This window comes from Lathyrus oleraceus, chromosome 6, assembly GCF_024323335.1.
Source record: "Lathyrus oleraceus cultivar Zhongwan6 chromosome 6, CAAS_Psat_ZW6_1.0, whole genome shotgun sequence".
NCBI lineage: Eukaryota > Viridiplantae > Streptophyta > Magnoliopsida > Fabales > Fabaceae > Lathyrus > Lathyrus oleraceus.
In genome coordinates, this window is record NC_066584.1 from 351,388,300 (window position 1) to 351,460,388 (window position 72,089).

Sequence of the window (72,089 nt, forward strand, 5' to 3'; positions counted from 1 at the left end):
AACCGGCAAGTCTACCATCTTGCCCCAGCCCTCAGCTTTGCCGGAATCCACAACCTCCTTGGCTTGCTTGTATGAAGCAATCGAAGCACCCGGCTTCCTCTGATCAGCATAAGCCACCTTTTCCAAAGCCACGGTCTCAAATGCCTGGCATAATGTTTCGTGGATCTCACCATCTACCTCGACATACTTGAATGAGGATAGGTGACTCACCAGAATCTCTTCTTCGCCGCATACGGTCACAATCTGACCGTTCCAGACATATTTGAGTTTTTGATGGAGAGTCGACGAGACTGCCCCTGCTGCGTGTATCCATGGACGCCCCAACAAACAGCTATAGGCGGGCTGAATGTCCATCACATAGAAAACGACGTCGAAAACCTCAGGACCTATCTTCACTGGCAAGGTAACTTCACCAAACACAGAATGTTTGGATCCGTCAAAAGCGCGCACGATAAGGTCACTGGGAGTGAGCACAACTCCCTCAACATCAATCTTCTTCAGAATTTGCTTCGGCAGGACATTCAGGGACGACCCGGTGTCTACCAACACGTGAGACAGAACAGCACCCTTGCACTCCATAGTGATGTGCAAGGCTTTGTTGTGATTACGACCCTCAGGCGTCAAGTCCAGGTCAGTGAAACCTACACCATGCCTGGTACTCACGTTGGCTAGCACACCCTCCAGTTGGTTGACGGAGATCTCTTGCGGTACGTATGCCATGTTTAACATCTTCAGCAAGGCATCACGATGTGCCTCTGAGCATAACAGAAAAGAGAGTATTGAAATCTTAGACGGAGTCTGGTTGAGCTGATCTACTATCTTGTAGTCACTCTTCTTGATTATCTTCATAAATTCCTCCACGTCCTTTTCAAATGAACCCTCAGCCTCTTTCTGAGCCGGTTCCTCATCAACGGCAACTTGTTTGCCCTTCGCCCTAGCAGATGCCTCAGCATTAGCATCTCTCAACGGCTGAGGAGCAAACAGTCGTCCACTCCGGGTAAAACCTCCTGGTCCCCCAACATTGTCCACCACAGGACTTGCAACCACAGGAGTTCTAACCGGTGCACTGATTGTCACAGGCGCTTGACTTACTGGCCTTATCTGATTATCCGCCTTTCGATTGCTGCGATAGGCATTGTCATACCTCCAAGGGACAGCCCTGCTATTCTCAACTGGTCTTCGGCCAGACGCAACGATAGTAGTCGGAGCATTGATGGTTACCGGAGTAGGAATGGTCACTGGGGTACCACTTGCTGCAGGTGTACTGACAACTCCTTGTCCTCGTCCTTCAGCCGGCTTGAAGTAGATGGTGACAGTCGACACCGACCCATTATCTTTAGCAGCCCTACTGAACTGGAGACAACCCTCGTCAATCAACTTTTGAATACCAGCCTTCAACTGGTCACACCCATTGTCGGCTTCAATACAACCCAAACAGCCCTCAACACAGCCCGGGTAGACACCCCCCTTCAACAGACGGCCCTTTACTACCAGTAGAGAAGTCTGAACATCTTCAACATCAACAACTAAATCTTCAACTTCTCCCCCTTCAACATTGTTCACCCTATGCCCACCATGCTGAGGCATAGGATTGTTCACTACATTCGGTACCGGAGCAAAGTTAATTGCCTTGGCATCAATCAAGTCTTGAACTTTGTGCTGCAAAGCCCGGCATCTCTCAGTATGATGGCCTGGTGCCCCAGAATGAAAGTCACAGCGGACGTTTGCATCGTATCCAGGCGGCAACACTGTCGGTGGAGCCATGGTACGCAACTCCACGAAACCCAATCTGAGCAACTCAGGCAGAAGCTCAGCATACGTCATGGGTAACGGGTCAAATCTTCTATCAGGCTGCAACCTCGGCCTCGGCTGATAAGGACGTTGCTGCTGTTGTTGTTGTTGCGGTTGTTGAACCCTTTGTTGTTGTTGTTGACGAGGCTGAGGTGCCGAAATGGTCACTGCAGCAACTGGACGATACTGATCTCTGTTTACAACTCCTCTGTACACATTCTCTCGGTGGACAGCATTGGTCTCTCCTTCTCTACGGCGAGGTGCCCCAGAGAAGGGTTTCTTCGATGACGAAGAAGAACCCACATCTTGAATTCTACCGGCCTTGATCAGACTTTCGGTTCTCTCGCCACAGATGACGACATCAGAAAAACTTCCGAATGGGCAGCTTCCCATCCGGTCCATGAATACACCTTGAAGAGTGCTGATAAACATGTCTGTCAACTCCCTTTCCAGCATAGGGGGTTGAACTCTCGCAGCAAGCTCGCACCATCTCTGGGCGTACTCTTTAAAACTCTCACTGTTTTTCTGACACAGACTCTGCAGCTGAGTCCGGGTCGGTGCCATATCCATATTATGTTTATACTGTCTGAGGAATGCTTCACCCAAATCCCTCCAGCATCTGATTGAATCCCTCTTCAACTCCATGTACCAGTCCAAAGACGCCCCAGATAGGCTGTCTTGGAAAAAATACATCCACATCTTCTCATCATCGGTGTATGCGGATATCTTTCTGTAGTATGCCTGCACATGGGTGCGAGGGCAGGAGGTACCGTTGTATTTATCAAATGACGGTGCCTTGAATTTGTGCGGGATTCTCAGACCTTCAACTAATCCCATGTTTGTAACATCAAAACCGAGGGAGTTTTGACATTCCATAGCCCGGATTTTCTCAGCGAGGGCCTCAACTTTGCGGTCTCTCTCATCAACCCTTCCCAAGATGTCTTCGTCTTCACTGAGCAAAGTAAACATATCCTCTTGTCTGTCAACAATCGGAGCTTGATTACGGGCCGGAGCTCGGACTACTCTGGCATTGGCGGTATCTGGAGCGATAGGCTGACCGTTGATGCGAATACCTCTTAATTCTTCACCCACAGCATAGTTGTTGACGGGCACAACAGCAGTAGGATTATCATTGATTGGGCCTCCCTCTGGCAGAGCCTGGTTGGGCGGTGGAATTACAGCTTCTTGCCTCTGAACTAGAGCTCGGAGTTCTTTTTGACCTTGTGCGACCCCTTGCATCATGTGAATAAATTGGGCCATGTTAGCCCTCATCTCAGCTAACTCAGCTTGTACTTGATCCATATTCCTTTGATGGTTGAGTCTCGTTGAGTAGCGGTGCGGTCTTTGATCAGCTATCCTGCCTGAACACATGAACCAGAGTGAGAAGTCGGGCACTAGAACACCTGTAATGCAAAAATGACATGAATATGATGCGTGTGATGCGTATGCAGGTTAACTTTCCTTCTTTTTTTTTTTTTTATGCATTTTTTTTTTGAAAAATGAACATGCTATGATGCAAATGATGGAGCCATGACTGGTCGGCTGAGTATCACACGACACAGGATCAAAGCTTCGGCTTGAACTCTGGCGTCACAACTTCATCTGAAACCCAAAGTCATCTAAACCAGGTCAACTGAACCAGATCAACATATGAGCAGGTACCCTCAAATTCAGCCCAGGGATCCGAAATAAACGGAACCCTCCGATCAATACCAGGATCAAACCTCCGGCGTCCAGAAATAACGATCCATAAATCCGACTCATAAATAGGACTCTGATCCACGGAACCAAAAGTCACCAACAAAGTCACCATCTGAACATGCATCTGTAAGAACCACCCTCCCCTCACAGGTAAATTCTAATCAGGTCACCCTAAGGCGGATAATAGTCTCGACAATCGGGCAAAGATACTCAATGGGTTTGCCCTTTCGGGTGTGCCATTGTAGCTCTCCTGAGATCGTCTAAACCAAAAATCCGGGAAATGATCGGTCACCAGAGTCAACAACTCAAATGAAGTAACTCAACCAAAGTGGAGTACCCCACAGAGGGGAGCACTATCAAATGAACCTGTAGCGGTGTATTCGTCGCTATATGATTTATTGATTAAATCATAAGCAAAGTATACAATGAACATAGAGTCGCCACCGCACTTTTATTTATCCTAAGGACTGGCTAAAAAGCGAACAAAAGCCTAAGAAGTTTTACTCGTAGAAAACCAATAAAAAGATCAGAGATCGGGGTAAGGGGTAAATTACGCAAAGGGAAGGTGTTAGGCACCCAATGCGTCCTAGGTACTCCTAGGGAGCCCTTTTCACACTTGTTGTTTGAAAATTATTATTTGTCATGACATAAGTATTGTGCAAACATGATTGGGATGATGAGGAAAGAATGTACATGTTAATTATTTTTGTGTTCGAACGGATGAACCCGTTGCCTACGTACCTTCCATCAAAGGTAAGGATCAAAACGCCGTAGTTCGGCTAAAAACTTCCAAAAGTTAGTGGATTCAATTTTAAAACACAAGCACTAAGGCTTTTCATTACCAATGGGAGAATACTCATCCTGAATCAACAATCCACCATGCGAGGACGGCTTCAACATACTAGTGAGGGGTTAACCCTATAATAAGTATGGAAGACTCACAATCAACTCACTAAGGATAGGAAAGAATTACATCAACCACTATGGTAATTGAAACCTACGGCTAATGCATAGAAAACTTAACAAACATGGACTAAGCCACAAAACATTTGAGTGGGTGAAGGTTAATTGATTTGGTTTATTTACAAAATATGGTCAAGGTATGATTAAAGTCAATTCACAATGAGTATTTACAAAAATGGAGTTTGGAAAATCAAGGACTTAAGGTCCAGGTTTCTAATTTGGAAAGAAGGTGAGAATGTTTGCACACTGCTTATTTCAAGTTCTAAAACATGTGTGAAAAGGTAGGACACAATGGGGTGAATGGATAAATGATGTAAAACTTCTAAGAAGGTTCACCTCTTGAAATCATATAGAAGATGATTCAAGTGTGTCCTTAGGAATAGGCTACAAATGAGCAATAATATGAACATGGTAACAGATGAAAGTAAATAAAAGCGGATACTGGATGCCACTCAATGGTCTTATACCTGTCTCCTAAAACAAGTAAGGATATCAGAAGCCACTCTATGGACTTACACTAATCTCCATCAGAATACAACAAAAACAAAACAGGGAACAGGGAAGTCAACTGCCAATCTATCTGGACTTATGTTAACCTCCACAGTATGCTCCTAGGAATACAAATGCCACATCACAGGGACTTACAATGGATCCTCACATACACAGATAAATGCACTATGCAATGGGTATGAGTGACCAATGAGGTCTTACACTCTACCCCTTCCATGTCATGGGAACAGATGCCAACTCACAGGGACTTATAACTGGTTCCTCAATGGGTAATCAAACAAATCACATAGGTATGAGATAATGGATATGCTACAAGGAGCAATGAATGATAGTAAATGCACTAAGGCATGCAAGCAATCGTGTACAAGTGCATAATAAATCACAAATAATCAGATAGCACACTCTATAGCCAAACAAGGAGGCTCAATCAAAGGGTTTGACTATGAAAGTCCACTGTAATAGGTAAGTGTCGCTCTTAACCTTGCCATTGAGGGGCTAAGGTGAAGCAGATGAAAGGATATGAGGGGTGTGCCTCATTGCTTCTATCTCAGGTCCGAGAGAGCATGTAAATATAAGAATGTGGGGGAGTTCAGAAAGATGGAACTCTTTCCCCAATTAGACTCGATAGATCTTGGGCTTGGATCTCAATGCTACAACCATGTAATGGGAGCAAGGAGAAGACTCACAGAATAGTGGGGGATAGATTGCATATCCCTACCTTCCACCAATTGCCTCGAATGAGGACTTTTCCTGCTTGGGACAAATATAAACATACACAATCAATGCCTCTTAAGGAGGACTTCAGACAATTTGCCCGGTCAAATAACAGACCGGGTCTCCAGACTACATGAAGAAGAAGGTTCTATACCTCAATGCCAATTGCTTATAAGCAAAGCAATGCAAGTTCTTAAGAGAACTGAGCGACTAAAGGGTACCTGAAAACAATCCAATAAAATCAGCATCCCATTCATAATCAGATAACAATGTAGGAATCAATTAACAAAGTACAATTATACAAATATTGATGTGCGTAGCACAAGGCTCACATGAACCAAGTTCAAACATCCTACAAAACAAATAGGTTAGTCATATGTGTCAAGTAACACAATCCCAAATATGAAATAATTTCTTTGATCCTTAACTTCTTAACCTGAAAAGGCACAATCAACTTCAAATGTAAGTAACATGACCACTAGGACTAGCCTAGGGTCAAAAGGATGAAAAAATCCTAAAACAGCAACCAATTCATGATCAAAGTCAAGCTATATCAAATACAAAGGGATCCCAATTGGTCCCATATCCAAACTATGTACACATTTTAATTTACGCAACATGTAAGGCAAAAGATACAATATTAAACCACATACAAGCAACCAGCAAGATCACATCCAAATAAATGCCAAAATGGCACCAAAAAATCCACAAAAATTACATTCTAACCAGAAGACATTCAACAAGCCACATGTCAATTTTCAAGCAATTTGGACTAGTAGATCAATAGGAATTAATTAAACATGTCAAAGCATGCAAAAACAACATCAAATGAGGTATACAAATGTGCATCAACTTCAATTAGATGGTAAACAGTAATGGTACATTAGAAATGGATGGGACCAAAGCTAAATGCTAGCTTAACATGTTAGGAATTATGTCATCAATTTTCATGGTCATAGGGTAAGGTATGAGAATATGGCAACATGCTAAAAAATGTGTCACAAGTGAAGTCCCAACAATGATAGGCAGCATTCAAAAATCTTAATTAAATTGAAAATGGATTGTAAAAATCCACAAAAAATCACAGTGATAGCTAACATATTAAAGATATCATATGCAAAAAATCAGGGCCATTGGCCAGAGGGAAGCATGGCAAAAAATTAGGGAAACTCAGCATGTCAAATGGTGTCACACATATACACACTCAATTTCAATAAATCATATATGATAAACCACAGGCCCAAAAATCATGAAACCTATGTCAAAAATTCCAGGGAAGAGTTAGGAACCTACATCTAAATTTTCAGATCATTTGGATATGGTATGATGATTCTATAATTAAATTGGTACAACATATGGAAATAGCATACCTTAGAGAAATCTCTATGTCAATTCAAATTTCTACCAATCACAATCTTAATTTTGATTTTTATAAAATAATAGAGAAAAAAATATGATTAACAAAAAAAATCCTGAATTTATTTGGATCATTATTGAATTTTTTATGATTTTTAGAAGTTTTTAATATTTATTTCATAATTATATAGAATTTATAATGGATTTATTTAATTAAATATGACCATAGTGGCACAAGCGTAATTAATAATACTGAAGCCAAAACACTGCGTTTAGTTTAGTTGACGTGGCAACGCGTAATTGGTTCTGGCGATTGAAAACATGAGTTGGAATTGAAACAAGATGGAAACGGATCTAGCAAGCGAAATATCCAGAAAACTATGAAGTTCATCATCGGTTCTTCAGCTTCATCAATGTTCTTGGCTGGGAATTCTAGGTTTCGGACGAATTGCCATGAAAACGAGCGATGCGTACACCGTTGGATTCGTCTTGGTCTCAGGAACAAGAATACATAAGCGATTTCAGCTATCAATTACTACACAGTGCGAATCGAGCGAAATAAGGAAACGCATCGAAACTTCAATTGCGAATAACTCACTCAAATCTCAACGAATTTACAATCCACAACTTGTTATACAATCTACGAAGCATACTCTACAATATCCCTAACACGATTTAGCAAATGGCGATGATCGAAATCCAACCTTTCTTGATTGTGCAGCAATGGAATCGCGCGGATTGAGCGTGAAATGTTGAAACAGTCCAAGATTGATGTTGTAGAAGTGTAGTGGGATCAATCTTTTAGCTCGATTGTGTTGCTAGCGACGGATTCTTCAAGCTGTTATGAAGATAGAAGTTGCTTCAACAGTGCAATTTCTTGATGATTTTTGATCTCACACCTGCAAACAGAAACTCAACAACCAATACAGATGATGAATTTGTCAAGAATTCGCTCAAAGATTCATGAGAATGCTCAATTGATGAAGAAAGTGTTATGAGATTTTTTGGTAAAATGGGAGAAGAATGAGAGAATGGCTTTGGATTTTCTGTTATGATTCTGAAAATGTGATGGTGAAGTTGTGATTAGTTCTCCATTTCTGTTATGGATTAAGAATATATATGGAGTACTAATCCAAGCATAATCATAATTAAGGAAAAGAAGGGATTAGTGCAATTTAGCTTTTGTGCATTTTTGGACTTTAAGCTCTTGAATCCTTAGAAGCATTACAGCAGAATTTTAACACTTTGAGCAAACCACAAAAATCATTTGGAAGCTAATGGTATTGGCCTTATTTTCAAACTCCCCATATTTCTCATTTTGGACCATTTTGCCCCTCTCTCTTAATTGTTTCACTTCAAAAATGACCTTTTGCATTGAGCTTTTTCCAAGAAATCCAATTATGCACCCTTGAAGTACACATTAAATGGAGTTTGTGCATATAAAGAACTTGCAATTTGGATAAACCATGTGGTAGTTATGCCCTCCTGATTACGGGTCTTTTTTGAAATTCGCTGAACCATATCTTGCAAACCACACATGGGATTTTCAAGTTCTTGGACTTTTTGGAATTGTGAGAACAAGATCTTCAACTTTCATGTTGGACAAATTTTGATTTGAAGCTTGTATCATGACTTTATCTTGAGGGGAAAAACTTTCCATTTTGGGCAGCTGAAATTACAGGTCCATTTGCCATTCTGGGAAACTTTCTGTCTGACTTCAATTCCTTCAACCTTGGTCTTTGAAATGTCAAATGGGATTTATACGGACATGAAGGAGGTCTTTCTAACCATCTCACACCCTCCAATTCCTGATTAAATGCACAGTTGACCACAGTTGACTTTTGGTTGACTGGGCCAAGTTCTGATGAATTCCAAGCCTCTTTCAATTGAGATCTTGGTCCAAAATGATATCACAAGTTATATGAACTCTTTATGAATGATCATGGTGTCCAAATTCTTCAGGAATGGTCACCATCCATTGCTCAAGGCCTGGTTTGACTGCTTGACTGATGATTGCTTCAGCTGCAAGCAACAAGGTTAGATGACAATATTTTTGTACTTTTGGTTAGTAAACATATGAAAAGCAATGACACACAAATGCTATACATGCTTGGTGATCAAGAATCACACTCACAAGGTATCCCACCCACTAAGAGGGAAGCTAGGGTATGCATTGATCCTTGAGGCCATGATATGATATGATATGGGCCATGAGGGATCTTAGGGACAAAATTGGGGTCTTACAGATGCCCCTATTTAAGGTCATTCTATCCGGAGAAGTGAAGTTTAGAAATCTTCATCTCGACGCGGTAGAATGGGCTTAAATAATAGTAATGAGACGAATTTTGGTCCCTAAGAGACCTCATGATGCAGGTGTATGCATGCAAAAAGCAAATTCTGTGGGGAATATATGGTTCACACAGAAGAAAAGACGATCCATCGGAGTAATACACTCACCAGGAACAGAGACTCTAATAAGATTCTTATTAGGGGGTAATAAGAAAAAGAAATGCGTGAGCAGGACACGACTTTGATTAGGGAAAACAAAACTGACACAGCGTGACTGAGCACGACTTCGAATAGGGATAACAGACATCGGACTGGAGAGCTTGCTGGGGAAGCAAAGGACTCACACCGAGGAATAAAGAATTCCAGAGGAAAATAAATCTATAGGAAAGACGTAAGCTGACTCAACTATCCATAAGGATACTTCGGATAAAAATCCGGACTCAGACCAAGAAGAGATTCACATAGAACCTCCCTGCCGGGAAAATGCATATATCGGGGAAACGCCCGTATAGCAAAGGGTAAAAATCACCAAAGGAAACTCCGCAGGGGACTGTCTAACAAAGAGACTCTCCTGGGAAAAGCAACAGGAATGAGGTGTTACCGGTATAAGGGTAACAAACTCAGGAAGAATGAATATCTAAGACCGGTATAAGGGTGAGAGATATCAATCAACCAACATCTGAGGAAGACCAACAAAGGGTATAAAACTCAGGAAAATCTAACTCCACAAGGGACCAAAGTCATAATAGGGAGTAGAAAGGAAGGAACACCAGGGATACCGAGGTATATAATAGGTGACCGACCGAAAAAAAGTGAATTGGTACATATGCCAAGACACTCATCATCCGAAAGGAGGGCTTGAAAAAGAAAATCGACTTACAGGATGGACATTCGAATCCGCAACGGGAAAACGAATCTTACTCTAATGGGGACACAAACCCAAAGAGTACATGAGATATAATATCCATTACCGGCAGACCGTGGATAAGATACTCGCATGAGACATATTATCTATTACCGTCAGAACGTAGATAATAAACTCGCATGGTAAGAAACACCAGAGATACCGAAGTATATAATAGGTGATCTACCGAAAACGTGAATTGGTATATATGCCAAGACACACATCCGAAACACAAATGGTTAAAGGATGGATATTCGATTCTTCAAAGAATACGAATCTTGCTCAGCTGGGGAAAATTAACAAAGGATTCCAACTAGAGAGCGCATGAGACATATTATTCATCACCGGCAGACCGTGAATAATATACTCGAAAGGAAAAGACACCAGAGATACCGAAGTATATAATAGGTGACTAACCAGAAAGAGAGACAATCGATACCAAGCATCCGGGTAAACGAAAGACAACTCAAAGGGATAAATTGCAAGCATCCGGCAATTATCCAACAACAAGAATATTCGACTCCGCAAAGGGAAATAACGAATCTTACTCGACCAGGGAAACACAAAAGGCTTCAACTGAAGAGTGCATGAGATATATTATCCATTACCGTCAGAACGTGGATAGTATTCTCGCATGGAAGATTATCCATAACCGGTATAAGGGTTAATAAAGGATAAATCGACCGAAAAGAAAGGCATCGGGATACCAAACAGGCATATAATGATGACCAATCAAAGGGAGTAACAACATTACCAACAAAAGGGTAAATGAAAGACTCACTGGGGATAAATTGCAAGCATCCGGCAATTATCCGCAAAACTGGGGATACATTGATAAACAATCAATGCTCCGGGGAACAAATCACTAGCAAACGGTGAAAAGACCCACTGGCGACTTCAAAAGGATAACATTGCTAGCATCCGGCAATGATCCAGGAGACTGCTGGGAATACAAGTGCTTACTCAAGAGCAACTAACCCGAGGCAGGGAGGAATATCAACATCGAATATTGAATGAAGATAACCACAAAGGGAGATTAGGGTTTACATCTACCGAATACGGGGCAGAAGACCAAAATACTGGCTGAGGGAACAAGAGGTTTAACAATACCGACTACTGGGTAAGAAACCAAAGACTCGGCTGAGGATAAAATTGCTAGCAACCGGCAATTATCCATGTATCATAAGATACAACTCCGCTGGAGCGAAAAATCACAGCGACATAGGATTTACAACTACCGAATACGGGGTAGAAGACCACAAACTCCACTGGGGATACCAATCACCACAGGGAACAGAACTCCGTTAGGGATAACACCACAACAACAGAAAATCCACCATCAACCAGATCGAACCACAAAGGTTACCACTGCTAGGGGAAAAGAGATAGGACTCACAACCACCGAATACGGGGTAGAAGCCAACACTCTGGTGAGGATAAAAGATTAGGGTTTATATCAAACCACTAACTCTACGTGGGGATGGAATAAATCATGAATCCGCACGAGAAACCAAAAATGAGGTTTATAACAGACCGCAAACTCTGTTGGAGAGTAGGGAAATAGGATTTACGACTACCGACCATCAGGTAGAAAACCAACAACTCTGGCTGGGGAATAAAAGGTATATGACCACCAATTCCGCCAAGAAAGCCAGGAAAGTAGGACTTACAACTACCGGTATAAGGGTAGAAGCCCGAAAAGACTCCGCTGGGGAACAACCCACTGGGAAGCACAAGACATTTGACAAGTAGTCAATTTGGGAATAATCCGAAGAGACAGACTGAATCAAGACACGTCCTAATGAGGACATAACTCAAATAGAAAAATCCGTCCCAATATGTGTTGGGAGGAAACGGAAGAAACCGTCATCCACGAGGACATATCTCAGTGGGGAATTGCAGAAGGAAAGATAACAGACATTTTCTGCTTATGGGGCTGACTCTATATGGAGAGATTTATAACACCCAACATCTGCTAAGGGAAGATCTATAGAGAAGATCTGTATCACCCAAAAGCAGGAGACACAACAAACAAAAGATATATGGCAAAAGATGCAATATGAATATCTGAATGTTTTATGATTATGCATGAATATGCGTGATTTATGTTTGATGAATGCTGACAAAACAGACATTTCTAACACAACAGGTTCAGGAATCAAACGCCCGGTATTATACTTTCCAGGGGAAAAACCAGCTGGAGAGCCAATCTGCGGAGATCTACATGCTGAGAAGCAAAGATCTGCGGGTATTGCTGGCGAAGCAGAGGCAAGAGCATCAGCAACACAACCCAGACAGGGTACAGAAAGTCACAACAGGCAAAACTGCCACCAAGACCAATCTGTAGGGGAACAAGAGAAAATCTCAAAGTCCTGCAGGGGATCCTAGCAAACACTGCTATGGAAACAGATCCAACATAGCTCCATTGGGGAATAACCCACTGAGGGAGCAAAGGTCACCCGGATAGAGTTTGGTCGCACAAGCAACTCTACTGGGGATATCGTCAGCTACTCTCTTGGGGAACAACCCACTGAGGAAGGAAAGCACCAAACAAGTAGATTCTGCACCAAACCACTCTACTTGGGGCGAACACACATCTGATGGATCACATCGGCAGATTCTGCAACAAAATCCGCTCTATTGAGGATCGAAAAGTGATCAGGAAATCAATACAATCTCTGGATGACGGAGCTATCGACCGACCATACGGGGGATTGAAGGAGGTTCAACAGGCAATAATGCCACAACAACCGCTCTGCAGACAAATGCTGGAGAGAGATGGATGAAAATACCGGGATATCAACCCGATCAACTACGGAGTAGGAAAATAAATCCTGCTCGGCTGAGAATAACAACCATTCTGATAGAGAGAAAGTAAACACCTCCACTGACGACTTTGCCGGGGAAAAGGTAAAGTACCGGGTATCAAACCACTGACTTACCGAGTCTTCCAAAAGGAAAGCGACCGTGCTGAGAAAACAGACAAATCCGCTGGCAACCGCGCTGGGGAGAGTGACAACAACTCTGCTCGCGACTTCGATGGGGATATCAATAACGACTCTACTGTGCCAAGGAGACAAATAAAGTCTGGGGATAGCGACCCACTGGAGAAAGTGGCAAGGCACCAAGGTGGCAAACCATCAATCGCCGAATCTTCCACAAGGAAAACATCCATGCCGGGGAAAACCGCTGCTGGAGAAAACTGAGTCTTCAACAACACTCTGCTTGGGGGACAACCCCACCAACGACTCGGCTTACAATTATGCTGGCAGATCACTTGGGGAGAAGTACGGGATACGGGGATATCAACCCACTAACCACAAATTTTCTGAACGACTGAGCAATCAAGCCGGGGAGAGACTACTGCTGGAGAACAGCCTGAGCCTTCAATACACCATTCCGCTTTGGGAGTCAAAATCCACAGAAGCTCTGCTTAGGGAATAACCCTAACAACAATCTCTGCTTGGGGAACAACCCCAACAACAAAATCTGGAGAAGAAAGATACAAACCAAACCAGGAATATGAACAAATGTCTTACCTGTTGGAAACCATGCCACCCTTGGGAGAGCACTGAGAAATTCTTTGAGTATCCTTTTATCATAGTGGATGTTCACTTTGTTTAAAACAATAATTTTGAAAAATTTTGTTTTTAAAACAATGATATTTTATCAATTAAAACATGCAAAACATTTGTTGAATTGAAACAAATAAGAGTGCAAATAATTAGATAAAAGCTCAAATTTATTTGATGGAATGGTAGTCTGCAAATGGCAAGACTCCATAGATCTGTACAAATTTGAAATCAGTGATATATATTGGAAGAGGGCTACATTGAACATAATGATCCTTTCTCTACCAATTTGAATCTCGATGTATGCGAAGCTTCAGTTGACGACGAATCGAGAGTCCTCTGACGAAATGACAGCTGGTGACCAGAAAGTCTTGTCAGGATGCAGTTACTTGCCAAATCCCTAATTTTTGCCTAGATTGCCCCAGGGTGAGGTACTCAATCTAGCGGGATGCAAATATACTTTTTTTTTCAAGTCTCTAACTTTTGCCTGGATTACCCTTGCGGGTTCTCCACCGAGACGCTCATTTTTGCCTAAGCCGCCCTTTCGGGTTTTCAACTTAGCGAGCTCTTCTGTTTTTCATTTGCATATACTTTTTTTTATTAGGCAAAGTATCTCTTAACTGCATCTGAATTCACAGGACGAGTGAAATCCTCCCCATCCATTGTTGTAAGCATCAAAGCTCTGCCTGAAAAGGCTCTCTTAACAACATATGGACCCTCGTAGTTTGGAGTCCACTTGCCCCTGGAATCGGGCACGAAAGACAAAACTTTCTTGAGCACAAGGTCACCTTCTCTGAACACACGAGGCTTGACCTTCTTATCGAATGCTTTCTTCATTCTCTGCTGATATAACTGACCATGACACATGGCAGTTAATCGCTTCTCTTCAATCAAATTCAGTTGGTCATAACGACTCTGAACCCATTCGGCATTAGTCAACTAAGGACTTTGAGGGTATCAGGCTTCTTTTTCTTTTTTTTTCTATTAAAAAAAAATTCCTGATTTTTGCCTTTACTTTGATTTTTCACCCTCTTCTTTTTTTTTTTTTATCACATTTGCAATGTCCCAGTTCGACTGTTGCTGGGTTCTTGAGACGCAGCTGAATGATCTGCTTTTCATTGCTCAAGTGCTCGGGTAATCTCATCAGGAATCCCCTTCAACATCATCTTCCTCTGCTTCGAATACAAGGAATTCAAGATTGGGAGATGGCGTCGGATCATTATGTTCAATGGGTTTAGAAATCCCTGCATAATGATTCTGGATAATGAAAAGCTTTTGAATTTTAAACAAACAAATCATTTATGCAGATGAAGAAACTGTTTTATTGTTTTTCAGGGTTTTTTGTGATCACCGATTTCATGCAAAAAGCAAAAAGTGAAAACAAATGGAAAAACAAATGTTTAACAATGCATTAATTGAATGAAAACATCATTGTTTTAAATGTTGCCAACAATGTCATCGCTTCTCCTTTTGGCATGGGAGAAGGGTTTTGAACAAAGTGAGCATTATTACTCTGACTTATGGATAACTGTAGGGACATCCACAGCGACCCAATTGTGGCAGACACCACCAGGAATAACAAAATTGCTCATATCCTTTGCATCCTCTTCAAAGATAGCAGCAGCTTCCTCTTCAACAGGCTGATCATCATGTGCCCTAGAACAATAGCCAATGCCAGCCCGGGATCCATCCATCAAAAGCACTATGGCTGGAAAATTCCTCCTTGAGTTCACAATTCTCTTGCTCAAGATGATCCATCACTCTCGAAGAATCGGCTCTGGTATAATACCGGCGAAGTGCGTCTTCAAAATAAATGAAGATCGCAGGGTCAGACCACAGGACGGGAGACCGGAACAAAACACCCGCTTATGCAAATGATGCATGAAGTGTTTATGCATATGCTTGTTTTTTTATTTCAAAGGAACTCGAGGGTTCTATTTGCAAACTTTGAAATATTTACATTTTGATCATATATGAGAATATCTCATCAGATATATCAGGTGAAAAAATTTTCCGGTTTTTTCCATGTTTGAAATTTTTTGCAAATAAACTCCTTTGAGTTCCTTGAAAATTTTCTTTTTATCTGATGATATGGATGCGGATGAATGTATGAATGCATGAATGCAACAATCACACTCAAGGATCAAGCAAAGCACACCAAACAAAGGTCGTGGGAAAGCTCAACGTATCCCTAATATCAATCATCCATTTTGGTGGATTTAGGTTTTCACCTTATCGACACCCAAGTTCCATTGATATTAACGGTACATGAACCAGCTCAATCATCCTTAATATCAACCAGCCGCTTTGGTGGATTTTAGGTTTTACACCTGATCCGGGATCCATTGATATTAACGATGTTTGAACGACTCAACCACGAATCACGGGTTTGCTGAGAGTCACGAGCATGGAGTCTTGGTTAAGAACCACCCAAAGGGAGTGTACTAGGGTTTAAACCTGCCAGACATGTTCTACCAGAGGTTCTCATAATCATCGTCCCATCTCTCGGATATTATCGGAGGAACGAATACTCGTATTCCAAAAATATTCTCAAGAGAAACTCTTATGAGTGTAGTATCGCGTGACAATCGCATCAGAACTTACATCTGAACGACTTCCGCACTACGTCCTAAAAATAGGCCAAGATGGGTTTGGTAAACTAAGGTCCTTGGCTTCTAAGGCACATGATTGAAAGGATAATGCCTAACCACAAATAACTTGTGTGACATTATTAATCCAACATGACCTCCACCAAGTGAATGGACTCGCAAGTCAACTGGCTAAGGACTACTCCACACCAGTCAACGAGACTATGCCATTCTCCTATCCTAGAGTGCACTCGAGTTCGGGTATAGAACTCATCTCACAGATCACCAAAGCAAACAGCATTTGTATATCAAGCAATTCAAACATTACAATCAATACAGTTATCCCAAATTGTACAAAAATATGTCAAATAACAAATAATAATATATCACACAACAATGGTGAAAAGTTGGCAATACCACCAAGGATGTTTGATCTCCCCAGTGGAGTCGCCACTTTTCTGTAGCGGTGTATTCGTCGCTATATGATTTATTGATTAAATCATAAGCAAAGTATACAATGAACATAGAGTCGCCACCGCACTTTTATTTATCCTAAGGACTGGCTAAAAAGCGAACAAAAGCCTAAGAAGTTTTACTCGTAGAAAACCAATAAAAAGATCAGAGATCGGGGTAAGGGGTAAATTACGCAAAGGGAAGGTGTTAGGCACCCAATGCGTCCTAGGTACTCCTAGGGAGCCCTTTTCACACTTGTTGTTTGAAAATTATTATTTGTCATGACATAAGTATTGTGCAAACATGATTGGGATGATGAGGAAAGAATGTACATGTTAATTATTTTTGTGTTCGAACGGATGAACCCGTTGCCTACGTACCTTCCATCAAAGGTAAGGATCAAAACGCCGTAGTTCGGCTAAAAACTTCCAAAAGTTAGTGGATTCAATTTTAAAACACAAGCACTAAGGCTTTTCATTACCAATGGGAGAATACTCATCCTGAATCAACAATCCACCATGCGAGGACGGCTTCAACATACTAGTGAGGGGTTAACCCTATAATAAGTATGGAAGACTCACAATCAACTCACTAAGGATAGGAAAGAATTACATCAACCACTATGGTAATTGAAACCTACGGCTAATGCATAGAAAACTTAACAAACATGGACTAAGCCACAAAACATTTGAGTGGGTGAAGGTTAATTGATTTGGTTTATTTACAAAATATGGTCAAGGTATGATTAAAGTCAATTCACAATGAGTATTTACAAAAATGGAGTTTGGAAAATCAAGGACTTAAGGTCCAGGTTTCTAATTTGGAAAGAAGGTGAGAATGTTTGCACACTGCTTATTTCAAGTTCTAAAACATGTGTGAAAAGGTAGGACACAATGGGGTGAATGGATAAATGATGTAAAACTTCTAAGAAGGTTCACCTCTTGAAATCATATAGAAGATGATTCAAGTGTGTCCTTAGGAATAGGCTACAAATGAGCAATAATATGAACATGGTAACAGATGAAAGTAAATAAAAGCGGATACTGGATGCCACTCAATGGTCTTATACCTGTCTCCTAAAACAAGTAAGGATATCAGAAGCCACTCTATGGACTTACACTAATCTCCATCAGAATACAACAAAAACAAAACAGGGAACAGGGAAGTCAACTGCCAATCTATCTGGACTTATGTTAACCTCCACAGTATGCTCCTAGGAATACAAATGCCACATCACAGGGACTTACAATGGATCCTCACATACACAGATAAATGCACTATGCAATGGGTATGAGTGACCAATGAGGTCTTACACTCTACCCCTTCCATGTCATGGGAACAGATGCCAACTCACAGGGACTTATAACTGGTTCCTCAATGGGTAATCAAACAAATCACATAGGTATGAGATAATGGATATGCTACAAGGAGCAATGAATGATAGTAAATGCACTAAGGCATGCAAGCAATCGTGTACAAGTGCATAATAAATCACAAATAATCAGATAGCACACTCTATAGCCAAACAAGGAGGCTCAATCAAAGGGTTTGACTATGAAAGTCCACTGTAATAGGTAAGTGTCGCTCTTAACCTTGCCATTGAGGGGCTAAGGTGAAGCAGATGAAAGGATATGAGGGGTGTGCCTCATTGCTTCTATCTCAGGTCCGAGAGAGCATGTAAATATAAGAATGTGGGGGAGTTCAGAAAGATGGAACTCTTTCCCCAATTAGACTCGATAGATCTTGGGCTTGGATCTCAATGCTACAACCATGTAATGGGAGCAAGGAGAAGACTCACAGAATAGTGGGGGATAGATTGCATATCCCTACCTTCCACCAATTGCCTCGAATGAGGACTTTTCCTGCTTGGGACAAATATAAACATACACAATCAATGCCTCTTAAGGAGGACTTCAGACAATTTGCCCGGTCAAATAACAGACCGGGTCTCCAGACTACATGAAGAAGAAGGTTCTATACCTCAATGCCAATTGCTTATAAGCAAAGCAATGCAAGTTCTTAAGAGAACTGAGCGACTAAAGGGTACCTGAAAACAATCCAATAAAATCAGCATCCCATTCATAATCAGATAACAATGTAGGAATCAATTAACAAAGTACAATTATACAAATATTGATGTGCGTAGCACAAGGCTCACATGAACCAAGTTCAAACATCCTACAAAACAAATAGGTTAGTCATATGTGTCAAGTAACACAATCCCAAATATGAAATAATTTCTTTGATCCTTAACTTCTTAACCTGAAAAGGCACAATCAACTTCAAATGTAAGTAACATGACCACTAGGACTAGCCTAGGGTCAAAAGGATGAAAAAATCCTAAAACAGCAACCAATTCATGATCAAAGTCAAGCTATATCAAATACAAAGGGATCCCAATTGGTCCCATATCCAAACTATGTACACATTTTAATTTACGCAACATGTAAGGCAAAAGATACAATATTAAACCACATACAAGCAACCAGCAAGATCACATCCAAATAAATGCCAAAATGGCACCAAAAAATCCACAAAAATTACATTCTAACCAGAAGACATTCAACAAGCCACATGTCAATTTTCAAGCAATTTGGACTAGTAGATCAATAGGAATTAATTAAACATGTCAAAGCATGCAAAAACAACATCAAATGAGGTATACAAATGTGCATCAACTTCAATTAGATGGTAAACAGTAATGGTACATTAGAAATGGATGGGACCAAAGCTAAATGCTAGCTTAACATGTTAGGAATTATGTCATCAATTTTCATGGTCATAGGGTAAGGTATGAGAATATGGCAACATGCTAAAAAATGTGTCACAAGTGAAGTCCCAACAATGATAGGCAGCATTCAAAAATCTTAATTAAATTGAAAATGGATTGTAAAAATCCACAAAAAATCACAGTGATAGCTAACATATTAAAGATATCATATGCAAAAAATCAGGGCCATTGGCCAGAGGGAAGCATGGCAAAAAATTAGGGAAACTCAGCATGTCAAATGGTGTCACACATATACACACTCAATTTCAATAAATCATATATGATAAACCACAGGCCCAAAAATCATGAAACCTATGTCAAAAATTCCAGGGAAGAGTTAGGAACCTACATCTAAATTTTCAGATCATTTGGATATGGTATGATGATTCTATAATTAAATTGGTACAACATATGGAAATAGCATACCTTAGAGAAATCTCTATGTCAATTCAAATTTCTACCAATCACAATCTTAATTTTGATTTTTATAAAATAATAGAGAAAAAAATATGATTAACAAAAAAAATCCTGAATTTATTTGGATCATTATTGAATTTTTTATGATTTTTAGAAGTTTTTAATATTTATTTCATAATTATATAGAATTTATAATGGATTTATTTAATTAAATATGACCATAGTGGCACAAGCGTAATTAATAATACTGAAGCCAAAACACTGCGTTTAGTTTAGTTGACGTGGCAACGCGTAATTGGTTCTGGCGATTGAAAACATGAGTTGGAATTGAAACAAGATGGAAACGGATCTAGCAAGCGAAATATCCAGAAAATTATGAAGTTCATCATCGGTTCTTCAGCTTCATCAATGTTCTTGGCTGGGAATTCTAGGTTTCGGACGAATTGCCATGAAAACGAGCGATGCGTACACCGTTGGATTCGTCTTGGTCTCAGGAACAAGAATACATAAGCGATTTCAGCTATCAATTACTACACAGTGCGAATCGAGCGAAATAAGGAAACGCATCGAAACTTCAATTGCGAATAACTCACTCAAATCTCAACGAATTTACAATCCACAACTTGTTATACAATCTACGAAGCATACTCTACAATATCCCTAACACGATTTAGCAAATGGCGATGATCGAAATCCAACCTTTCTTGATTGTGCAGCAATGGAATCGCGCGGATTGAGCGTGAAATGTTGAAACAGTCCAAGATTGATGTTGTAGAAGTGTAGTGGGATCAATCTTTTAGCTCGATTGTGTTGCTAGCGACGGATTCTTCAAGCTGTTATGAAGATAGAAGTTGCTTCAACAGTGCAATTTCTTGATGATTTTTGATCTCACACCTGCAAACAGAAACTCAACAACCAATACAGATGATGAATTTGTCAAGAATTCGCTCAAAGATTCATGAGAATGCTCAATTGATGAAGAAAGTGTTATGAGATTTTTTGGTAAAATGGGAGAAGAATGAGAGAATGGCTTTGGATTTTCTGTTATGATTCTGAAAATGTGATGGTGAAGTTGTGATTAGTTCTCCATTTCTGTTATGGATTAAGAATATATATGGAGTACTAATCCAAGCATAATCATAATTAAGGAAAAGAAGGGATTAGTGCAATTTAGCTTTTGTGCATTTTTGGACTTTAAGCTCTTGAATCCTTAGAAGCATTACAGCAGAATTTTAACACTTTGAGCAAACCACAAAAATCATTTGGAAGCTAATGGTATTGGCCTTATTTTCAAATTCCCCATATTTCTCATTTTGGACCATTTTGCCCCTCTCTCTTAATTGTTTCACTTCAAAAATGACCTTTTGCATTGAGCTTTTTCCAAGAAATCCAATTATGCACCCTTGAAGTACACATTAAATGGAGTTTGTGCATATAAAGAACTTGCAATTTGGATAAACCATGTGGTAGTTATGCCCTCCTGATTACGGGTCTTTTTTGAAATTCGCTGAACCATATCTTGCAAACCACACATGGGATTTTCAAGTTCTTGGACTTTTTGGAATTTTGAGAACAAGATCTTCAACTTTCATGTTGGACAAATTTTGATTTGAAGCTTGTATCATGACTTTATCTTGAGGGGAAAAATTTTCCATTTTGGGCAGCTGAAATTACAGGTCCATTTGCCATTCTGGGAAACTTTCTGTCTGACTTCAATTCCTTCAACCTTGGTCTTTGAAATGTCAAATGGGATTTATACGGACATGAAAGAGGTCTTTCTAACCATCTCACACCCTCCAATTCCTGATTAAATGCACAGTTGACCACAGTTGACTTTTGGTTGACTGGGCCAAGTTCTGATGAATTCCAAGCCTCTTTCAATTGAGATCTTGGTCCAAAATGATATCACAAGTTATATGAACTCTTTATGAATGATCATGGTGTCCAAATTCTTCAGGAATGGTCACCATCCATTGCTCAAGGCCTGGTTTGACTGCTTGACTGATGATTGCTTCAGCTGCAAGCAACAAGGTTAGATGACAATATTTTTGTACTTTTGGTTAGTAAACATATGAAAAGCAATGACACACAAATGCTATACATGCTTGGTGATCAAGAATCACACTCACAAGGTATCCCACCCACTAAGAGGGAAGCTAGGGTATGCATTGATCCTTGAGGCCATGATATGATATGATATGGGCCATGAGGGATCTTAGGGACAAAATTGGGGTCTTACAACCTCGTCCGGCTTGTGGTACATCACGTTGCCAGGAACATATTGACCTAACATGAAGGAGGCAACATGAGACCACACTAACCCTAGGTGTATACTCGGGCCTGGGTTTTAGCCCCACTCAGAACACCCACCCCAAAATAGAGGAACCACCTGCACAGAGGACGGCAACATGATAGTATGATGCATGCAAATATTTATGCAAATATATACACAGTCAGAATAATAAATGCAATAAATAAAGCAACACAAGCAACCTAAACTATCCTAAAACGCTAGGAGAGACTCGCTTAGGGAAGATGGACCAGCACAGGTCAACATCTATGTTTTTCTCCCCAGCAGAGTCGCCAGCTGTCGCGTTACGCGAAAAACCGGCGGGAAAACAAGAACAACAAAGCCGCCACCGTGCGTTATTTATCCCAAAAGAGGGAAAGGAAACGCTCAGAGTAAACCTGGAAAGAACATGGTCTCGCGACCAAAGAGAATGGGATCGGGAGTCGATTATGCGAAGGGAAGGTATTAGCACCCCTACGCATCCGTCGTACTCGACGGGATCCACGCACAATAGGAAGGGAAAATGGTTGCTAAAAATACTGCTCACACACACACAAACATCGGCTGAAAGAGACACAGGAAGCAAACAAGACTGACTCGGCAGGATATCGCATCCTGGGCCTACTTAGTCTATCAAGCATAGACATCAGAGTCAAAGTAGTTCGGACGGGGGAAACGACACATGCTCGCTAGGATGTCGCATCCTATGCATACGTATCTCCTTTGGACGAAGGAGAATCAGAGCATTCGTAGCTCGGCTGACACGCACACAAAAACAGGCAAAGGCAAACGTGGAGCCCGAATGCCAATCACTGGACTTACATCAGCATCCAAACCAACACACGCACACTGGAACCCAGATGCCACTCGATGGACTTATACCGGCTTCCAAGCACACAACAAGAACAAACAGACAACAAATTGCTAAGGAGTCAGGAACTCGAGCCTAGCAATCGTCAAACAACACACACAAAAAGAAAAAAGGTGCCCGGAGAGACCAGCTCATCTCCTGCCTACGTATCTCATCTGGTATGAGAATCAGGGCGACGTAGTTCCCCTACGCAGGGAAAAAAGGACTAGCCTAACCAGATAACAGAGGGAGACACAACACTAGGGAGACTACGACTCGAGCCTAGATGTTGTCATGCAAAATCGTCCCTAAGTTAAGGTTTCTAGCTAACTTGCACAGGAAGCAAGCCTATCCTAAACATGACTTGCACAGGAAGCAAACCACACCTAACCCAACTTGCACAGGAAGAAGAAGGGTCTCGATTGCAACTAGGGCAAGAGAAAGGGGAGGTCTCAATCGCAACGAGGGCGAGAGAAAAGAATTAGTGTTAGTTGTTAGTCAAACTCGACAAGACATCGCATCTCGTGCCTACGTATCTCATCTGGACATGAGAATCAGAGTTGTCGTAGTTCGGCTAAACTATTCCCGTTGGTTTGTGTTTTTTAAGTGGACAACGTCACTGCACAATCTACCTGATGCTCGACCTTTGGAGACTTACTCACCTGTAGTAGAAGGAGTTAACGTATCCTTAAGAGGGAATAATGTTTGTTTGTGTTTTAGGAAAGCTCAAGCAAGAAAGGAAGTCCTATACGAAGGAACCGTGCTACCTTAATTGACATGCAAACGAGACTACACGGAGTCTAACAAACCTAGGGGATACAATCACACCACACAAGCACATACAACATGAAATAAACACACCAACAAGGGGCTCAAACATCAAGGCTAGGTTTTAGTCGAGGGGTCATATCAACCTCAACAAACAAACCACTGGAACTGGGTAGTGTTAGCTCTTAACCTTGCCATTGAGGGGCTAAGGTGAAGCAGATGAAAGGTGAGTGAAGATAAGACTTCACAGCTCTTATCCCTGGCCTGGGAGAGCTTAAGACAAGAATGTGTGGGTTCAGAAAGGGGGAACCCTTCTACACATTTGAAACTGACTCAACTGTACAATTGTACAAGATCTTGGGTTTGTATCTGCAATGCATCAACACAATGGTGTGAGCAAAGCAGATGACACACAGAATAGCAGGGGATAGATTGCATATCCCTTGGGTTCTGCCAATTGCCTCTTCACTTAGGAGGTCTTTGACTCTATACAAGGACAAATGTAAACAGTCACAAACATTGCCTCTTAAGGAGGACTTCAGACAGTTGCCTGGCCAAGTAACAGGCCAGGTCTTCCAGACTACATGAAGATAAGAAAATATACCTCAATGCAAATTGCTATTAAGCAAAGCAAAGCAAAGTTCACAAGGAACTGAAAGCAACTAAAGTACCTGAAATCAGTCAAGCACAGTTAGTATACCAGACACAAAGTTAAAACAAAACAGCAAAAGTCAACAGACAACATAGTCAGTTAAATGTGCAATGCATAAGGCTCAAAGCATGTGAGCCAAGCAAGCTGCAAAACAAACAAGTTAGTCATGATAATCAAATCAAGCATCAATCAATTTGTATTGATCTCTCTAAGGCAACTGCTTCTTATCCTGAAAAAATGAACTCAAACATGAGCAACAGGACCACTAGGACAAGCCTAGGGTCAAAAGGGGATGAGAAAGTCAAAACAGCAAATGAAATCCAATCAAAATCATATTCAAATAATCAAGAAACAAACTCAATTGGGTTCACATTCATATCAATCATTATCATCATTTTATAAGCAAAAGAAGTCAAAGCATGGCATATGGAAGCTCATAGAAGTCAACAGCAAGACTTAGCTCAAAACCAATCTCAAACATTTCCAAAAATCATCAAATAAATCATGGTCAAACATAATCCATAGCACGATATGCATGTCAAATTTCAACTCATTTGGACAAGTAGAAGGTGGTCAATGAAAATCAGAAAGGCAAGGCAATTCCAAACATGCTCAAAGAAGTCAACCAAACATGCATCAACTTGAAAAAATCATAAATCAGTGATAGCATATGAGAAATGAATGGGATCAAAACCATGGCAAAGCTTAAGATGTCTACTAATCACATATCAAATTTCATGACCATCCCATAAAGTATGAGAATTTCACAAATGAAATGGGAACATGTATCACAAAAAGTCAACATATGACCAAACAGGGGAGAAAAATCTCAAACAATTAGGAAATGCCACAAATAATTCCACAAAAAATCACATGTAAACTAGACATTCATAAGTTCAATCATGCAAAAATTCAAAGCAATTTGAGGTCAAGAAGCATGGTAAAGAAAATCATGAAGTTGCACATCAATGGTGTGACACAAATTGTCACACCCTAATTCAAAAAATCATAACTCACAAACCAGAGATGATAAATTCACAAACTCTATACCAAAATCACCATGAATGTGTCTAGCTTAAGCACAAAAAATTTCAAAGCCATTGGACAAAGCATCATCATTTCACAAATGTTTTGGCAAAGTGTACAAAATATGAGCACATGTCACAAACCCTAGCACCAATTAAAATCTACTCATGCAAAAAATCAGGAAAAATCATGATTAAATACTAGAGATCCAGATGAACAAAATGCAAAAATTCTCATGAAATTTGGATTAAAAATGGATGAGCTATGATTTTTGTAAGATTGAGCATCAAAGTGAAATAATTATTGAAGAAAAAAATGAAATAAACATGATTTAATTAAATAATTGGACACGGAGTGGCAGTTTAGTAAATATGGTGAGAACTTAATGAAACGCAGCGTACAAGGCAAGGCGAATGAAATGTTGTGATTGGCCAGGCAATGGAACAGTGACATACAGCATGCAAAACACGTGAACAATTCTGGGCAGCCATGAAGAACTAGGGTTTGTGTCTACAGTGTATCTTCTTCTTCATCCAAATTCGTGAAAAATATTTTGGCCCAGAAAATCAAATTGAGCATACCATTATGACCAGCAAACAACACACATGCATAATCCAAACTCCATTTTCATTAAATCAACTTAACATGGAAGATTCGAGCAAAAACATATATGAACACCAAACTTCAGATCAACATATCTTTGCAAATACTCAATCATTTTCAAAACCATAACCACTATTGAACTCAGCATACAAAGACCTAACTAATACATGTCAAGATTTAGCAAATGGTGATACGCAAAAACTTACCAAATCTGCAAGGCAATGGTGATTCAGTGATGATTAGGTGCCAAATGCTCGAAACAGTTGTTGCTTCAAGCTTCAAATGATGAATGGGGGAAAGACTTTAGCTCAGGAATGCTTGGTTTTGCTTAAATCAAACTCTGCCATTGATGGAGCTCTGATGAAACAGCAACATGGAATGGCTTTACAGTTGGTGTTTAAGGCTTGCAAAGGCTTAACAGAAGTTGGTGGATGATGGCAAAACAAACCAGGCTCGATTTCTTTTAGGTTTCTTAGCAGACAGTTCAAATGGATGGAAAATGAGAATTTGAGAGAGAGTGATTTTTTCTGTTTTTGGAATTGTGGCTGCTAGGGTTTGATTCAGAGTGAAATGATCTATATGTATGCTGTTTAGTGTGTTAAGCATGATTAAGCAAGGTGGTAATTGGAATTTGGAAAAATGACATGTTTTGCTAATTTGGTCAAGTTCACTTAAGTGGTGAGGTGCATGAGTGGTAGCTGCGAATTTGGGCTTCAAACATGTTTAAAATATCATTTCAGACCCTTTTTAATTGGTAGGATTGGTTGGAAGTGTTTAATTCAAAAATTCATTTTTGTACCACACTTGAAATAATTCAATGCCATTCCAAAAATGCCATTTTGATTCATGATGTTTTGGTGAATGATGATGACATATTTGGAAAGAGGGGGTCAAATATGACTTGTTGCAAAAAACCCCACCCAAATTGGCCAAATGGTTTGAGAGATATGGCCTTTTGAAGTTCAAAAATTTCTGAAAATGATTTGATCATAACTTGCCAACCATACATGGGAATTGAGTGTTCTTGGACTTTTTGAAAATGGGAGAACAAGATCTTCAACTTTCATGTTGGGCAAAACTTCATTTGAAGCTTGTATCATGATGTAAGTTTAGGATCAAGAAGTTTCCATTTTTTGGCAAATTCCAATTACAGGTCAAGTTTCTATTTTTGGAAATTTCTTGTCTGGCTTCAAATTCTTCCATGATGATGTTTGACATGTTATATGAGGCCTATATGGACATGAAGGAACCCTCTCAAACCAATTCCCACCTTGAAATCCATAAAATCAAGCCCAGTTGGCCAAGGTTGACTTTTTAGGGTTTCTGGTAAACTGTGCATTGACTGATGACTTCTGAACATCCAATCCTTGACCAAAACACTTCAAGAGGACCCCTAGGTCATGTGAACATGTTGGACCAACCCTAGGGCCTTGGCTCAATGAAAATTGCACTTGCTTGCTTGACTGACTGATCTCCTGATCAGTTTGACCTAATTCTTCTGACTGGCTTGCACTTGAGGCAAAAGGGACAATGCAATGCTATGCAGTGGACCATGTTAATGCTATGACCTAATATGAGAATGTATGTACGATGATAGGTGCAAATTTGAGGTGCTACAGTAAGTCATGAATATGCAGGTTAGATGTCAAACTGATGTTGCAAGCTTTTATGCAGGTTTTGCAGGTAGTACAAGTATAGCATAGTATGGTGATGCCAAATGAACATGTTTGGCATGAAACTTGGCATGGGGTGCATTTGAAAATTTGGAGATCATGGAGATGATTATGATGAAGATTGATGAAGATGAAGAAGATTAGATTTAGGATAGTTAGTCGACTTTGGTCATCTGTTTGACCAAAAAGTCAACAGTTGACCAAAAGTCAACTGTAGGTCAACAAATGCAATTTTGTATGTAGACTTGTAATTTGAATATTTTTGTAATGAAATGACTTTTTTTAAATGAATTGTGTATTGACTTGTGTTTCAAGAAAGTGGCTTCCCTCCAAAATTGAATTTAAATGAATATTTCAATCTTGCATTTGATTATGAACTTGAATGAATCTTGAAATTGAATGCTCTTGATCACTTGAAAGAAGTATCATGCCATGAATTAAAAAAATCAAAACCCAAGATAATCACTAAGTAACCTCAAAATCCAATGCCATGATGCAGTCCATAATGATCCAAAAATGCCATAGACCAATGTTAGGATCCAAGAGAGAGATCAACCACTAGTTGTTGTGCCTATAGCCATAAGCCAAAGATGCATAATGAACCAATCTTGCAAACTCTAATCCAATGTCTTGCTTCTTAAATAATGGAGAATCTTTGAATCAATGATGCTTATTTAAAAATGTAATTGTAAATGAATGCCCTAAATGATTATGATTAGGGCACGTGAATATGCAGATGCAATGAGCCAGATGAAGTGAAAAAAATAGGATAAATTTTGGGGTATGACAACATGAATATATGACTATTTTGCATAGGAATATAATCAACAAAGGAGGTGTTCTTCTTCATAAAATTATGCTCAAATGAATAGACTTACCTCTTAAGACACTTGGAAATTTTCTATGGTTAAATTTTTTATTGTTGTCTATGTAACAGTTCTTGCATGGGACTAGTTCCTCAAGAGAAATTACTCTACTTATCCTTTTAAGAAACACTTCTCACAAACATTTTTCTCGCCCTTTTGAAGACAGGGATGTTAGGGGAGGTATTGTTACAATAACTCATTATCTTAGTAAATTAGTCATTTTAATTTTAGTTAGTTGTTATGTTCCCTATTTTTTTTCTATTTCTATGCAATGATTTTATTATTTTAGTAAAATTAGTTACTATTTTCTTTATTTCTATGCAATGATGGGTAGAGTTTATTATCTACTTGCTTATATATGATTATCTAAGTAAATGAAATAGATATATTAAATTTATAACAAATATTTCCATTTCCAAGACTTGAATTTTATTGGATTCGTCCATAGAATCCATTGTCCTGTGTCTCATATGTGAGGCCACAATCATTTACGGTGAACATGTTCGACTATTGATATAGCTCAATAATATAACACTAAAATTTTTAGAACATTTTTATAAATTTTATAATTTTATGGGTTGCATTTACAAGAGCTAATCAATCTGAATCAAGGCCATTTGTAAGAATCCAACAACTTTGTTACTTTCCTCCAACAACTTTGTTATAAATTTAAAAAGCTTATATTTGATAATATAATGTCCACCAGTTGAATCAACCTTGTTTTAATAGAATTTTCTAATATTTGATAGTTGCATAATGAATTTTATAACACGTATAAGTCGGCATATTTGTTATAACAAAAGGCAGGACGACCTGGTAATCAATCACAAGCCACTATGTTGCTTGTTAGAATGTTTATGTGTTGAAGTTGGTGTAGCAGCCAACATTCACCCCGCTCTGCCGTCTAATTTAACATAGCCTTCAGAACCATAAGAAGTTTTCAAAAGTAGATTGCTTCAACCTGATGACTAACATATTAAAGGCTACAGCCAAACACGTTTTTGTTTCGAAAGTAAGACCTACTCTTACCTCCTCTCCCTTCTATATATATATATATATACTGATGATGAGTTTTATGTTCTCCATCTCAACAACATATATCTCTTCCTTCATCTCTCTACTCACACTACTTACTTAATTACCACATCACTATTACTATAAACAATAATACATTACATATTATATAGACCATATATACCACATTTTAACAATGCTTAGTAGAATCCATGCAATACTTATCGCTACTTTGGTTCTAGTTATTCTCTCAGTTTCATCATCCTCGTCTTTGGAGTTTGGTTTCTATAAGAAAACATGTCCATCTGCTGAAGCAATTGTTAGAAGAGCAGTAAACAAAGCTGTTTCATCAAACCCAGGCATAGCTGCTGGTTTGATTAGAATGCATTTTCACGATTGCTTTGTCAGAGGATGTGATGCTTCCGTATTACTAGAATCCACACCAGGTAATCCATCTGAGAGAGACCATCCTGCAAACAATCCAAGTTTACGGGGCTTCCAGGTCATCAATGAAGCTAAGGCACAGATAGAAGCCGCATGTCCTAAAACTGTGTCATGTGCAGACATTCTTGCTTTCGCGGCTAGAGACAGTACTCGCAAAGTTAGTGGCGGCATAGACTACTCAGTACCGTCAGGACGCAGAGATGGTAGAATCTCTATCATGGAAGAAGTCACACAAAATCTACCACCACCAACTTTTAAAGCGGAGGAGCTTATCCAACGTTTTTCCATAAAAGGTTTATCCGCAGATGAAATGGTTACACTTTCTGGAGCTCATTCTATTGGTGTCTCGCATTGTTCCTCTTTCTCAAACCGATTATACTCTTTCAACGCTACGTTTTCTCAAGATCCTTCCATGGACCCTAAGTTTGCTATGATGTTGAAATCCAAGTGTCCACCACCACAATCACAGACAAGAGACCCAACGGTGGTGTTTGATGGTTCGACACCTAATGATCTGGACAACATGTACTATATGAAGTTGAAGAATAAGCGTGGTTTATTAACTTCAGATCAAACATTGGCCGATAGTGAGTTAACTAAGAGAATGGTGTTAAAAAATGCTAGACATAGTGCAATATGGAGAGTGAAGTTTGCAAAGGCCATGGTGCATATGGGTTCCATACAAGTCTTGACAGGTTCTCAAGGTGAGATTAGAGAAAGCTGCAGCGTTGTCAATTTTCATTAACTGCACAACATTTCTTCATCTTCCACAAAAATTTGTCCATAGATGTCAAGATATATACATTCTTTCTTTCTTTTTTCTTCATCAATTCTTTGAATTATTATTGTCTCTGTTTGAAATCATTCTTTATTTTTGTATGGTTGTTTGTAATCTTTATCAATTCAAGTGTATATGTACAATCTAGCGTAATAAAATGTGAAAAGTAGTGAACTACTATATTTTACTGCTTTGAAAGAAAAAGAAGCCTCTACTTTTCCTTATCAAATTAAAGTGATTCAACTTTAATAAAAAAATTCTTGAAGTACAAAAACCATTCAAAATTAGCAGTAGTACTAATCCAATATGAAAGTACACTTTTGAAAGAAAAAGAAGAAGCCACTACTTTTCACTATCACTTTTAAATGTCAATGCAAAGGCATCATCACAATCTTAACTATGACTCCATTTGTCCGCGTTTCAACATAATATAACAACTCGTCGTGTATCTGCAATTGCAATTTAAAACTATATCGACAACGAAACTAGTATGACCTCGAGAAGGCATGAGGGAAGAATCTAGGAAGAATATCAACTTTTGCTTTCACTATCAATGAATAGATGCCGTAGCAGGGTATGTGAGCTACCGCCATGCAGATATACCTGTAAACAACAAGCATTACAATGAAAATAATAAGTCTTTGGTATGCATAAATCAAGTTCGAGAAAACATGAAACTCTCTAGTGTCAATAGAATATTTTACCATAGAGAACACCATGGCGTATTAAGCTCGAGAAATGGATAAGGCCACCTGTTAAGAAAAGAAAGTTCTAGGTGATGATGATTGATGAACCAAAGAATGTGAAAATTAATAGTTACATTCACATATCTTACCATGTGAAACCACATGCATGTATAACCCATTGAAAAATAACATAGGAGCAGCTCCAAAGCACAAAATACGCGATTCTAAACCACGGAAAAGACTGAAAAAGAATACATACACACATACATCAAATTGAAACCATTAGCTTTTGGTAGTTAGTATTATAATTCCAGAGAGTGAGTGTGTTACTTACAAGATTGTTCAGCATTGTATCCAAAAGAAGGAAAACTACATTCAAAGTATGCATGCAACCCATCAACTGTCATCAAATAACAGACCAACAAAAAAACAATTTATAATTCAGTTTTTGTTCAGTTTCATTCATATTAATGAATAGGTAAATTACTAAAATGAAAGAAGTGCAATTACCATGTTTAATTTAAAACGAGAAATGGATAAGAATGGGACAATTACACACCAAAAAACAATATCTGTTAAGATAACAGCCCCTGCACTAGTCTGGTAGGTAATTTGCATGAGGTAACCCCAAAAACCTGCTGCTTGTTCAAACTCTTGTTCATCATACCTGGTGAAATTTTTTGTTTCCAAATCTCTTCTCAGAAACTCTCCATTTTGAACCAAAGGAGTTTTGTTCAACAACTTCCAACATCCATATGCAGATACTGTTGTCCCCAACTACGTTAATTCCAAAAACAATATACTAGATAAAGTCATAAAACAATATATACACACATTTCAACAAATCATGTGAAAAACAATATACTCACCGCAAAATATATCATTACTAATGTGAAAGTCCACCTGCATATAAACAAGATAGTTATGTAGCTAGTAATTAGAAATATAGTAAGAATAATTGAATTTGGAAGGAAGAAAGATGAGATACTCGGTATAGTAGTAAAATATGGTTGCGTCGTATTCATGAAGATCGAATGATAACAACACAACCAAGCTGAGAAGGGAAAAGAAACGTGTAGCCAACAACACGAGAGGATGGACTCCTCGCCAACAGCTTGTCCATAGTTGGGAAGTGGTGACATGACCTATGGTGACTCTATTGTCTGGTAAGGGTGAGGCCACCAGAAGGGTGTTAACCAGAATATCGAAATCGCTTTGAGAGGAAGAGGGTCCTTCGTTTATCCATAGTACATATAAGGCAGATAGGATGGAAAATCCAACGATGCAAATACATACAAAGGTATACCACTCTACCACCATGGATGAGTCACTGCAACTGAAGAGTGTGTGTTAAAATGGAGAAGCTTGCTGAAAATTGTTTTGGTATGTATGAGGATAGAGAAGGAAAGGTAGTATGAGAAGGGTGGTTTTGACGGTTAGGTTTGAGATCTTGTACTTCAAGTTTGAATACATGGTATTACCTACCAATATAGTTAGAGAATGAAATGAAACGTCAACGGGATGCAATACAAGATATCAAATTGTAGAATGGAAACTTCACAAGTTTATTTGACAATATTTTTTGTTTCTATTTTAATTTATTTATAAAAAGATATAAGACTTAAAATGAATGATAGAGAGAAAATAAAATAAGAAGTAGAGATTATAATATTTTTTAGTAATGAAAATAATCTTTGGCATTTTCCCTTTATTTCTAAGTGTAGTGGTATAATTGGAAGGGATTATAGGGGCGTGGCGAAGGCATGAGCTTCGCCTATCGTTCTTTCCACGTCGCCTTTTTGTTGGTTTGAGCGTCTTCTTTTGAATAGAGTGTATTTTCTTCAGATATGTGTGGTTAACTTATATTGGGCAAACAAACTGCATAAAGAGAGTCGTGAGAATTAACTATGCTCCATGAACTTCAACTTCTCATTCCCGGAATGGTTGTTATATCCCTAGAAATCTTGGATTCTGGCCTAGTGTGACTATAAATATCTAAATATCACAATAGAAGAGGGCCTAACTATAACACATACATACATATATACAAAGTTTCTCATCATGTCGCCTCTCGAAAAATACGATCCTTCGTGGGACGTTCGCAAGCTCGCGGAAAAATGATTTGAACAGAGTCGCCGCCGAACTTTACTTATTCCTAAAAGAAGGAAAGAGAAAATATCGATAAAACCCTTAAGAGAGAAAAAAGATGGTCGTCACAACCAAATTCGAGTTCGGAAGTCGATTACGCAAGGAAAATGTATTAACACCCCTCACGTCCGTTGTACTCAACGAGAACCTTTTAGTTAGATTTGTGATTGAATGTTAGCAAGACATTAATTGTTTTCTTCGACTTATTGAGCGAGAAAAAGAAAGAAAACATTTTTTTTTATTAATGTGTCTGACAAGATTTCAAAATCCTGCTCCTACGTATCTCTAGGTGCGATGGAGAACTCAAGGCTACATATTTCTTTGTAACAAAGAACTATTTGCCGGTTGCTTTATGGAGTAACGTTTAGACATATCGACTGGTTAGACCTTTTCTTGTTGCTCGCTCTTGGATGTTGACGCCTTTGTTTGTTTCATGTCGATATGGGTAAAGCAAGCCTATTTCTAAAAAGGTTTTTGAAGTCGCGCAAGGGTGGAAAACAAGTTTGGTTAGTCAAGGACTCCTTCAAGGTTTAAAATATTGGGCCAAGCCACCTCAAGGTTATGGGAAGCTGCTTACAAACTCATTTCAAGGTGAACTTCTTCAAAGATCTAACAGACTGGGGCAAGTGAGCTACAAAGGGGAAATTCATCTCCATGCCTTCAAGTTGCTCGAGTAAACTTTGTTGTACACTAGCAACTGTTGAGTTCAAGACGAGTGTCGGAGAATCATGCTATCAACCCATCCAATAACCCTTTGCCTTTTGACAAATAAGCTTTGCTGCAAAATACCTTCCATCTATCACCCTCACAAGGGCATTTTGGAAACCTTAGAGTTATTGCATAAATTATTCTCATGTATTAATCATGTCACTTCGCTCTAGAGTTAAGCCATGCATATCATCTCATTCATCGAGCATATTCTCATAGCATGAAAAATCAACATCAAAAATCCAATTCCCGTTTGATAGTTAGTTTTTTTTTAAAACCAGTTTCTATATGGTAGCCTATTTTTAACTTCAGTTTTCGTCTAATAGTCTTTTTCTAACTCCAATTCTCGTATGGTAGTCTTTTTTTTCTTTGCAAAACCAGTTCTCGTCTCGTAGCCTATCTTAACGTCAGTTTCCATCTGACAATAAATCAAAAAAATAGTTCTCGTTTGGTAGACTATCTGAAAGTTAGTTCTCGTCTGAGAAACAAATAATAAAGCACCAGTTCCCATCTGGTAATCAACCCTTCAAGTCCATTTCTCGTCTGGACGTTCATCCTCAAAAGTCCAATTTTATTTGGCGCCCTTAAGTCCTAGTCCGGTTTTTGTTGGCATAAAGTCTAGTTTTGTTCCTGGCACCTTCCGTTAGAAGTTATTATATCTTTTACTGATGCTTATGGGTAAAGTCCAACTTTGTCTGGCGTATGTAGAGATTGTGCTTTGTTTATTCTGATGTTTCTTAAAAAGCTATCAGTTTGACTCTTCCAATGAAAGGAATTCTCCAGAAGATTGGATGATTTTCAGTCAAAAAACTCCAATATTTTTTTATTTGGATTGACTCATGTAGAAGAATCTCCAGAGCTTTGCATGGATGATCTTCTTGTCAGAGGATTCCCTAGTTTTTCTTATCTTGGATGAATTCCTCTTTAGGAATCTCCAAGTCCTTTAAATATTCTCCAGTTTCTTCTCCAACAAGTTTGTTATCCCTGGTGAGTCGTCACCCTCATTTTCATTTCCTGTGGATCACCATTACCTTATGTTCCATCATTTCCCACGGGTCCATCTACCATTCTTTATCCATCATAAGATATCCAACCATGTTTCATCTTCATACCATATCATACCCCTAAAAAACCAAAACAAAAATAGTCATTCATGCATTCATAGCATCTTATATCATTTCATAAATGGACAAAACTTGTTTCATTTAGTATTTAACTATCTCCCACCGCGATCATACGTAGATTAACATTTTTCATATTCTCTGATTGAAGATGCTTAAATAGGGAAAATTGTCATACCCCAATTTTGTCCCTCATTCAATAAATCGATACTTACATCATGACATTCACATCATCTGGATATCATAACAGGCATTTCCTCTAGCATAACACTTAAAATATCGATTGAAATAAGTTTTCGGATTTACAGACAGACCGGTCGAACTGATCCTCAAATGTATGTAAAATAAGCGGCCAAAAAATTTCAAAATCGAGCTTACAGACGTCAGTTTTATTAATCTACGGTTCACGTAGTTTAACCTGGCGTGCTCGCTTTAATTTTTTGACTCTTTTACGGTCGTATTTTGATTATCCTGAGTCTTTTTAAACGGTCATTTTTTACTTCGAAATTTGATCAAAACATGTCTGTTTTCCAGAAGTTTATTTTGCGCTGATCGTTTTGGTGCATTCATTTTGTTTTTCCGGACACTTTTCACTCGATTTTTACTCATTTTTTATCCTTTTATATTTATTTTTAGCCAAAATAATCACTAGAATTGATTATAAATAGTTGTATTTTTAGTTTGATTTTATGCTGTGTTGTTTTTTTAAAATTTAATTACCTAAAACTCTTCTCATAATTAAAACAAAGACATAATAATAATGAGAAAAGTAAAAAAAAATTAAAACAAAAGAGACTGATGCACTGAATCCTTTTTTACATTGCACATTGACAGCTATTTCTCAAACTCGCGTGACAATCCCTTCACTCGGTAAGTAACCTTCACCCTTGATTTTCCCCAATGTGTGAATAAACCAAAATGAAAAGAATAAAAAGGGAATGAGGATGTTAGTGGCATAAAAATAGACACCAACACATTGCCAGTTCCAATAAAGAGATTGGTCGTTGTTTGAATTTCCAAAAAAAAAGGATAAGGGTGGTCTCGCTGATAAAAGAGAAAAAGAAAACAATATTAAGAGGAGACAACTGTTCATTTTGGAGGGGGATAAAAAACAGAGAAACGTGGTTTTCCATTTCTTCATTCTTTTTCTTTTCCCTTGTTCATCTTCTTCATCGCCATTTTCTTTATTCCTTATCCCCTCTGTCTGCTCTCTTTTCGAAACGACGACACAAACCCACACCTCCTTTGATCTCTCAGTGAAACCTTTTTCACCCTCTGTTCAACTCACGACAACCTCACCTTAATAAAACCTCCATTCGAAACTCTCTGCAACTATCACTGTCTGACGATCGAACCACTGTTTACATGGGACTACTACTTTATTGCGTGAAAGCATATCTTGAAGCTTGATTCGTGAGAAGAGTAGCCCATAACGTTGGAATATGTAAAGCAAACACGGTTTTGATCTTCATCTTTTCATGTTAGAGGTTCATCCATTTCCATTTCCACCGTAGCAACAATAACAAAAACACAACAATGCTTACAGTTTGGTTGCACAGTTTCCGTTCAAAACAACAACAACTCGGCATCGCAACGACACAACTTTCTTTTTGAAGTAAGTCGCATATCGGTAACGATTTCTAGTTCTTTCACGCATATCTATTTTGTTGTTGTTTGTTTCTCGATTTTGTATTCTTGGTGTCGATTCGATTTTGGTGTATATTGATTACATTGTGTGCATTTTGGTTATGTTACTTCGATTTTCGATTCAATTACGAAGTTGTTTGTGATTGTTGCGAAAAATTTATATTTGGGTCTATGCCATTTTTGTTATTGGTTTGATGTAATGCATTCAATAACATATTGCATTGTTACTGTTTTGATTGTGTTAACGATGTTGAAAATCATATGTAACCCGCGGATTGAGTGTTAATCATATGACGTTATGCCGTCGAATTTTTATCCATATATTGATTTGACTTCTCCGCTTTATGACCCCTGCATACAACATTTCATTTTTTGCTGATACACACCAACCGACTTTGAGCACATTATTTATGATTTTTGTGTGCATTTTATTTGCTATACGTTGATTTTAATGTCGATTGTGAGGTTTACATCATTTCAGTTTGATACCGTTTTGCTTTACCATTGTGTACGTTAAGCCTCACTTTATGATTTCATTGTTGATCGTTTTGAGTTCATTCTCATTCCGTCCCATTTTGCGATGATATGTTTCAGGTTAGGAATTCATTCGATTCATGATAACATACAACGATCCAACGTCGTTACGCTTAAATCAAACTTGAACCTTATGAAAGATAGCCTTGCATGTCTTTGGATTATGTGACATTGATTCACATCCTCACATCACGATCTAGATCCGTGCACGTTCCATTTTTTTGCTTTAGTTCTTTTGATTCAATTACAAATGAACGTGTGTTGTGCATATGTTGTGTGTGTTATCATCTCATATATTTTGGCTTGCTCTTGGGTCTTCTTATAATGAGACCTTGTTGTTTACATTTACTTGTTTGATGAGTTTGCTCTTAATTCTTTATTATACCCTCATTCGACAAAATATACCCTCATCCTCTTGATGTGCAATAATTTGACCGCTTTCATATTTCGTAAAATCAACTATCTTTCAAAAAGAACAAAAAAATAAGTTTGATCCAACATCGAACAACTTTCTAACAATTTCCACTATCCCAACTTCTCAGTATTCCACATTCAAATCACTTTTAAACTTTAAAACCATCTTGTCAATTCACTCTTGCAAACTATAATCAAACACTTGATTCAACGTCAAACCATTTTCTTAAGTCAAAAATAAAAAACATTTAACCATTACTTAACACTTTTCAATAAATAGGATGAAAGGAACGAGGTGTAGTCCACAAGCTCCTGAGAATTAGGATCCGAGATGTAGTTCTCATCAATCCAAACACCCATCATCCTCTAATCAATTCCACAACGCGAAATAAACCTCGTTCATCATCATATGCATGTTCTCAATCAAAACTTCAAAACATCTAAAAATATTAAAAATCTTTTCACAAATAAAGAAGAAAAAGGAACGTGATGTAGTCCACAAGCTCCTGAGATTTGGGAAGCGAGATGTAGTTCTCGCCCGTCCAAACTCTCATCATCACCCAAAATACCTCAAACACATCAAACTTTTTTCTTGTTGTTGTGCGATCTTCAAAACCTTTTCACAAACGAAATACATTTCGTCTCGAGATGATACAAAACAATGTTTCGTCCGCAATCGTGTGAGTGGAGATAAGTGATATTTTCCCTTGAATGTTGATATGTAGAAATCCGTTCAATATGATGCAAACGCCCGCTCCTCACTTGTTTCGGGTAGCAAGCAATATTTTTCCATCGATCGAGACAAAATAACTTTCACTAAAATCGACCAACCAACAAACATTCTCTACTCAAAACCACGTAGCTTTGAGTTCTCCAGTGCACCCGGAGATACGAAGGAGCGAGATTCAAAGTTCGTCAGACACCTTAATAAAAAATTAACCTTTTTGTTCTCTTCTTTTCCCTTTTAATAACTTAGAAAGCCAAATATTTTTAAGCAAACACTAACGTGCATAATTAACCAAACGATTCTCGTTGGGTACAACAGACGTGAGGGGTGCTAATACATTCTCCTTGCGTAATCAAATCCCGCACTGTAACAACCCGTATAATATATATCTAGAATAATATCATACAAGTGTTATTAATTGGTACTGATCCAACATAAGTGCCTAATGACATCAATATATACACATTTCCAAACTAAAAACATCAATGGAACATGTTATACAATAGTGTCTAAACAATAAAAATCTAAGAACTATATGCAATATCTTCATTGCACACAACTCCACAGCGGAAGATCAGAATAATTATGTCCCTTGAAACATCCATAGACAACTTCTCTTAGATTCAACTTGCAAGGAATACCTGAAAAATAACAACAGTAATGGGATGAGATAATAATCCCAGTGAGTTCTCCTATCTTATGGGTCCACTCGGCTCTACAGGGTTCCCTACTCGATTCTAACTCAAGTTTTCACCTTCCGTTACCTGTGCATCATTCTCACCTTGTAACTAGGACTTGAGTAACTACGGGATAATCGCAATGTATGGAAACATGTCACTTGAGTGCATCCACTCAACAAATCACTATTCGGATTCACGAAACATCAATCCCCAAGCGGACTTACGTCTAAGCCAGGCCTGGTTCATGCATGCTCGTATGATTCGACTTTCGCGGTGGACATCAGGTCGTCTATGAGGCTTAATCCCCAGTTCAAGCGACTGTCACCCGTATGGGACTCTAACCCACTTAGGGTATGTTTCACCGTATGGGACTCTAACCCACTTAGGTATCCACCTCTCCCCATGTCCGTCGTGGTTGGGGCTCAAACCCAATTGAGGCACGAATCGTTGGTGTCGCATCCCCACTTACCGCTTTACCTAAGCCCTTGAAGTGGTATGTGCACAATCACCAATAATTCTGAATATGTGATTAATTCTCAATAACCAATAGAACTTTTTAAGCAACACTCCTCATCAAAATAGGACTTTTGGAACAAAAGTTCCTCACCAAAATATCAAACAATTATCATGATATCATATCAATTCTCATGGCATCATAACATGATCCATTCTCATACATATATCACACATGTTCCATACAAAGCATATTGATTCCTTACCATGTGAATACTTGTCCACCATACGCATCTAGGTACCATTACGTCCAAGCATCACCGTATACTCATTTCCATATCCTAGATTATCTTTCTAAGTTATTCTCCTAGGTTTCCTCACTCATCTTTATAAGGTTTTTAATCATGTTATTTCACATTCAACATAACAACAATGTTTAACATTCATCATAATATATTATAACATGGAATAATAATAATAGTCCTTTGTGTTATCTTTCTAACGCAACCGTCCGCGTCTAAAACGGAGTTACAATTCTCAAATAATTTAACAATCTAACTTAATCAAGAATATATGTTAACATTTGTTCCTTGCATGAATATTCAACAAGAGCTTAGCCTAGTGGTAAGGCTTGTTCCATACCAAGGAGGTCATGGGTTTGACCCCTGTTGGTAGCATATTTTAATTTATCAAAGAATTCATTCATGTTAATTTATTGATCAAATGAATCAATCGATTGAATGGAAATTTCTCACAAAAGATAGAGTACATAGGAACTCAATTGGTCTCAACTAATTCAGCAATTTAAGGGAATATGGGATATACTCATTCTTCCATTCTGATATCTCATTCTGATATTGGATTAACGTTTAAACTTGCTCCCACTTAATTCATCTGATATACCGCTCTACGTCAGTTGGTCACTTTCCTCTCGGAAGCCACGACTTCCCTTCCTTGCACGACATCTTATATTGACTTGGGTAATCAATACTCATTAATTCTTCATAAGAAAAATTATTGATTCCTTGACCACACACAATATTTACTACTCTTCTCTTATTATTCCTTCAACAAATGTGACAAACATGTAATCCATCTAACGATAATGTCATCAACTTCACTTGATCTGATATTGTAGGCTGCAAGCCTCTACTCCTACTGTTTCACTTCTCTCATACTACTCCAATAAGATATAACCATTAGTACGAGATTGTCTTACTCCCATGAGTAACTATCTCTCTAATTCCCATAATCTTGATTGAGCCCTTTCCTCCATCACCTTCCATTGTGATACTCTGATTCCAATAGTGGAACACCCGGGATTCCTAAGCACCACTGGTTAACTAAGAGTCTACATATAAGATCACACCTATCCTCCAGAGTTCCCACCATCCAAAATAGTACTAGGACCTCACTGACATCCCTTAGTAGAATAAATTTCTCGCTGACACCCAAAAGTTTAGAATATGACCAACATCTTCCATAAGATATATATACACAGGAGCCACGCGACTACAACCATAAAGGTGTATGACACTCGGATTTATTCTACGCTCGAATGAACTTATCCAAATTAGCTTGACACTATCCAATTCTTTTTACTATATTCCATATCAAATCCTCTTATAGGGTTTTGATTCATTTAAGATTTCTCCCGATACATGATCTTGACCAAAAACGACATAACACCATCAAGGAACTTTAAATCATCAACGAGACACCACTTCTAAGGAACTTAAGCAATCTAGAACGTAACTATGAGTGTCTATACACCTCATAGAGTCACACACAATATTTCACACACATCTAGAGATAACATTTCACTTCGTATCCAAAATCATTCATCTCAATCGTCCTGTCCCATCTTCCATAATCTTAGCTCATACTCTTACTAATATACAGTCCGAGTTACATGTTTAACTTCAGGAATATTTGATTTCCATTCCTCCTGGGAAGTATAATTCATGAATCCTTCCAATAGGGTAAAGTATCATTGTACACATCCATTACCACTGTCATGGAGTCTACATCTAAGGCTATGAATCCGAATGAATTAAGAAATGTCATACTATGACCAACCACTTCACACCTTACCAACATATACAATATACCTAACTAATATCTTCCAGATCACCACTTAGTAGGTCTCTTCCAGCTCTGTTCCTTATAGTTATTCATAATCATAATAGTGGTACTTCTAAGACTTGCTTAAACTGAGCATGGTTCACCAAGTTGGTTTCCCCAAACGTTTGACTTCCATGATATCTCTACAGATGACCAACTACGCACTACACCTTCAGAAATCCCAATTTCAAAACTACCAATCTGACTTGTGGTGACTTGTAACTCCATCCTCAATTTGTACATCCACAACGGTACACTTATGACATTTAAGACACCCTTAGCTCCAACATGGTGTGAATGTTTATACTCCGTGATCAACCAACCAAACACTCCTCAAGAAGATAAATAACAACCAGACTTCCAATAAGCCATTATTACTCTTGCAATTCAAATAAAATGCACTTAAGATGAACCTTATCATTGCCACACACTTATGACTGAAATTTTTTCTTCTAACCCAATACCTACTACACACTTTATCATACTGGGGTTACTTGTCTAGATGACTTACCACAGACAATCCTCACTGTCTCCCCATAAGCTCTTACAACATAGCATATTTCACATCCTACACTTAGTCCCCATGCTCCAGCATGGCGTGTCTTTCGTTGTCTATCATCAAATCAACTTCTCAGAATACAAGACTCACTACTCAACAAAATGTGTGTTACTTTGTATCCATCTCAAGACAAGGAATCCATTACACATACTTGTGACCATAATGTTGCTATCACATACTTCTATTAATGCCAAGGTATAAATTCCTCCCCTCCACTACATACTCTAGAAATCTTTGATGCGGACAATCATCAACTACACGCCCATAACTTAGCCTTAGTAAATCTTGATGATCCCATTGTACCTTTATCTAAAATGTACCCCATTACAACAGTTGTATTGCAACATTCACACTGCTTCCACACTCTGTGTTCACTTATCTTCCTATGGTATTTCCCCTAGTTCCAATTACAAAACCATTCTACTAGAATTCCTTAAATTCAATTACTTATTATTTTCTTCAACACAAATCTCCTTCAACCCATCCTACTAGAGCTTTCATTGTTATATAATGCTTATTCTCTCTTTGACACAAACTCTTATAATTGATTCCTAGGTAACTCAACATTCCATAACAGTTTCTTACCAACACTAAACCTTTGACGAGCTATCCTGAATCCGATCTCCCTTCTAAGTCTAAATGTACTTGATTTATCTTATAACCTCCATTTGGTTCTGTAAGACCCCAATTTTGTCCCTAAGATCCCTCATGGCATCATAACATTGCATTTGCAAAGCCTCAAGGATCATGAGCATCTTGGTTCCCTTTGCCTTTGGGTGAGACTTCTTGTGAGTGGTTTGAGATCACCAAGCATGCTTGAATTGTATATTATTTCTTTTCTCATTATTGCTTACTAACCAAAAGCACAAAAATATGTCACTAACATTCTTTGTTTGTAGCTTGAGCAATCACAAGGTCAAGAGCTTCTATGAGATCATTTGTGCAAAGATATGGTCAAGAGAAGATGAAAGCAAGCATGGCAATGGTTCCCAAAGCTCTCATCCATCAAATATGCCTCCCTAGTATTTCAACTCATCATTTTGATCAAAGCAAATCAAAGGGTTTGAGGTTTGTTCCTTAAGGAAACCCTAATTCATCTGATCATCAACAATGCCTTGCTCATGAAGCAACCTCAACCCATGACCAAATACCATCAAGGTAAGTTATTTAATTCATCATTTCATGCATATTTGAACTTATTTGAGTGTCCTCAATCATCAATTCATCAAGATATGAGTTGTGGACTTGAGAAGTTGATCAGTCAATCCATCTGACTATTTTGAACTACACTGAGACCTAACTTATTATGTGTTAGTCAAATGGAGATTATCCCAAAAGCAAAAATGTTCTTAAGGCCAATATGAACAACTTTCATGTTCATTAAAAATTGATTTGAAGCTTGGAAGGTCATATCCCATTCCAAGACATTATAGGTCATTTTGACTGAAACCCTAATTTTGGGTCAACTTCCCAAGAACATAACTCATTCATTTTTTATGATTTTGAGGTGGGATAAAATGCATTGGAAAGCTTAAGATGTCTACTTCAAATGTTATGTTGAACAAAATTTCATAATCTCAAAGGAAATACATGTGATAATGCAAAACATTATAGGTCACTTTGGACCAAATGCATTGGAAGGCAAAAAAGTCCAATTTTAAGTGCCCATAACTTCTTCATCAAAAATCCAAATGATGCAAAAGTTAAGTCCATTTTGATTGTCTTGAAAATATCTACAACTTTGATGTTGGAGGTTTTCCCATTTGGGGCTTGCATCATCAAAACAGAAGGGCTTGAAGTTGGACCAATTTGACAAAATTCTCAAAGGCATGTTTTGCACTATGAACTTCATGACCTGTTTTCATAAATTTCCACACTCCAAATGAGTTTTGGTCCAACATAACATTTGTTCCTTATGTCAAGACCTTTCCAACCATTACCTATATGCTTATGTTTGGATTTTCTAAGTGGCACTTTCGAAGAGGTGAAGTTTTAAGCTCAATTATGGAAACTTGTTTGAAACTCATTGCACACTCCAAATCAATTGCATCTACACGTCCATTTCAAGTTGTTTGGTCATCAGCATGCAAATTCAATTGAATTCGGGCCTTCTACATGATCATGCAAGCCCATGCAAAGAATATCCACTTGCCATGCACACGAGGAAACTCACTCATTCAGCCAATTCCAGCTATAAATAGAGGTGTATACCTCCATCAAAGATCAACCTAAAGGCGCCTGATATGATGCACAACTGAATCCATAGCCATTACCAAAGGAACTAGTTCACATTTCATAAAATTTTCATATCTGAAATTCAACTGAATTTGGTTGAATCTTTAGATCTAAAGTTCCTAGACCTCCATCATATGATCCATTGAACTTCTGTTTTGCCAAAAGAACCAAGGAAAGGAGCTCAGATCTTCACAATTCAAAGGTTTACTTCAACTGGTTTTTTCTTCGAAACTCCTTATCCCTTGACCTATTGAACTAGATATTGTGTTGTCTGAAGTCCTCTCTATAGAGGCATCATTGCTGTGTGTTTAATTTTTGAAATCAAGCAAGTTCATGATGAACACCATCATGCTTCCATCTCTGATTTCTCCATTTATAGGAATCTAGAGTGGAAGTGAGTGGTACAGGAGTGATGTACATCACTTCCTCTTTCGAACGGTACCTAGATAGCCCATTTTGGTGGACATTTGCATCTCTGCAATTTTTGAGTCTCGCCGGAGCTCACCGGAGAAGACGGTGGCTCTGGCCACCGTCCCTTTGCCAAATGGATTGTGGACCGTGTGATGGCATCTCCAAATCTAATCTCCACGCTTGGATCTTATGACTTTTTTAAATACCACGTGTTTCTCATTGACTCAAGCCTACCGTGAGCGCGCACATGTGGAGCGTTTGATCAGCCACGTCAATTAATGAGGCTTGATCAGACGCTCCTGATTTTTTCTCCTTTTCTAATTTCTGATTTTATTTCTTTTATTTCCTTTAATTTCAAAAATTCATAACTTCTTCATTTTAATTCCAAAAAATATGGGACCAATTGCATTTTTCTCCATTTAAATTCTAGTTTCTAAAAATGATTTTTAATATTTTTTATTTCATCATTTGATATTTTTTGTGAATTTTCTATTTTATGGTTATTTTTAATTCATTTTAATTAGTTGTTGATATTCAAAAAATACAAAAATATTTTCCTAACCTATTTGAATGATGATGGATCTATGAAAAATATTCTCATCAATTTTTTAATTGATTTGAGATTTATTTGAGATTTTAGTTCAATTAGGTTATTTTTATTCATTTTTAATTGATTAAAAATAGTTTCTGACTTTTAAAAATGCTGAAATTTTTGTCAAACTTTGTTTGACCTTGTTGAACTTGGGATAAATCACTTGGACCTTTCAAGGTTGATTTGAAGTGATTTTGAAGTTTGACCTTTTTTTATTATTTTAATTCAAGTTTATTTTAAATATTAAAAATGTCAAAAATATTTTGTTCATTTCTTGACTTCCAATCTTCATCTCACTTCTGTTTTTGATTGTTTGACCATGATCCTCAATGTCATTGGTCAACACTTGTTGATTGGTACATTTTATTTCATTTAATGCACTTTATTCTTTCCTTTTCCATTTTCCATGATTCATCTTCTTCTCCTTCTTCTTTCTTCTTTTTGATCAATGAGTTAAAGGTTGATAAGTTAGCATTGATTGGGGAGACTTAACCTTCCTTGATTCAAATCTAATTCATCTGGATCAATTGATCAAGTGAATGGCTTTGCATTAAGGATAGGTTGTTTCCTAAATCATGCAAAGGACTTAAACCAATACAAGATCAATTCTCTTTTCTTTTGGCATGGCAAGTTGTTGGAACTTGGTTCACTAATCAAGACTTATAACTTGTGTTGTTGCCTGCATTATTATTGACCGGCCTCAGATAGTTGTGACTTCTACATAAGTCCAATTACGATTGCTTAACATAGCGCTAAATTTGCCTTATGGCACACTAACTACTAACACTAACCATTAACCATTAACCTTTACTTTTTGCACTTTACATTTATGCAATTTATTATTCTTGTACATATTATTCATTTTCTTTTTCCCTTTGCTCACTTGAGCACATGTTTATGTTAATGCAATTTGCCTTTTGCTCACTTGAGCATATAATTGTGTATATATCTTTTGTGCTTGTGTTTGTCTGTTTGTTGTGAACCAAATGCAAAGAATTGGACAAAATGGACTTAGACTTTAGGACTTTACCCAAGCTAATGGAGTTTGAAAAGCAACTAGGCCACATGCCTTTAGAATGCTTAAAATGTCAAAGAGCAACTAGGCCTCATGCCTTTAGAATGCTTAAAGCTTGAAGATGAACATTGAAAGGACTATATTCTAAACTCCCTCTTGTCCATTCTTTGATTGTTAATAGAACTTTTTGATGTGTGTGTTCTTGTGCTAGGGATTCCAACTTGATCCAAATTGAGGAACCATTGCCATGAACTTAAGGGATCCAAGATATATTGAGGAGCTTCCCAAGAGTTCATTTGATTGTTGATTGCTTGAGTTTATGCTTATGTGATTGCTTATTCCAAAGGATGGGAGCTACTTGGATCATCAATATGATCTCAAGAGAGGAACTCCATTTGTGGTCTTATTCTTTATCCCTCACCTCTTGTATGTTTAGGACTTTAGCCTTTCTTCTTCTTCTCTCCACTCTAACCCTAGCCAAAACTTTTGTGCAAACATTTAACACGTGTTTTCAACATTAGAAACCTAAGCCTTATGCTTTTGATTTTCAAACTTTCTTTTCATAACACTTATTTTGAATTGAACTTCTAAGTCAACTTTGACCATTTTGTAAATACTTTTCATTGGTAAATACAACCCATTCAAATGTCTTTTTGTGGTTTCAATGGCCACTTTCTTAATCAAATTTTCCATAACCTTTAGCTATTAGGTTTGAGTTATCCTTGAGGTAGATGTAATACTCACCTATATCCTTTGTGATGGACAATAAGTCTTCCATGCTTATTATAGGGTTAATCCCTCACTAGCATGTTGAAGCTATCCTCACATGGTGGATTTGTGGTTTTAGGTTGAGTTTTCTCCCTTGGATAACAAAAGACCTTAAGGCTTTTGGACCAATCAATTCACTAACTCATTTTGAGATTTTTACCCCGAACTACGAGGTTTTGATCCTAATTTTTTTTTTAAAAAAGATGGTACGTAGGCAATGGGTTTATCCATCCAAACACAAAATGTAAATAAACTTGTATATTCTCTTCTCATCTCTTCAATCTTGTTTGCACAAATAAATTTTCACAAAATACCAACCTTACAACCAATGTGAAAAGGGCTCCCTAGGAGTACCTAGGATGTTTTGGGTGCCTAAAACCTTCCCATTGCATAACCAACCCCCTTACCCAGATCTTTGACATTTTTACTAGTTTTTGATTCGATAAAACTTTTAGGTTTTTATTCGCTTTCTAACCATTCCTTTGGATAAATAGAAGTGCGGTGGCGACTCGACTTGTATGATTTACCTTAGATTTAGTCAATATCTCTAATGGTAACGAATACCCCGCTACAGGTTCGTACCTGTTCCACTTGGAACATGCAGCTATGTCCTCGAGTCTCTCCTTAGACTTTACCATTAACTTAGGCTCCCAACAGAATTGAACGTCCTTATCTCTCAAGTTCTCAACTACTTGCAAGGTACCATTCCACATATACTCCATGAAGTACTCTCGTCCTTCCAAGATACTCTAGTGATCTTAGAAATTGAAACACTGATACACTACACCACTTCCAGACCTTATGACACATGTTCACAATAACCATACTTTCTCCTTAACTATATGGAATTACCTACAATACTTGTTCCATATCAGTGGGTATAACTTATTCCAATAGCAAATTCACGTCTCTCTCAAAGCTCTGACAATTTATCCAATAGAAATCCTCAACTTCCCGACTCCATCAGCACTACAGGATTGCTTGAATCATACGCCTCTCTTCAATTACACGTTATCAAGGTTACGACTTCTACTAAGGCTTCGACTGAATTAACCGATTCCCCTTACTGTCAAACTCTTAACTTGAGTCCACCCTCAGAGCACAAGTTCCACCCACACTTCGAAGTCCTCGTGGTCGCTCAACCATGATCCTACCTACCACGCACATAACATTAGGTTGATCAGGCTCAACACTGTATACAATGATATTAAGAATCATGTTGGCTAAACACATATATGAGGCGAGAATAGATTTACTTATGGTGTTTCAAGGCTAGGTCGAGAATCTACTAGCTCTGATACCAACTATAACAACCCGTATAATATATATCTAGAATAATATCATACAAGTGTTATTAATTGGTACTGATCCAACATAAGTGTCTAATGACATCAATATATACACATGTCCAAACTAAAAACATCAATGGAACATATTATACAATAGTGCCTAAACAATAAAATTCTAAGAACTATGTGCAATATCTTCATTGCACATAACTCCACATCGGAAGATCAGAATAACCGCGTCCCTTGAAACATCCATAGACAACTTCTCTTAGATTCAACCTGCAAGGAATACCTGAAAAATAACAACAATAATGGGATGAGAAATAATCCCAGTGAGTTCTCTTATCCTATGGGTTCACTCGGCTCTACAGGGTTCCTACTCGATTCTAACTCAAGTTTTCACCTTCTGTTACTTGTGCATCATTCACACCTTGTAACTAGGACTTGAGTAACTACAGGATAATCGCAATGTATGGAAACATGTCACTTGAGTGCATCCACTCAACAAATCACTATTTGGATTCACGAAACATCAATCCCCAAGCGGACTTACGTCTAAGCCAGACCTGGTTCATGCATGCTCGTATGATTCGACTTTCGCGGTGGATATCGGATCCTCTATGAGGCTTAATCCCCAATTCAAGCGACGTCACCCGTATGTGACTCTAACCCACTTAGGGTATCTTTCACCGTATGGGACTCTAACCCACTTAGGTGTCCACCTCTCCCCCATGTCCGTCATGGTTGGGGCTCAAACCCAATTGAGGCACGAATCGCTGGTTCACCCACCTTCGGATGAACTCTAATATAGTTACAAAGATGTATGTCTGGAAATATTTTTAGACAACATCAGATGGTTCACCCACGAAAGCATTGAGTGTTTGTAATTTGGATGCGTCTGAAGATATATCTCCGGAATCTATCGATAGTTATGACTTCTCATCATGGTGAAGTAACATTGAGTAAAGTAATACAATTTTTAACAATTGAGTGTCTCGAACGGTGACAAAATAGGTCGGGTCCGTTGAAAATGTCTGTTTTACCAGAATTTTAGTGTGGGACGGTTCAAGGATTTAGACTCACACCTTCTAATATGTCCGTCCACCTCACTCCGTCTTTTTTGGGCCACTCTGTCTTTTTTGAGTTTTTGCGTGCATAAACATCAATATAAAATTATATTTTTAAGATTAAAATGTGTGGTGTCTGCGGATCCGTCCTGCCCCACCCTCACTTTTAGACCCGTAACTAGTATCAAAATTTTGCGGGGTTTAGATCCGCAACTCAACTATATACTCCAATATTTGCCAACATTAGTGTCTCGAATCCATCATCCGCACGTGGATTTTTGTGTGACTCACAGTTTCACATGACGAATGAATCATCACGGTCGTAGGGAAGAGAAACGACCCAGTCGAAACAAAGCTACCAGGAGAAGTGTGAATTCTGAAAAACCGTACCATGTCTTCAATTGCAACCACAACGGTCATAGGCTCCTTTTCAACAACTCCAGCTTTGAATCGCACTCCTAGACCCACATTTTGCGCCAATTTTACTCCCAGAAGCTTCCTCGCAACTCCACTCTCTTCCAATCACTTCTTCTCCAAACTTCCCCGCACTTATTCTAAGCGATCCCCAACTTCCCGTCACTTCAAGCGTTCTTCTCCTGTCATGCAGTGGCAGGATTGCACGTAACTAACTCCTTTCCTTTTCACTTTTTAATCACTTTATTGCTACAAGATTTTTTATGTTCGTTTATAATTACTACTATTTCATAGTCCTCTACGAGGGATGGTGTTTTTTGTTTGTGGTTTTTCTATTTTGTTTCTTTTAGAGTTAAACCCCAACATTGTAAGAACAATTTGTGACCCAATTCTCGCTGGGAGTTCCAACCATTTGTTTAATAGATACAATTTATGACCCAATTTCCGGCTAATGATGGGGCTATAGCATCAATCTGATTAACTCGTAACAATTTGTGTTATTAATCCTGTATATTTCTTGATCGGTTCAGTTTTTAGCACTTATGTTTTGTTTCCTTAAGCTGACCCAATCACAGCTTCCCACTTTCAATCAGTGTTGCCACGGCGTGGAGAGGCAAAATCCTGCCATACCGGCTGCTTTGTGGTGTCGTTATAGCAGATTATGACAGAAAAACTCGCAATATTAGCTAATATTTACCATTCCGGCGAGCCCAAAAACTGCCATGTATATCTGCCATAGCGGGTATTTGATAACACTGCTTTCAATGAAAAAAAGAATATTGCCAACTGCAGGGTTAAGAAGGAGGTTGATGTGCCAGTCTCTGTGGCTTATGCTTGTTATTCTGATCGTGAAGCCATCCCAGAATGGATGCCCTTTATTTCCACTGTTAAGGTGTGCTTTCTTTCCTTCTAATTTATGAAAGAAATGAAGCAATTTACCTTATGGAATCACGGCATGCTGCATGCAAGATGCAACCTTGCCTCTTTTCATGTCAGGCTAGATTAAGTGCATTGATGAGGATATCTCAATTCACATTAGACAATATTGAATTGTGTAAGCTATTTATAACATGAGGAAACACATAAAATATTTCTTCTGCATGTTTCTCTTTAGTAAATCAATATTTAGTTTGTTTGCATGAGGTTATGCAATCTTCATTCAAATATAATAAAATGTAACAAATAAATACATTTTCATTTTGTGCAAAACTTCGGATCCGTTTTGCAGATATTGCCGGACAAACCTGACCTGTCGCGATGGTCCTTGAAGTATAAGGCATTTGGTCAAGATATTGAGTTCTCTTGGCTTGCTCGTAATATGCAGGAAAAGATTGTCTACCAAATACTTTTGTTTCTTTTTGAAAATTTTCTTTTTAATTGATATTTTGTATTCATGTTTTATCGCCTTCTTGCAGCCCACTCCAAATCAGAAAATTCATTGGCGATCTCTGGAAGGTCTCCCCAACAGGTAACTTATAAGGACATTTTTTGATAAGTAAATATCATGTGGTTGGTTGCATTTTCTGTGAAATTTTCGGTAGTTCAACATTCTAGAGACATTTAACCTGTAAGACACGGAAGAAAAATTTCGATACACATTTCGTCATCATTTGTCCTCGGTACTGTTATATTGATTTGTCCAAGCATTACTGTAGTTTGGCTTGGTAATTGTTAACCTTCATATTTAAACCAGCTACAAGAAATGAACTTGATGATATCCTCATGTGATTTGCAAAATTAAAAGAATCAACAAAATCTTACTTGTGCCGTTAACCTTGATTAACTATAACCTGAGGTATGAACGTGTGGTACATTCATACTAACTATTGTCCTACGTCCCTTTATTATATTTAATTGCCCAAACATACTATTAGGTTACACTTGATTATGTTTAATCGGCTGAATTTACTTGATGAAGTAGAATTTGTGCTATTTTTCTGCTGAGTAACGAAAAAGAAGGAAACTGGTGCCTGAAGTAAAAAAGCTAAAGATTTAGTATTTGAGTAGCAGTGAAGGTCACTTAAAAGTAGTTTGTTTCAACATATATGCTAGGAATTTAACACCATAGTCCTTAGCAGGATCTTATAGCAGTATCCATTGTTTATGCCCTAAGAAAAAACATTGAGGTTTCTAGTCTTAGAGTTTGACTTGATATGTGTAAGTTTATACACTAAAAATACTGCAGAATCTCTTGTCTTTAGGAAATAAAAGGCCTTTAACCTTATAGCAGGGAAATGTTCCAATTATTAATCAAAGTAGCATTTTGGTGTGTCATTTAATTTAACATATGATTGTGATGTCACGAACACCTGTGCTTGGACCAGAAATCTATAGCTGATTCTAGCAATGTTTGCAAAATGTAATGCTTCAACCATGATTAAAGAGTTCCTAGCTGTATCTTTCTTCAAGCCACTTTGTGGCTAGAAAACACATTCTGCATAAGCATGCTTAGCACTAGTCTTAATGTAATCTCAATTTCTCATTTGACAGAGGCGCGGTACGATTCTTTCCAAAAGGTCCCTCTTCATGCGTAGTAGAAGTAAGACCTTTCATACAACTTTTACTAATTTCACCTTTTATTATATTGACAACAATTCAATCTTTCTTTTACAACTGTTGCCGACTTACTTTGATCCCATATTTAGGGGTGAAAATGGGTTAAATCAATACCAATTGTAAGTTTCTCATTGTAGTTGTCCACCTAGCTGCATCACTGATTCACTGCATGTTCCTATTGGGCCAAATAATTGCCTATCTTTATCAGTCCAGTGCATGACTAGGTGGCACCTCACATGCATCCACACTAAGGAATAACTCCTTATATCAGTCCCATCGACAGTTTTTTTTCACGCTTTTAACTTATAACATGAAATTAGGAAAGCTTAAAAGTAATAGTAGTTAGTGGTTTCTCCTTTTTTTCCCTTCCCGGTCCCCATTCAGCCTCTTAGTCAAGCATTAACTATTGCTTTTTTGCATTTTTGCCATTACAGCTGACAGTTTCATATGAGGTTCCTCAACTTTTATCTCCAGTGGCATCCGTAAGTAATCTAGCCTTTATAAAATATAAAGTTCTTGATAACTTTAGTTGACAAAAACAGCAAAAGAATTCCCATTTTTCACTATTTGGTGATGGATAATAAGTAATAAGACAAGTAGTAGATGCTTTCCTAGTTTTTGCATTTGGGTTCTTGCTCATCTAAAGTAAGATGCTCCCTTTAAAACATCAAAAGTTGATAAAAAAAAATCAGTGGCTGTTAAAATATTTAATTTTGATTTTTTTTCACTTTATTAACTGCTCACTTTAAAGAAGTTAAATCATTCATTTATCTAACTTTACACCCAGTTAATATTATAATGGACTCTTACCTGTGTTTCAGCTTTAAGAACCCTTTGTAATGGTATAATCTGCAGGCACTGCAACCTTTTCTTGAAAGTTTACTTCAACGTGGCCTGGAAAGATTTGCTAATTTCGCAAAAAGCTACAAATGATTGTCCTGATTTTTAGGACTACATTTCGGAAAATGAATATACGCGATTATTTCTGTCCAAACACTGATTGAATTTCACAAAGATTTGGGTACGGTTATCATGCCAGTGTTGGTTATGTGGATGGTTATCCTATTTTTAAGTGTTAGTTCTTCACAGCTCTGATGAAAATCATGGTTTTGATGCAAACAAACACATCATCATAATGCAGAACAGATGTACTTAAACCCTGCAATTCCAACCTTGTGGTACTGCTATAGATTCAGATACACTATAAGGATCTGCTACCCTTCAAGGAATAGGATTATTTCAATGTATTTTTTGAACTTAGTAATGTATGCATTTCATACATTTTTTAGATTAGATCTACCTTTGTCAGCTCCTTTAAGTCATGTGCCCATACTAGCTGTACATCATGTGTTTCTATACAATAATGCGAATGAATCTTAATAAATACCCATTTATCATGCAATGACTTTGAATATAAAGAATGGGATAAGAACAAATATATTCAAAACAAAATTTTATTGATACACAAGAATATGATATGAATGTGGCGGTCATAGTGGAAAAAAATGACTAGTACAAAATAATAATGTAAAAATATTACATATCTACACCACCATCCTCTAACCCTGGGCTATGTACATCAACAGACAACGTGAAAAAATGATGGCTGCTTTTTCCTATGCCTAAACTGAAGCAGTCAAAAACAGCGTATGTAACCTCCACAACACTTTATTTGATGAACTTATATACATTCAGTTGCTAGCACTTCCTTCCAACAAATTTCTCAAGCTACAAAGAGCCTCTGCAGAGAGGCTGCAGCATCTCAGTTTCCGTTGGGGAGGTGGGGATGGCTCTGACTCCCCATGGTCAATGGAAGACAGACATATGATGATCACTGTAAGATTATCGAATGTATTGAGGCGTAATGCCTCCATAACTAGATCCCTGGCGCACTTATCTGGGTCATCATGCCTCCTCAAGCCTTTACGTACCAGGCTAACGGCATGCTGGCTTGACATCACATCCCAGATGCCATCACATCCTATGATGAGGAATTCGTCGTCATCTGTTAGAACCATTTGACGGAACTCGGGCTCTGCAATCAAAGGCGAGGGAACACCCCTAGGTAACTTCATGTCCCAGTCCCCTAATGCTCTGGTAACTGATAAAACGCCATTTAGGTAACCATCTTCTACATAGCCGCCCAATTCTTCAACTCGTCTCCGCTCTATTGGATAAATAGGCCGGTGATCTTGAGACATATCAATGGCCTCTCCTTTACGACTGAGAACTGCTCGACAGTCACCAGCATTGGCCACCATTAGAAGTCTGAAAGAAGCATATTAAAAATCAGTCAAACAAACATTCGAGGAGGCGTCTCTTCTCCATAGCTAATGCAACAATAAAATTTCGTTCTTTTTCAATTTACTACCTAGGTCTTACAATATCATAATATACTATCATGAATCATAACTAATGAAACATATTTAAACATGTATAGTGAAATGAAATTCAGTTTGGGATATAGCTTTCGCTACCCTCTTTCAACTTCTAAATTCTTACACCAATATGTCAATCTAATTGTACCCATACATTAGAGCTATCACAAATGTAGAAAAGACACAAACATAAGTTAGTGGAGTGAAAAGATAGATGGACCTACCTTCCAAATATCATAGCAGTAAGAGCTGTGGTCCCTGAAGAAGTGTTCACACTGCAATCATCAGCCATAGCCGAATCCGCCAAAAGAAAAGCCTTTCTGAGGGAATTCTCAACCTCTTGTAAAAATATGTTATCAACTTCAGATGTCTGAGGGAAATTGACATCCTCAAAGAAGAATTTTATAACATTTTTTCTTATGTAAGCTGCTGCTTCAGGTCCTCCATGACCATCAAACACCTGAGACGACATTTCCCAAAGCTCAATTAGATTTAGAATGAGATTAACTAAAAACAAGAAACCTAGGTGAAAAAGATAATTACCCCGTAAAAGGCACTTGGTTTAGGAAACTTATATAGTGATCCTAGATGAGAAGTCAAATCATCTATCCTTATATGTTCATCTTCCATGTATCTACGTGGCCCAATATCGGAAAAACTACCGGAACGGATGCAGGGGACAAATTGCAGAACTGCAGCTTCTGAGATTATGTCTGCAGTCTTAACATCCTACACCAGAACAATTAATTGCGAATCAGAAAAAAACAGTCATTCAAGTTATACAACTAACAGAGTTCTTATTCAATAAGAATAGCTATCCTTAAGCTCTCAAGTCACATTGCAGAGCAGTTAGTTTTCCATGCATGAACAATTACAAACATTTTAACTGCACATAATCTCAACAGTGAAGGCACAATCATATCATAATCACAATTTCCAAAATCTAATGCAAAATCACCAACATCTTAATGGAGGATTTGGTCAATTCTCGGTATCAACAACTATATAATCAATCACACACATATCTATCTCTACAAAGAAGCACAATTGAAAGAGAAAGCTTCACAAAAAAATGGGGATCATCATAAAAACCGATTGGACTAATTGTTCCCAAATAAAAAACAAGTAACAAAGAAGTAAACAAATGATACGAATTATCAAATTCATAATCAATAATTCACTACATAAGCAGATTACTGATCCAAAAAAATAAATCAATTTTGCTTCTTTTTATTTCTGTTAGAACCTCGATCGGAAAGAATTCCCGTCACAAGCGAAGAGAAAGAACCCCATCAAACCCAATTAGCATCTACGTAACCCAACAACACAAAATCACGAGAAAAAGAAGAAATTATCAAAAGGGTCTAAAAAAACTAACTTCTTTTGTAGTAAGTAACTCAGCGGAAACTGATTCAGAAGCACGAACTCGATCAAAATTCGAAGGCGTTATAGCATCTGCATCACCGATCTCATGAATATTGCTTCCTTTATTCAGAAAATACTTCACATCCAACACCCCCACGCTTTGTTGACACACAACCTCTGCTTCCGCCACCATTTTCTCTGTTTTTTCTTCTTCTAATAATCTTCGCGTTCTTACCAAACAAAAAAACTGATTGAAAAATTTCAACGTTTCACAAAGCTGGATTCCGTCAATTGTAATCAGAAAAGATTCGATTCGATGCTAACGATTTTTATTATCTTGCTTATTTTTTTCTCTTGAGGTTTTCTTGCGACTTTTCTCTCAGTTTCTATTTCGATGGAAAATAATGATCAATAGTTTCTACAACGCTTGTGTTGAAAAACAATATAAGTGGCTATGGTAGGTACTGGCGGCTACCGGTAAACTTCTTCGGATGACGGACACGTGTACTTCTATGAACCATAGGATTCTTGAAAAGCGTTTGTCATGCACGCGATGAGGCGACGCGTGGCTGTATTTTCAGGCTGACGCGTGACTTTTGACGTGTTGGAGGGTTGTTATATTGGAAAGACGGAAATACCCTTATGGGTGTTTGTTGACGTGTTTGACTTTATGCATGATATGGTTATAGTTGCGATAGGGGTAATTTGGGTATTGGGTTAGCGCCGACCGAGTATCTTAATCTGCTTCTGTGTTCAGACTTGCTGACGCGTTTCTGATTCCCACCACTACTGGTGACGTGTGACATGGCTTCACCTACGCTTTAATTTATTCTTCCTCTATTTCATTTTTAGTGGTAAAAGATAAAGTTAGAAGTTTAATGAGTGTGTAGTTGATTTCACTCCAAATAGGATTATTTTTGTTATGTAATGGTAAAATATAATACATATATTTTTTTATAAATATAGTGTGATTTATATTTTAGTATTTTAATTTAAAATGTAAATTTTTTTTATAATTTATATTTTTGAATAATTTAGATCAAGATTATTTTTATGTTAATATGCAACTCTTAAATGGTAAATTGAATAATGATCACTTTAATAAAATGCCGAATTAATGGTGAACTAGTGTTTGGTGGATATATTTTTTTCCTACGTCAATTAAGGGGCTGAGGTCTGTAAAAGATCGCCCATAATCTTGTGCATCACTTGTTATTATTTTTTTTAAGATCATTAATTTGTAATAAGTGTGAGGCTCTTTTGAAGTATTAAAGTAATAGACATACTTAAATGTTTTACAAACTTCACTTGATTTTTGAATGTTTTTAATATTATTTGTGGCTTAACAATCAATTAAAAAGTGTGAAAATTTTACTAAATAATTAAATTTGTTAACTTTAATATAAAATTAATCAACATTTTCACATAATTTTTAATATAACAATCTTTCAAATAAAAAAATAGATTAAAAAAGAAGCGTCAATTATTGGCGCCTCCTATATATTTTTTTAATTTTTTCCAATTATTTTGTGAATTTTTCTGCAAATTTGATGTTATATGCGGATTTCTCTGCGATTTTATCTACCGATTTATCCCAAAAAATTCTGCATGTAAATTCACAGTTATCATCAAATCTGTAGATAAATCCATATGTAATTGGAAAAAAAATATAAAAGACGTCAATTCAATTGATGTCTCCTCTTTAATCTATTTGTTTTGTTTCAAATATGGTTATATCAGAATTATGTGGAAACGTTGGTTAGTTTCGTATTAATATTAAAAAACTTGGTTATTTATGTAAAATTTTCAAAAAGCGTACTTCGCGTTAAAATTTATTAGAATATGTGTCTAATGGACTATGGAGGAAACTCGTCCAATAATCAATTTAGAAGTCTATTAATAGATTTAGACTCTAAACTTTTATGTTTTTTTTCCTAAAAAATTAGGTCATAATCGATTAACGTCGTTGGCTAATGGATTAGGGATTAAAACCAATCCAAAATTCTATCATTTTTGGTCAAATTGTTTCTTATATAAAGAGAACTTGTGTTCACTTCTTCAAAACACAAGAAATATAATATTTCAATCTTCTTTCTTACTCACTCTCGTTTTAAAAATATTTTCAACCATTCAGAATTATTTTAGTGTTGAGAGAACAAAATATTTAAAAAAGAGATGTATTTTTGTAACTGTTGTTTGCATCATATTGTGTTCTAACAGTAAATCAAGAGTGTCATTCTCTTGAAATATTGATATTACTCTAAAATTTGCAAGTTGAACTTGAGTAAAAGCTTGACGTAACAAGGTTGTTGGCTAATCTTGTGATAAAAGCTCAAGTTAATAGTGGAACTCTCAAGGTTAAATCCTTAGGGATTGAAGTAGGCTGTGTAGTTTAAGACCGAACTAGCATAAATCATGTTGTGCACTTTGCTATCTCTTCATTTTTATTTTCCAATTATTTACTTTTCACACTTATATATATATATGCTTCATCTCTCTTTTTAAAATTTACCAAGTAAAATCAATCATTTATCACAACTCGCCCCATTCTTATGTTTGAAGTCACTTGATCAACTTTATATATATATTTTTAGTTTAATTTCCATGTTATTAGTGATATGTTTTCTAGTTTGCACGATACTTATTTAGGCGATATTGTTTATTGTTTTTTTTTGTAAACAATCACGAGTTTGAAAGTCTATTAGATTAACTCGAAAAATGTCCAAAGCAATTTGTGCAAATAACTTGTGTGAACACATGTGCGTGTGAAGTGAATGCAGCGTTACAAAACACTTTAAATAAAGTCAAGTTTTGATAAATAATAAGTTAAAAATGCAGTAAATAACATTAAATAAAGCAAAGGAAGAAGTACATGTTACGTTTAAGGAGACAAAAAGATTAAAAAAGGGTGAACGCATACGCATACATGTATGAAACTTTGTGACCTTTGATCCCATGTATGAGTCTGTTATTTATTATATTTGTAAGGTAACCGTCGACGGCGGTTATGACCACTAGGGAATTTGTTGCATTTGCTTCATGTTCAGTCCTTCAGGTTCCCACTAGTGCGCTTACGTGTCCTCTAAGATGCTATTTTCTTGTAACCCATGTTGAGTGGTAACTGCTTTTCCATTTCTTTACGACCTCTCGATAATAACTACTCTAACATGCTATTGATGATGCCTATCAAAGCTTCGAGACTTATACAGTTACCAAGTATTTTATACATGTTATTTAGTCGACTGATCCTTTTGATGTAACGAGGGCTCCTGTCGATTGTCCTTCTCGAGATTTTGGACATGTTTCTGTCGATTGTCTTTTCGATATTTTGGACATATTTCCCAAAGATCTGGATTTTAGGGGATTTACCCTTGAGAGCCCTCCAAACCATATCTCACTGTGTCGATGGCTCGGCAGAGCCTTCGTCGTTGGTCTATCGACGACTCACCATTAATGATTCTGTTAAAGACACGTCATTAACATTTCTTTAATAAATGTCTTTTCATTTACATTCTTTGTTGACTATCTGGCAGCTGAAAATACAAGTGTAACAGATGCCCCCTAAAATGTCTTTGTCGACCTACACCTGAAGGGAGAAAAGTTGAATTATTTGTAACTACTTCATCAATGTTCATATTATGTGCCACGTCACTTCAATCATGCTTGTTATTAGTCATTATGACTAACTTTCTTTCCAAATGTAACATCTTTAAAACGTGCAACGTCAACACATCATTACCCCGAATTTCAAGGTCATTAACTAGCCACTAAGCTGGGAGTTGAGGTTTTACTTTTATTTAGTCATAGTTTTTCCTTGCTTTGAGGCTGCCTATTGTCTCTAAACATGAAATTTGTCCATATTCATGGGAGAAGCCTTTGTCACCTTTCTATTTAAACCCTTTCTCTCTCTCATTTTTCTTTCTTACGATGATCCCAACAATCCTACAGGGTGAATGCTATTTTCAGTTTTCCTTCTACCATTTTCACTCATTTTTCTTCCCTTATCTCACACGATTAATGGCACCTAACTTCTCTAGCTCGCGTCACCCTCCTTTTGCCGCTCAAATTGATGAACATGTCTTGGTTGATAATCGATCTTACATCCCTGAGCCTCCTCAGGCGGAAAACATCCGAAGACAGTGGTATTCTGATGCTTTGATTCCTTATTCCATTTCAGGTGATACATTTGCCTTCATGGGTGTCGCACCTATAAAAATGAGAACACGACTTAGGGAAGCGCAATCGCACGCTCGCAAGATGTACTAAGCAAAGTCGCCACCAAATTTTATTTATTCCTAAAAAGGAAATGAGAAATATCGATAAAACCCAAGAAAAAACGACAATGATATTGGTCGTCGCAACCAAATTAGGGTTCGGGAGTCGATTATGCAAGGGGGAGATATTAGCACCCCTTACATCCGTTGTACTCAATGGGAACCATTAGGTTAGTTATGCGTGTTTGTGTTAGCTTAGAAATGTTAGGCTTCTCGATTTAATATGAGGGAAAGAAGAAGAGGAAAGATAAAATGTTCATGGATTTTGAAACAAATGGGACTAAACCTAAGTTTTTTATTAATGGGTCTGACAAGATTTAAATTCTGCTCCTACGTATCTTCAGGTGAAATAAAGAACTCAAGGCTTATGCAGTTTTGGGTAGAAAATGTTTCTTTGTTGGTCGATTTTAGTGAAAGTTATTTTGTGTCAATCGATGAAAACATCAATGAGGGTAAAAACTCGTTGGGGATAACAATCCTACTGGAGAATCAAACACACACTAGAGAGTATTCAAAGTGAAAGTTAACAAATGATACTTTAGAATACAAGAAACTGCAAAAGTTAGATATTTCTAGCAAGAAAATCATCCTACATAAAGATCTAGAGCTTTCCAACAAGAAAAGAATCCGATCAAATAACAAGGCAATCCCTAACAAGGAATACACAGGAAAAACTAGGAGTTTTCTCATAAGAAAAGCATCCACACAAAGAAACATGGAGATTCTTTACAAATAAACCCACTCAAAACAAAACACGGGAGTTTTCTGATAAGAAAAAACATCCAATCAAACAAAAGGATTCCTAACAAGGAATTTAAGATTGGGACAAAGTCGGGAGCTTTCTTACAAGAAAGCCATTACAATAAAGCCATCCATACAAAAAAACAACATGGAGATTCTTTATAAAGAAATCGTCCAAGATAGAACTCGGGAGTTTTCTGACAAGAAAAACATCCACACAAAGGCTATGATGATTCTTTACAAAGAAATCAATGAATACAAAAAGCAGGAGTCTTCTGACAAGAATGACATCCACAAACCTAGTAATTCCATAAAAAATAAGAGTCATACATGACTTTCTAGGAAACATCGGGACAAACAGGGTATAAAACTCTCTACATGTGCCAACAATAGTTGGACTTTAACCGTCAGCGTTGGTTACAACTAGCTTCAAACGGATCGGTGCCAATTACTATTAGAATTCAAGGGTGCTAATAACCATTGGACTTTAAATGGTACTGGTGACAACCAGACTTAAGATACCAATTACAATTGGATTTTAAACAAAGCGCCTGTTACAACTAGACTTGAAAGGATACCAGCGAGAACTGGATTTTAAAATCTGAATGCCAGTTACAACTGGACTTAACAAGTAATGTCAATAAAAATTAGACTTGCAAACAAATGCTGGTGACAACCAGACTTAAGGTAACAATTACAATTGAATTAGAAAATAGGATGTCAGTTACAACTGGACTTGACATACCAATTACAATTGGATTCCATAGGGGATTCCAGTAACAACTGGACTTTACAAAAGATGCTGGTGATAACCACACTTTAAAGAGATATTAGTTACGACTGGATTTGAAAGACATATGCTGATAACAATCAGACTGAACAAAAGATGCCAGTGACAACTAGACTTAGGGTACCAATTTTCAATTGGATTTCAAAATAATGTGCCAATAACAATTGGACTTCAAAAGTAAATATGGTAACAACCAGGCTTGGAAAATTATGCCTGTGACAACTGGACTTTGGGTGCCAATGACAATTGGACTTTGAAAACAGGTACCAGTTACAATTGGATTTGAAAGGATACATGCTGGTAACAACCAGACTTTGTCCACCAATAACAATTGGGGTTTGACAAAAGGTTCCAGTGACAACTGGACTTTAAGCTGTGCCAATAGCAATTCAACTTTGAATACCAGTAACAATTGGATGACAAACAATGAACTCTAATGACAATTGGACTTCGGAATGATACCAGTGACAACTAGGTTTAAAAGATAATGCCAGTGACAACTGGACTTTAAAGGTGTCGCCATTGACAATTGGATTTCGAAACAATACCAGTGACAACTGGAACTCAAGGATGTACCAATGCAAATTGAATTTTGAAATCAATTCTAGTGACAACTGGACTTCAAAGGATATCAGTAACAACTGGACTTGGGGGTTAAGGGATAACAACCAACAACGAGGCCTGAGATAATGCAAATGAGAACGAAGTACACTTCAGGCTATGTATGATTTGGTTTTGCTTTTATGCATGATATATGAATAATCATGATATGTAAATGCTGACACTGTGCAGACTGGGAATTTATATAAGCTTTATAGAGGTTCTGAATCCTCAACACCAAAAACTCAAACAAAGGGTGATGATGGATGCATCAAAGGAGTATCTATCAAGCTTGATGGTTACACCTGGCCCAATAATCCTTTTTGGGTATCGATGAATTATGCTCCATGGAGATTTCTATTGATTATCCAAGATAAGTCTTGCAACTTTAGACTTGCGGGGAAAAACGAAAGATTTCCTTTTAATATTTCCACATGTCAAAGCAAAATTTTGTTTCTCAATATGTTGAAAATTTCTTTTTAAGTTCTAAAATTCATTATTAACAAATAAATGACATTTTATATAACAAATAAAATTAGAGAAAATAAACAAATGATAACAATTGATAGTAAAACTTGTCTTTATTCAAGAATGGTAGCACACAAATGGCGTAGCTCCATGGAACGTTAAAATTTGAAAATGGCAACAGGGAAAGGTTTACATTGAATTGTAATGACTACTACTATCCCTAATAATAATTACATCCACACAACTTTGCTTTTAAAGGGAGCAACTGGATTGATTTTCCGCCTTTGGCTCTTCCGTGTTGATCAGTAATGTCTGATGCAGTCTATGACTTTTTGCTTGGATCTCCCTTTCGGGTTTTCAATCCACCGGGACACTGTTTTTTGCCTAAGTCTCCCTTCCAGTTTTTGACTTAGCGGCTTTTTGTTAGGCATAGTATCTTTTGACTGCATCAGAGTTCACAAGGTGAGTGAGCTCTTCGCCATCCATAGTTGTGAGAAACATAACACCTATAGAGTATGCTTTCTTTACAATGTATGGGCCTTCATAATTAGGAGTCCACTTTCCACATGAATCTTTGTGTACTGACAAGATCTTTTTGAGCACGAGATCCCCTTCCTTGAACTCTCAAGGACGGAATTTCTTGTTAAATTCTCTCTTGAGCCGTTGCTGGTACAATTTCCCGTGACATAGAGAGGTCATACGTTTCTCATCAATAAGGTTAAGTTGATCACAACTGTTCTGGATCCATTCAGCTTCATCTAGCTTGGTCTCCATCAGGATTCTGATTGAGGGTAGCTCTACTTCAACTAGGAGAACTGCTTTTATCCCATAGAATAAAGAGAATGGGGTTGCCCCTGTTAAAGTGTGGACTGAGGTCCGATATTCATGCAATGCAAAGGGTAGAATCTCATGCCAATCCTTGTAGGTTTTCACCATCATTTGCAGGATCTTCTTAATGTTCTTGTTGGCAACTTCAACAACGCCATTCATCTTTGGAAGATATGAAGAAGAATTATGGTGGTAAATCTTGAAACTCTCACATAATATTCTGTCATTGTTTTGTTGTTCAGGTTTGAACCATTATCGGTGGTGATCTTTCTTGGAACTCCATAGCAATAGATAATCTCCTTCTTGATAAAGCGGGTGACCACTTGTCTTGTCACGTTGGTGTAGGAAGCAACTTCTGCCCATTTAGTAAAGTAATTAATGGCAACCAGGATGAAGCGGTGACCATTGGAAGATTTAGGCTCTATGAAGCCAATCATGTCAATGGCCCACATTGATAAAGGTCAAGGCGATGTCAAAACATTCAGCAGCATTGGCGGTACATGTACTTTGTCAGCATAAATTTGACATTTATGGCATTTTCTAGCATAACTGAAATAGTCAGATTCCATTGTCAACCAGTAATAACCAACTCTCAAGATCTTCTTGGCCATGGAATGCCCATTGGCATGGGTTACAAAGGATCCTTCATGAATCTCCTTGATCAAAAGGTCTGCTTCGTGTCTATCCACGCATCTGAGCAGAACCATGTTGTGGTTTCTTTTGTAAAGCACATCATTACTCAAAAATAATTTGGATGATAACTTCCTCAGAATTTTCTTATCCAACAATGTAGCATCTGTTGGATACTCTTGACTTTGTAGATAACGTTTGATGTCATGGAACCATGGTTTACCATCAGTTTCTTCTTCAATCAGTTGACAGTATGCTGTCATACGGTGAACTGACTTGGGGTGTTTTGCTTTGAATCGCAATGTCGCGGATAGCAAGAGTCGCCACCGACTTTTATTTTATCCAAAAGGAAAGGATATAAAAGAACAGGAAAGACCTTAATTAGATTTTGGGTTCGGGAGGTACATTATACAAAGGGAAGGTGTTAGCACCCTTTGTATCCATGGTTATCCATGGGCTCTTAATTGCTGGATCACTTATATTCGTCTGAAAAAAAAGTGTTTGTGAATTGCTTAAAAAATGTTTTGAAAAGAGAGTTTAACTTTGTAATGATTCTCGTGCGAATGTATACAAAGTATTTATCTCGTTTAATTTCGAAAGCGGTTTAGAAAAATATAACTTGGTAATGATTCTAGTACGAATGTATACCAAATGGTGATTTTCTAGTAATTGCAAAGTGTGAGGTATGGAAAATGTTTTAAGCAGTGAGTCAGCAATTAAGAGTTATACCTACCCAAAGTCGTTATGGGCATTTCCTGTCCTTATGAGGGTAAAACTGTCCTTACTATTGAGAAGTAAGTAGTTTCATCCTTTGGATGTAAAAGGGTCATCGTAGGGTCATCGATCGGTCATTGAAGGCAACATTTGTAAGGATACCTTAGCATTCGAAGGGACGATCATCATTTAGCCGTAGGCTACACCGAAGGGTCATCGAGGGATAAAATCATATATTCGAAGGCAACATCCGAGGGACTATGATTTATTTTATAGGGACATGATGATTTAATCGAAGGGTCTTTGCTAAGTGTATCCCCACATTCGCGGGACATGACCGTAATACCGTAATACCGTAAAGCAACAAAAAGAGAGGTCCAAGATCACATATTCAAAGCAGTATTTTGCAATTAAGTATTTAAGATGGATTTCCACATTATGATCAATTAGGATGAATCTCCACATTAAAATTAATTAGGCAATTAGGATGAATCTCCACATTAAAATTAATTAGGCAATTAGGATGAATCTCCACATTAAAATTAAGTAATTCAGAATCAATCTCCATAAGAGTATCCCACAAATAAAGTGGAATACCTAGCCGGCCGTTTCTTCGGGGATATGTAAGCCTTTACACAATTCAGCACACGGGTTAGAACATCGAGATAAAGTATAATTGAAAATTGCACCACCAAATAAACACAACAGTCATAAGGTCAGGCCAAATAATACAGAATTATAATAGATCTTGATTAGATTAACATAAGGCAGAACAGAAAAGAAACAAAACAGCCACTGTCCCGTTCGCTCCTGCTTCGCCTAGCGAAGGCTTAGCGAGTGCTCGCTACAGGCTCGCTTAGCGATGTGCTAGCGAGCGGCTACGGGTTTTGAGTTTGATAGCAGCATGATCTCTGGAACCTGAACTTTATGGCATTTAATTACAGGAATAGCATGGGCACACATTCAGGATATTCTGGCATACTTAAATTCACATGTGAAATAAAATTACATATCCGAAAATTTAATCATGATGCCTTATGTATGTAGAGATTACCGATTAAAAGCATAAAACAGTAGTGATGCGCAAACCTGTTGCAACTGAGCTGCGAGGTTGAAGGGACTGACCACTCTTGGTATCGGATGGAATTGGGCAGAGGTAACTTTGGTGCGGATGAGCGGCCTTCAGGGTTTCTTCACTCGGAATCTTCTGGGTTAGTCTCCAGGGTTTCTATGCCAGGGTTTCTGTCCGTCTTCGTCTGTCCCTTTTCGTGACTGAAGTGTCGGTATTTATAGTGATTGTGGTGACCTAATGGGCTCAGAATGAGGCCCGAAATTTTCTGTTATTCGCAGGTTTCGCTAGGCGAGCTGTATAGCGAAGGGTTCGCTAGGCGAAGGAATTGCTCGCCTAGCGAGCATGCCAGTTTGGGCCATTTTCTGGATTGGGCCATCTGTGAGCTGGGCCTTTGTTCTTTTGGGATCAATGCCTTGAAAGATAAGTTGGAGTGCCTAAGAAATGCCTTGTAATATTAATGGGCAAATTTTGGGGTATGACATATGCAAACTCATCTCTTAGCTCTATTTGAATAATTAGAGCTTCATTGCAGAATCTGACTTGGTACATTGATGCTAATATTTCAAGAGCACCAGCTACTTGATTTTCTTCTCTTGGGATGTGATGGAAAGTGATATCTGAAGGAGAATTGCGGTCCAAAACGCAGTGGAAATTAAAATTTCTCCTTTAGAGATCCTTACGAATGGTCATGATCAGTGATAGAATATTTACCTCTTGTGACGGTTGAAACCTTTGGTGCAGATCTCTTGTGACGATCAAAACCTTTGATGCAGATCCACGGAGCGATCACGAACGTTGAACGATGACAACGTCTCTACTCAGTCCACACGAACGGATTCCTTCAATCCCAGTACTAGCTGGTACGAATGAAGGCTTTGAGTGAGAGAGAGAGAGAGAGAAAACGAAAATAATGCAACCGCGCTTAATGCTTCTGCACAAGGGTTCTATTTATAGAACCACTTGTGTGGGCTTCAAGCTAAAAGGCCCACTTAAGTGTATTTTGGCCCATATCTTATAATATGCCCAAAATCACTTAAGCCCATGGCACCTTATCATATTTCGTATTCTACTCAAGTACACCGTACCTTACGATGTTCTATAATTCACTTAAGGGCACCGTACCTTACGGTATTCCTTAGTTACTCTATCTCTCATCAATCCGTCCTTTGTGTGTGACCTTGTAGGTTTTCGTGACGTTGGCAATTATATTAAATCACGCATTTAACATAATAAACAGTGAGCGGTATCTAGCAACACATCACTGCTACCCAAGACACGAAAATGTCATGTGATCTGACAATTCCTTCTGTGATAATACTTATGTGTATAATTACTCTTTTACCCTTATGTCTATATTGAACACAAGGCATAGACCGTGTCATCCTTGTCCAGTTCAATATTGGGCCCATAGACATTTATCCTGTTATGCAGGATGGGCAAATTCCATCTAGGTCACTCATGTCCCTCAGCATGCTTCGTGGAGTACCCATCAACTGTCTTTATGGTTATCCAGTTACGGACAACGTTTGATCAGCAATAAAGCACTCGACTCTACATCTAGGGTCCATAATGGTTTCAGGTCGAAGAGTGGTATACACCATTATCACCATGAGAATAACTTATGACACTTTGTATAACTTTCTATATAGTATTCTCATAGCGGGTCAATCCGGTATAAATATTACTCCTAATATTCATACCTATGTTTAAGACATGATAACTCTTTATCCATGATCCATGAGATGTGATCATCAGTCTACAAACATAATAGTCTTAATGCTTTAATGTTATCCCACTTCACACTAAAGCTCGACTACGGATACTTTAAGAATAGTATCCTTATGTTTAATGTGTTCTCATGATTAAGTCACACTTAATACATTAAACGGACTATCTATTCCAGGGACTTTATTAATCAACCATAATAAAGAAAATGCCTTTTATTATTAATAAATAATTCGATACAAGTACCAAAAGTATTGGCCTCTAGGGCTTACATCATTACTAAAAAATAATTTGGATGATAACTTCCTCAGAATTTTCTTATCCAACAATGTAGCATCTGTTGGATACTCTTGACTTTGTAGATAACATTTGATGTCATGGAACCATGGTTTACCATCAGTTTCTTCTTCAATCAGTTGACAGTATGCAAACTCATCTCTTAGCTCTATTTGAATAATTAGAGCTTCATTGCAGAATCTGACTTGGTACATTGATGCTAATATTTCAAGAGCACCAGCTACTTGATTTTCTTCTCTTGGGATGTGATGGAAAGTGATATCATCAAAGTATTCCATCAAATTTACAACATGGGCACGATACAAGATCAACTTTGCATCACGGGTTTCCCATTCACCTTTGACTTGATAGATTACAAAGGATGATTCTCCATGCACCTCAAGGATCTTGATTCAGAGATCAATTGCAGCTTTAATACCAAGGATACAAGATTCATACTCTTCCACATAGTTTGTACAATCAAAGCACAACCTTGATGTGAAAGGGGTATAGCCACCTTTGGGATTCATCAAAACGTCCCCCACACCATGATCATTGTAGTTGGAGGAACCATTGAACGTGAGCTTCCATCGAGATCCTGGTTCTGGTCCTTTATCTGGGCCTGGGATCTCATAATCCTTTATCACCATTATATCCTCATTGGGAAAATCAAACTTCAATGGCTGGTAGTCTTCAACTGGTTGGTGAGCAAGGTACTCTACTAACACACTTCCCTAGATTGCCTTCTGGGTTACATACTGGATGTCATACTCAAATAAAAGCATTTGCCAACAAGCAAGTCTTCGTGTCAAGGCAGGTTTCTCAAAGATGTACTTTATTGGATCCATTTTCTAGATCAACAAAGTAGTATGACAAATCATATATTGCCTCAAACGACGAGCGACCCATGCTAGAGCATAACAAGTTTTCTCCAAAAGTGAATATCTGGTTTCACAATTGGTAAACTTTTTACTTAGATAGTAAATAACATGTTCTTTCCGGCCAATTTCATCATGTTGTCCCAGCATGCATCCCATTGATTCCTCAAGCACAATCAGATACATGATTAATGGATTTCCTGGGACAGGTGGAATTAGAATAGGAGGATCTTGTAAGTATTGTCAGATATTCTCAAAATCTCTTTGACAATCAGAGTTCCATTCAATTGCTTGATTTTTTCGAAGAAACTTGAAAATAGGCTTACATGTGGTAGTCATATGTGAGATAAACCTTAAGATGCAATTCAAACGTCCAAGGAAACATCTGACTTCTCACTCGATGCGTGGAGCAGGAATTTCTTGTATAACTCTAACCTTGTCAGGATCTACCTCAATTCCTCGGTGACTAATGATGAAACTAAGCAAATTCCCTGATCAGACACCAAATGTACATTTTGCAGGGTTTAATTGTAGTCTAAACTTTCTGAGGTGCTCAAACAGATTCTTCAGATGGTCCATATGATCTTCTTCGTTCTGAGATTTAGAGATCATGTTGTCAACATAAACCTCTATCTCCTTGTGCATCATATCATGGAAAAGAATGACCTTTGCCCCAACATTTTTGATATCGAAAGGCATCACCTTGTAGCAAAATGTTCCTCAAGGGGTGATAAATATGGTCTTCTCCATGTCATTTGGAGCCATCTTGATTTGATTGTATCCTGAAAATCCATCCATGAAGGAGAAAATAGCAAAGCTTGCAGTGTTGTCCACCAAATTATCAATGTGTGGTAGAGGGAAATCGTCCTTCAGACTAGCTTTGTTTAGATCCCTATTGTCGCATACGCGAAAAACAACCGGCGGGAAAAGACACAGAGCCGCCACCGTGCGTTATTTATCCCAAAGGAGGGAAAGGAAACGCTCGAAGTAAACCTGGAAAGGAAATGGTCTTACGACCAGAGATTGCTAGGATCGGGAGTTGGTTACGCAAGGGGAAGGTATTAGCACCCCCTCACGTCCATCGTACTCGACGGGATCCACGCTCAAAAGAATAGAATAAGGTTGCTAACAAAATGCTCAAAAAAAGCACACACTGGAATAAGATAGGCGGGAGGAGAACGGAGAAAGCGGACTCGGCAGGATGTCGCATCCTGGGCCTACGTAGTTTGTCAGAAACAAACATCAGAGTCGACGTAGTTCGGGGATATTGGAAACGTGCTCGCTAGGACATCGCGTCCTATGCATACCTATCTTCTCTAACCAGAGCAAGAATCAGAGCACTCGTAGCTCGGCTAATGCACGCCGAAACAAAACGCATAAACCAAAGACGCTGAGATGTCAAAAGAAACTCAACAAGGAAATGGAATGCCAATAGCTGGGCTTATATCCGACTCCGAACAAACGGGAAACAGAAAGCCAATCAATGGTCTTACATCTAACTCCACAAAGCAAAACAGGAAACAGATAGCCAATCAATGGTCTTACATCTAACTCCAAACAGATAAGCAATCGCTAACCAGCGAACACCAAAGAAAGAGAGCAGGTTGACAAACTAAAAGGGAGCCTGGTACTCGGGCCTAGTAGTTGTCAAGCAAAACACCAAGAAGACGCTGAGACGTCAGAAGAAACAAAAAGGTTGAACCCACAGACTAAAAGGGAGTCGGGAACTCGGACCTAATAGCTGTCAAGCAAAACACACACAGAAAAAGAAAAGGGTGAACACACAGACTAACAGGGAGTCGGGAACTCGAGCCTGATAGCTGTCAGGCAAAACACACGCAAAAAAGAAAAGGGTGCCCGGAGAGATCTCGCACGATCTCCTGCCTACGTACCTCATCTGGTATGAGGATCAGGGCGACGTAGTTCCCCTTAACAGGGAAAAACTTTATCCTAACCAGAGACTAGGGAGATAACAACTAAAAGGGAGACTACGACTCGAGCCTAGAAGTTGTCATGCAAACGATCCCTATGTTGAGGTCTCTAATCAGGACCTAACTCGCACAGGAAGCAAGCTAGCCTAAACAACAAGTAAACAAGCACAGGTGAACAGGTATCACACACTATATGCAAACAAGCGGCTCATACAAGGCTGGGCTTTAGTCAAGGGGTCATATCAACCTCGACAAACAAGCCAACACTGGAAGGGGTAT

The 72,089-nt window shown here is 38.0% G+C and overlaps 4 protein-coding genes across 4 annotated transcripts; 2 read left to right on the plus strand and 2 right to left on the minus strand.

Moving 5' to 3' along the window:
- Positions 1-29,865: 29,865 nt before the first annotated feature.
- On the plus strand, positions 29,866-31,075 carry LOC127096705 (peroxidase 5). Its single transcript, XM_051035257.1, has one exon. It carries the CDS (start codon positions 29,967-29,969, stop codon positions 30,957-30,959), a length of 993 nt encoding a protein of 330 aa, XP_050891214.1. The 5' UTR covers positions 29,866-29,966; the 3' UTR covers positions 30,960-31,075.
- A 181-nt stretch (positions 31,076-31,256) lies between these two features.
- Positions 31,257-33,101, minus strand: LOC127096707 (uncharacterized). Its single transcript, XM_051035258.1, has 7 exons — positions 32,667-33,101; positions 32,548-32,581; positions 32,189-32,455; positions 32,013-32,078; positions 31,828-31,919; positions 31,697-31,744; positions 31,257-31,595 (listed from the first exon to the last, which is right to left on the minus strand). The coding sequence occupies exons 1-7, from the start codon at positions 32,996-32,998 to the stop codon at positions 31,478-31,480; spliced, it is 957 nt and encodes a 318-aa protein (XP_050891215.1). The 5' UTR covers positions 32,999-33,101; the 3' UTR covers positions 31,257-31,477.
- A 17,232-nt stretch (positions 33,102-50,333) lies between these two features.
- Positions 50,334-54,537, plus strand: LOC127098371 (uncharacterized). The gene is made up of 7 exons (XM_051036954.1): positions 50,334-50,791; positions 51,377-51,476; positions 51,813-51,903; positions 51,995-52,052; positions 53,075-53,123; positions 53,575-53,622; positions 53,996-54,537. Exons 1-7 carry the CDS (start codon positions 50,562-50,564, stop codon positions 54,071-54,073), a joined length of 654 nt encoding a protein of 217 aa, XP_050892911.1. The 5' UTR covers positions 50,334-50,561; the 3' UTR covers positions 54,074-54,537.
- A 41-nt stretch (positions 54,538-54,578) lies between these two features.
- Positions 54,579-57,304, minus strand: LOC127098370 (probable protein phosphatase 2C 49). The gene is made up of 4 exons (XM_051036953.1): positions 56,897-57,304; positions 56,062-56,247; positions 55,743-55,978; positions 54,579-55,408 (listed from the first exon to the last, which is right to left on the minus strand). The coding sequence occupies exons 1-4, from the start codon at positions 57,074-57,076 to the stop codon at positions 54,832-54,834; spliced, it is 1,179 nt and encodes a 392-aa protein (XP_050892910.1). The 5' UTR covers positions 57,077-57,304; the 3' UTR covers positions 54,579-54,831.
- Positions 57,305-72,089: the final 14,785 nt, after the last annotated feature.

Coding starts and splice junctions, on each gene's coding strand:
- LOC127096705 (XM_051035257.1), top strand. CDS start 29,967: ATGCTTAGTAGAATCCATGCAATACTTATCGCTACTTTGGTTCTAGTT.
- LOC127096707 (XM_051035258.1), bottom strand. CDS start 32,998: ATGGTGGTAGAGTGGTATACCTTTGTATGTATTTGCATCGTTGGATTT. Junction 32,582..32,666: donor ATATTTTACTACTATACCGA/GTATCTCATCTT, acceptor GTTTATATGCAG/GTGGACTTTCACATTAGTAA. Junction 31,745..31,827: donor CATGCATGTGGTTTCACATG/GTAAGATATGTG, acceptor TTTTCTTAACAG/GTGGCCTTATCCATTTCTCG.
- LOC127098371 (XM_051036954.1), top strand. CDS start 50,562: ATGTCTTCAATTGCAACCACAACGGTCATAGGCTCCTTTTCAACAACT. Junction 51,904..51,994: donor CTCTTGGCTTGCTCGTAATA/TGCAGGAAAAGA, acceptor TTATCGCCTTCT/TGCAGCCCACTCCAAATCAG. Junction 53,623..53,995: donor TTTTATCTCCAGTGGCATCC/GTAAGTAATCTA, acceptor TATAATCTGCAG/GCACTGCAACCTTTTCTTGA.
- LOC127098370 (XM_051036953.1), bottom strand. CDS start 57,076: ATGGTGGCGGAAGCAGAGGTTGTGTGTCAACAAAGCGTGGGGGTGTTG. Junction 56,248..56,896: donor AGTTACTTACTACAAAAGAA/GTTAGTTTTTTT, acceptor GTTCTGGTGTAG/GATGTTAAGACTGCAGACAT. Junction 55,979..56,061: donor AACCAAGTGCCTTTTACGGG/GTAATTATCTTT, acceptor ATGTCGTCTCAG/GTGTTTGATGGTCATGGAGG.